General features: G+C 41.7%; 3 protein-coding genes, 1 long non-coding RNA gene and 2 pseudogenes across 4 annotated transcripts; 4 read left to right on the forward strand and 2 right to left on the reverse strand.

Moving 5' to 3' along the window:
- Nucleotides 1–24,850: 24,850 nt before the first annotated feature.
- Nucleotides 24,851–31,669, forward strand: LOC109879337 (cornifelin homolog B). Its single transcript, XM_020471508.2, has 4 exons — nt 24,851–24,981; nt 29,598–29,714; nt 29,957–30,111; nt 30,843–31,669. Exons 2-4 carry the CDS (start codon nt 29,609–29,611, stop codon nt 30,963–30,965), a joined length of 384 nt encoding a protein of 127 aa, XP_020327097.1. The 5' UTR covers nt 24,851–24,981; nt 29,598–29,608; the 3' UTR covers nt 30,966–31,669.
- Nucleotides 31,670–37,694: 6,025 nt separating this feature from the next.
- On the forward strand, nt 37,695–39,709 carry LOC109879352 (uncharacterized). Its single transcript, XR_002253517.2, has 3 exons — nt 37,695–37,781; nt 38,645–38,771; nt 39,087–39,709. It is a non-coding gene; the product is annotated as an uncharacterized LOC109879352 (long non-coding RNA).
- Nucleotides 39,710–41,087: 1,378 nt separating this feature from the next.
- LOC109879305 (UDP-glucuronosyltransferase 2A1-like) lies at nt 41,088–42,750 on the reverse strand (annotated as a pseudogene).
- LOC109879306 (UDP-glucuronosyltransferase 1-2-like) lies at nt 42,749–45,582 on the forward strand (annotated as a pseudogene).
- Nucleotides 45,583–52,072: 6,490 nt separating this feature from the next.
- LOC109879343 (probable G-protein coupled receptor 132) lies at nt 52,073–54,591 on the forward strand. Its single transcript, XM_020471515.2, has 3 exons — nt 52,073–52,230; nt 52,443–53,399; nt 53,736–54,591. Exons 2-3 carry the CDS (start codon nt 52,813–52,815, stop codon nt 54,130–54,132), a joined length of 984 nt encoding a protein of 327 aa, XP_020327104.1. The 5' UTR covers nt 52,073–52,230; nt 52,443–52,812; the 3' UTR covers nt 54,133–54,591.
- Nucleotides 54,592–54,884: 293 nt separating this feature from the next.
- LOC109879307 (prostaglandin D2 receptor 2-like) lies at nt 54,885–58,640 on the reverse strand. The gene is made up of 2 exons (XM_020471487.2): nt 58,100–58,640; nt 54,885–56,352 (listed from the first exon to the last, which is right to left on the reverse strand). The coding sequence occupies exon 2, from the start codon at nt 56,303–56,305 to the stop codon at nt 55,247–55,249; it is 1,059 nt and encodes a 352-aa protein (XP_020327076.1). The 5' UTR covers nt 56,306–56,352; nt 58,100–58,640; the 3' UTR covers nt 54,885–55,246.
- Between the last annotated feature and the right edge of the window lie 13,449 nt (nt 58,641–72,089).

Consider the following 72,089-nt stretch of genomic DNA (forward strand, 5'->3'; position numbering starts at 1 on the left):
CCTTTGTGCTGTTGTCTGTGCCCAATAATGTTTGTACCATGTTTTGTTCTGCTACCATGTTGTGCTGCTACCATGCTGTGTTGTCATTTTTTAAATATTTTTTTATCCCAGCCCCCATCCCAGCAGGAGGCCTTTTGCCAGTTAACCAACTGTTCCCCAGTAGGCCGTCATTGTAAATAAGAAGTTGTTCTTAACTGACATGCCTAGTTAAATAAATATGTGTTATTTCACAGTTTTGATATCTGAGCTATTATTCTACAGTGTAGAAAATTGTCAAAATAAAGAAAAACCCTGGAATGAGTTAGTGTGACTCGTACTGTATATAATATTTGTCCCCCAATTTTTTCCAGATTTTTTCCCACACTACAGATGCACATTTACATGAACAAAACTTACAGAGACACACACAAACAATGATTACATCTAACCTACCCCCGCACGCTCACACCCCTATCCCTAGTGACTGCGCTGTTGTTTGCCACTTAGTCTTAAATTGTACAAATTCGTGTTTCTTGGTCGCCCATGCTATTTCAATATTTCAATATTACAATGGCTTGCAAAAGTATTCACCCCCTTGGCATTTTTCCAATTTTTTTGCCTTACAACCTGAATTTAAAATAGATTTTTGGGGGGGTTGTATCATTTGATTTACACAACATTCCTATCATTGTCACGCCCTGGTCAAAGTATTTTGTGTTTATCTTTATGTATTTGGTCAGGCCAGGGTGTGGCATGGGGTTTTTGTATTGGGGTGTGTTTTGTCTTGGGGTTTTGGTGTTAGTATTGGGATTGTAGCGTAGTGGGTTATCTAGCAAAGTCTATGGCTGTCTGGAGTGGTTCTCAATTAGAGGCAGGTGTTTATCGTTGTCTCTGATTGGGAACCATATTTAGGCAGCCATATTCTTTGAGTTTGTCGTGGGTGATTGTCCTTAGTGTCCTTGTTCCTGTCTATGTGTTAGGTTACACAAGTATAGGCTGTTTTCGTTACGTTTTTGTAGTGTTCATGTTTAGTCGTGTTTACGTTTGTTTAAATAAACATGGATCGCAATCTACACGCTGCAGTTTGGTCCGACTCTCCTTCACCACTAGAAAGCCGTAACAATCATTGTGAAGATGCAAAATATTTTTTACTGTGAAACAAACAAGGAATAAGACAAAAAAACTGAAATCTTGAGCATGCATAACTATTCACCCCCCAAAGTCAATACTTTGTATTAGCCACCTTTTGCAGCAATTACTGCTGCAAGTTTCATGGGGTATGTCTCTATAAGCTTGGCCACTGGGATTTTTGCCCATTCTTCAAGGCAAAACTGCTCCAGCTCCAGCTCCGCTGGTGTACAGCAATCTTTAAGTCATATCACAGTTTCTCATCAATTGGATTGAGGTTTGAGCTTTGACTAGGCCATTCAAAGACATTTAAATGTTTCCCCTTAAACCACTTGAGTGTTGCTTTAGCAGTATGCTTAGTGTCCTGCTCGAAGGTGAACCTCCATCCCAGTCTCAAATCTCTGGAAGACTGAAACCGGTTTCCCTCAAGAATTTCCCTGTATTTAGCGCCATCCATCATTCCTTAAATTCTGACCAGTTTCCCAGTCCCTGCTGATGAAAAACGGTGGTGTTCTCGGGATGATGAGAGGTGTTGGGTTTGCGCCAGATATATCGTTTTCCTTGAAGGCCAAAAAACTAAATTGTAGTCTCATCTGACCAGAGTACCTTCTTCCATATGTTTGGGGAGTATCCCACATGCCTTTTGGTGAACACCAATTCTTTTCTTTAAGCAATGGATTTTTCTGCCCACTCTTCCATAAAGCCCAGCTCTGTGGAGTGTATATGGCTTAAGGACAGATACTCCAATCTCCACTGTGGAGCTTTGCAGCTCCTTCAGGGTTATCTTTGGTCTCTTTGTTGCCTCTCTGATTAATGCCCTCCTTGCCTGGTCCGTGAGTTTTGGTGGGCAGCCCTCTCTTGGCAGGTTTGATGTGGTGCCATATTCTTTCCATTTTTCAATAATGGATTTAATGGAGCTCTGTGGGATGTTCAAAGTTTCAGATGTTTGTTTATAACCCAACCCTGATCTGTACTTCTCTACAACTTTCTCCCTGACCTGTTTGGAGAGCTCCTTGGTCTTCATGGTGCCGCTTGCTTGGTGGTGCCCCTTGCTTAGTGGTGTTGCAGACTCTGGGGTCTTTCAGAACAGGTATAGATATACTGAGATCATATGACAGATCATGTGGCACTTAGATTGCACACAAGTTGACTTTATTTAACTAATTATGTGACTTCTGAAGGTAATTGGTGGCACTAGATCATATTTAGGGGCTTCATAGCAAAGGGGGTGAATACATATGCTAGCACCACCTGTTTTTTTGTGTGTTTTTTTTAAACAATCATTTCAATAACTATTTTGTGTATGTCCATTACATGAAATCCAAATAAAAATCCATTTAAATTACAGGTTGTAATGCAAGAAAATAGAAAAAATGCCAAAGGGGATGAATAATTTTGCAAGGCACTGTAAATCATAGATTTTTCCATTGTGTTAATGATGACAGATTGATTTCCAAGTTTTAAGTGTACATTTTTTCAAGATGAGTGATGAAAAGAGAATCGCCAGCCCATTGGGTATCTCCCCCATATGCCATACTTGAAATATGTAGACAGATGGATTAAAAGTAAGTTTACATTGTAATACTTCTGACAACCAACTTTCTAGCTCCACCCACAACTTCCGGACTTTATACTTTTACCAGAGAGCATGGATTGTCGAGTAATTATTAGTTTAAACTTAAGACATTACTCTGGCGTTGTGCTGTAGAATTTGTGAATTTTGTATATACATTCGTATATACATTCGTTTATACATTCGTTTATACTGTACATTGTTGTTAACTGTAAATAACTTTCCCTCCATCTTGTGCCAACCTCAGTTCTTTTTGTCTATTTTTTTGCAGAATTCAATGGTAGCACTTTACTTTGTGTAAAGGATTTGTGAAGGGTCTCTAGGCCTATGTAGTAAATGTTAATATTTTATTTAAAAAATATTTGATAAATCTTGAATAATGTGTTATGATTGCAGAGAGCACACACAATGACTGATACATTCCAGGTAAACAGATATAATCAGAGAAAGAAATGCACATTTTACATGTGGAGGCCTTTCTTTGAATAGTTACAGATTGAAAAGCCATTGGTAAAAATGCAGCAACTAATGGTTGGGCAATGATCACCCACCTTGCATATTGTAGGCCTAGTTACAGATCGAATCTTTACCAAATTAATATGAACACAGCCCCAATCAGTCTTAACCACCACCACCACAACAGCTCTTGCAGCATTGAGGCTAGCCATAGATGGGTTTTTCTGTTTCACATCCTGTTGTCCTGCTTTTTCTAGCCCCTTCATCATCACATATCAGCTGCGAAAGCAGGCCCGTGGTAGACAAAATCAAAAAGCCCCTACGGCCTGTGCAGACCTATCTCTTTCTCTGCCTGGCAAGAACACAAATAAGACCCATGGAGAGTTGACAGAGAGGCAAGGGGTTGGTGATTCTTGCCAGATATTATATATAGGAGGTCTTAGGAGGAAATGTACTATTTCACTGAAACACTACTGAGACATTACCAAGAGTAAAGACCCACTTTGTCCAGTGTTCACGGCTGCCATCATCATGTCCAAGATCATCTGGGTGTCTCTCCTGCTGGTCGTCGTGGTCTCCGTTTGGTGCGACAGCACAGGTACAACACAGTATGCAGTATATTATATGTGAGTTTACAATACACTTTCTGCATGACATAGGTAAGTCTTGCATGCCTGCATGTTGTCAGTTCTGTAGATTTATGACACCTGAACATCGCAAGGTCAATGACTAACCGATATTAAACAGTGAATGTACTTCACACCTTTTGAATGGACTGTTGTGTTCTCAGGGGTTGATCAGTAACACGTTGTTGCAGCATTTCAACATTTATGACAAAATGGGAACAATGATTAAGTTAACTCTTCTCCGTTTTGTCTAATCATCTCTTTTGCCAAATGGTCTGTGAGGGACATGCTCTGTACATGTCGGTGCAAAGGTGAGCATGCCTATTTAGTAAGTACTGTAAATTATAAATGCCAATGAAGACATATTCATTGTATTTGTTGACTATAAAGCAGTTGCTGTAAGTTACCACCACTGCCTAGTTAAACTTAAACCTAAACTTGAACTTGAACTCAAACTCCAACTTATTTCTGTACAAAGTATCCTACAGGCCTGGGAAAGGTCATCGTCAACATCAAAACATAGCATAACTATGATGAATCTGTCATGTGTTTAAAGACATACGCATGTGTAATTGAATGACTCAGTGGATCTCATTCTCTCTCTCTCTTCAGTTCTTCCCACTGGGAGAGAAATCGGCTGTAAACCACTGTTTCCCAAAACTGACACGGAGAGGCACAAGCTGATGAAATGCCTTTGCTGCAAAATAACCTGCACTGTATCTCTATCATCTAACCCTGACTTAAATCTCAATGACAGATCACACACACACACACACACTGCTGGGCCTTGGCATCAGTTATATCATCAACCAATAACATGTGAAAGTGATGGCGCAGTACTGTAATGGATGTTCAGTTGTTTTATTCATCATGGAGAGCTCAACCTCAATCTGGTTTTAGTTTTAAAAGTCCTTTGGCATAAAATATCACCAATTGAAAGGAAAAACTATACAAACTACAGTCAGGTCAGCAAATCCTTGTAAGCTTCCGTGGGAACGTGAGTCCACTGCTGTTTACTCCATGTGGTTTCTGTCTGTTTACACTGTAAACCCCTGGTAAGGACGAGTAACAGAGAGGTAAAACATGATAGCATGGACTGTAATCTGAGAGTACTGAGACACGGGTGAACACTGATCAGGAGACTCCTGAATGGGAACCCAGTCTTCACATCAGGAACTAGCCATCAACACCCCTGTCTGTGAGTCTGACTTAGCAACAAGCTTCCAAGCCAGTAAGCAACACATACAGTCATATTGTATGGTATTGCAACACGACAGTTTCCAATGAATTGAACTCCTTTTAGAGACATCTGTAACTGTATGACTCATTCTCCACTGGTCAGCGATGGACCCTGAGACACTGACATATAGTGGGTCAACTTAAGTGAAAGATTCACCAATGGAATTTGTCCTGTGTCATTTCTTTAACTGATGGGAAACTACTGGTCGTAAACCAAAACAAGAACGTGTGTGTCTGTGTGTATGTGCGTGCGTGCGTATATACGTATGTGAATGTCTGTCTCCCGGTTGCTGTGCCCTGTGGTGTCTGCCTGTGTAAGACAACCAGTGTGGTGGGGGGTTGCCCCCGTCTTCCCCTGCTGGTCTGTATCAGATATGTTTTACTTATTTATTTTATTCAACCTCCTGCGGGGACGGGGGCTGGGATTAAAAATAGAAATTAACAGACATCACGACAAGAGAGACAACACAACACAAAGAGAGATCTAAGACAACAACATAGCATGGCAGCAACACATGACAAACACAGTATGGTAGCAACACAACATGACAACAACATGGTAGCAGCACAACATGGTAGCAGCACAAAACATGGTACAAACATTATTGGGCAACAGCACAAAGGGCAAGAAGGTAGAGACAAAAATACATCACGCAAAGCAGCCACAACTGTCAGTAAGACTGTCCATGATTGAGTCTTTGAATGAAGAGATTGAGATAAAACTGTCCAGTTTGAGTGTTTGTTGCAGCTCGTTCCAGTTGCTAGCTGCAGCGAACTGAAAAGACAAGCAACCCAGGGATGTCTGTGCTTTGGGGGATGTGTGTGCCCCCTGCCTCACTGGCCATGAGAGTGTCTGTCAGGAAACAATATGGCATAGAGGTAAGGGTAAACTAAAGGGTCTTCTTAATTGATTAATTGCCATACATTAAAGGGCAATTCCACCACTTTTCAACCTAATGTTCATTATCTCCAGCACCATACCAGTGTCTACATACTGTATGTGAAAACAGCAAGTTTATATGATCTGTGGTTAAAAAGATGACAAGAAAGGTCCTAAAAAATGCTTCTCTTTGACGTGGCAGGGTAGGATTAAAATGAAGAGAAACGGTGATTTTCAAAACCTGCAACGAGTTTCTAGCCAGAGAAAGGGTATTTTTTTGGTCCCCGCATCACTGTAACATGACAATGTCATTGTGTAGAACTTTTAAACTTCATATATTTTTTTGGGGGGGGGGTGGAATTAGCCCTTTCATTTAGCAATTGCTTTTTTGATATATTACTATTAGGATGGTATATTATTATATTATTATTCTAATATGAATATATATCCTGCCAGGTCACCATGATAATGTAATGACAGTGTAATAAGCATGCATCTGGACACTGTGCACAGATGCAAGTAGCTAGTAGGTATTGTTTGTCAACACAACAGCCTGACATGGCACCTGTTTGTCTCCAGGGCCTCTGAAACTGAAGGTCATCAGCTCACACAGTTTCAGTCACTGACAGTGCGGTTGGCGGTAGGCAAATTGGGCCAGGGCCAAGGGGCATATATGAACCAAAAGAACAGAACTGAAATTCCCTGTTAGAGAGGAAGACGAGAGAATCGAGATAAGAGAGGAAGTGATGGGCAATGGGCTGATACCAGTTGTTGGAGTCAGGCCATAGAAATCGAATGGTTTTGGCCCACTGAGATAGAGTGGACTGTTGCTGCTACTGCAGTATGTGAGCTATAGATACCATACCTTCTACTAAGCAGTATGTGCAGTTAGTATCTGATGGACGAGCATCTGATTTTATTGTCATGTATTAAAAATATCCTTAAATTCACTACTTTAATAAAGGGGATCAATTAAAAAAATTACAACATACATTTTGGTGCAAACCATTTTGTATGTTCTTCTTCTGGTTAGACACACAGATAAATGCTCACATCTGTGTTACCCTCACATCCTGCTTCTCTCTTTCCATACACACTGGTAGGATGCATTCACTTTTCACTAGGATCTGCAACAGAGCAAATCAAAACCACAGATTAAAGGTAGTTCCAAGTAGTTGAAAAACAGGGCGCCAATGTTCCAGGACCTGTAAGACATTAAAGCCCCCATGCAGACTATTTGATTGTATTTTAAATCATCACTGTATGCCTAATAAATCACTGTGTTTATTTCATGAAAATAACAATGGCTTCCTCTTTCACAAAAAGGACATTACCGTAATTTTTACAATTTCAGAGTGCTTTATCAACCTTATAGTGTGGAAATATCAGATACAAGGTCTAGTTTTTGACGGCACTGCCGTACACCATCTTTGTCTCTAGAGAGAGCTCTTCCACACAAAAACAGAGGCTATTGGTCAATGCACTTGTCAGACTCACTATCAATGTCTGATGATTAAGAAAATAAAATGACGCAACATGGACAGGTGTCGAAGACTAATAGCTGATCCACCACCTGTTTGAACACTCCTTTGCATGTGAATTGTTTATGTGGTATCAAGTACTGCAACACAGAGATATTCAGTGAACACCTTGTTTATTGTTAGTTTATAACCACCTACACAGTTTGAGCTCTCTGCTACCCACTCGCTCGCTCGCTCACTCACTCACTCACTCACTCACTCACTCACTCACTCACTCACTCACTCACTCACTCACTCACTCACTCACTCACACTCTCTCGTCTCTCTCCATCTCCTTCTGTCTCTCCCTCCCTCACTCCCCCTCTCTCTCTCACACACTCGCTCTCTATTGATCCCTCTCTCTCCTCCTCCTCCTCCTCCTCCTCCACCTTTACCTCTACCCACCTCTCCACCGCTCTCACCTCCCTGCAGGGGGTGCACTTGATGTAGATAGCAATGGAAAAATGACATTGGTTCAGTGTTATGAATTTTATGAATAATGACTAAATGATGTATACATTTAACGTAGAACTATAACTAACAGAATACTACCCTGTCACTGAATGATTGTATGAAACTTTTTAGAATCATAAACCTAAATCTGATGTGTGTAGTTTTAGTCAAGAATTAGAACAAGGACTTTCTGTTTCTTTTTAGTATGTAAGCAGGGTGTAAGTGAGAAACAAATGGAGCTATCATCAGACAAGCTGGAATACTGTGTTCCTTACAGGACATTCTGTCCCCACCCAGGGAGGGGAGAGACCTTGGGCTTGTAGTAGATTGTATAACAGGTGGCAGACAATGTATGAGTAGGAGAAGACTTGTGAACTATGTTGTCATTGTTTCTGAGAGGAGGAGGGACATTTATGACAAAATGTGAGGTATATAGAACAATGTACAGGAAATGATGAGAGCTCTCATAAATAAACATTCATGACTATTGTAGACTGGCCTCTGTCTGTTTTCATTTCTATCAGTATCCTACAAATCCTGATATAGCAGACTGAGTAGTTTAATTGAATTGGTTAATGAACATGAGAACTTAATTCTTGTAACATTCAGTCTCTTCCTGAGGCAACATCATATTATAGCACCATGAGACAAACCTATGACATCATTGACACCGACTACTGACTACACCCTCAGGGCTTTTCACCACATGCAGGCTCTGTCCTTCCTCTCCCTGATCCCTTCCTCATCTCTCCAGCTTCTGATGAGTCATGCAAGCCACCCTATTGCATGAAGAATGAGCAAAGCAGCTTGTTCAAAATATTCATATACTTTTGTAAATGAAATTTGTTGTGGTCTCCTCTGATAATTCATTTTAAAAAAGGAAGATAGTAGAGAAGCAAATGGTGATGTTGTTAGGAGAGCGGCGAACACGGTGCAATTACACAAGGAAATCTTTGAAAGGGCAAGAGTTTAGAGAATGGCGATAGAAGAAATGAGAGAGGGGAGGAACGATGAGTGATATTGAGTGAAGGTGGGTGTGACTCAGCTTTAAAATATTTTTGTGTCAATCATCTTGGCGATGGCAACTAGTCTGTCCAGTCTTGATAAATACACAGAGTGGAATTTCCACTGCTGCTTCTCTACACAACATGCACAAATTGCAGTTAGTACCAAAGCTAGCACTACAACAAGAACACTCTCAATTATTATTGTCTTTACTATCACTTTGAGTGGAATGAGGTGGAATGCAGTCAGTCGGTATTCTATTCTCTTTGTGGTTTATGAGGTTTCGATGGCCTCCTTCAACCACCAAATAGATGACATCCAATCTTCTAGGAACTGACTCGGGGCCTTAACATTCCAAAACCATGCCAAACAAGTTCAGAGGAACCTGAAAATCATCAGAGGGGATTAACTAGATTTGTAAAGGCCGTCTTTTGTTTCTGTGTTTCACACGTCTTTGATATTTTGATTGTCACTGATATGTCTGCATATAATACATTGTTTTAGGTGATTCTAGAGAAATAGCAGCATTTCAAGCTTTTTTGCAGAATCTTGGTTGCTAACATACAGGGTCCTATCTTCAATGCTACCAGATACAGGTAACTACCAAACGTTAATTAAGAAATTAACCTCAAAAGCTTAGGGTCATGTATAAAAATGCCCAGTTGCCCATTATTTTGGCTACCATGGCTAGAAGAGATCTCAGTGACTTTGAAAGAGGGCTCTCAAAGGAGCATAGGGGGTTTAACGGGTGTGTGTATGTGTGTGTGTGTGTGTATCAGTCACCAGATCTCAACCCAATTGAACACTAATGAGAGATTCTGGTGCGGTGCCCTAGACGCCTAAGATGCAAAAAAAACTGTCAGAATAGCTGATTTCTGAAGATGTTATGATCAATAGTTGTGAATAATTTAACGTCTTTATATATCTGGCACACCTGGCTGATTTGGTTGTGTATTCTACATCACTATGAACATTTTTAGATATTATTGAGCATATTCTACAATTATATTTCATACAGGTATGGTCATGCGAAACTCGATTGAGTTGTTTGGCGGCCATATTGAAAAAAATATGGCTTCTGTGGGGTTAATGTGTGAATCCTGTGATAGCCCTGAAATATACAAATCTTTTTAAAACCATGTTCTAGCTGTGTATGTAACATTTGGTGCCTCTATCACCAAAGTTACAATCCAAAAACATAGCTGCATAATTACACGGAATTGTATGTAAGGCTATAAGGTTATAAGCTATAGCTAGTGCTTTCAAAGTTGGTTATATTATATCACTAAGAAACATTTCAGAATCACTTGTCAAACAAAGTTGAAAATGTATTAGTATTTCCTTTTAAAAAGCAATTTATACATATCATTCTGAAATGTTCCATAGAGGTCAAAGTTCAAACTTCTGTTGACCTGAACATTCCCTGAAAATGTGTCTTATGTATAGCTGTGAATCTAATCTTTAAAGATAACTTGTTGTATACTGACATTGTTTGCCATGGGTAAAATCCCTATGAGAAAATGACCGAGATGGAGGGATAAAACTAGGGATAAAACTAGGGATTAAACTAGGGATTAAACTAGGGATTAAACTAGGGATTAAACTAGGGATAAAACTAGGGATTAAAATGCTTTGTTGTCCACCACCAAGTAGAAACGTGTTGAGGAATGGACTGAGCCAATAGTCACAACATAGGAGGTCCTGTGGTGACACCAGATGTTGTGGAAGTCTCTAGAAATGAATAAAATACAATATATCATAGAATTGAATGAAAAAGAATGTAGCATACACCAATACTTTAAATACCGTAAATAGTAACTTACTGAAAACTACTTTACAAACAGTGTACGTTCTTCCCCAAGGAGATGGGGAAGCATCAGGAGGCCAGCTAGAGTATGGTGTTGTGTTACAATTCAACTTGGGTCTTGTGCCTTCATGTCTTCCTCGAAGGTAATGTTCATTCTCTCCACATTGCCTTGAAGGACTGCTCCCTTTTATTTGTTCCTTTGCTGTGGGTTGCACTCCATTTTCAATTTTGTCTCTGCCCATATGCAATAACTTTACCGCCTGAGTGGCAGCATATCTCTGAAAGTCTCTGAGTACCTGTGTTGAGTTAGTAAGTAGTTCAAAGTCTAAGCTAAATCCATATTTGTTGAACAAAAAGGGATATTCCCTTGGCATTCAGGTCAAAGAGTTCAATCTTGGTTTCATCAGACCAGAGGTCATGGTCTGCATCCTTTAGGTGCGTTTAGGCAAACTCCAAGTGGGCTGTCTAATGCCTTTTACTGAGGTGTGGCTTCCGCCTGACCACTCTACCATAAAGACCTGATTGGTGGAGTGCTGCAGAGATGGTTACCCTTCTGGAAGGTTTCCCCATCTCCACAGAGGAACTCAATGCTCTGTCAGTGACCATTGGGTTCTTGGTCACCTCGCGGACCAAGGCCCTTCTCCCCCGATTGCTCAGTTTGGCTGAGCGGCCAGCTCTAGGAAGAGTCTTGCTGGTTCCAAACTTCCTCCATTTAAGAACGATGGAGGCCACTGTGTTCTTGGGGACCTTCAATGCTGCAGAAAATGTTTTGGTACCCTTCCCCAGATCTGTGCCTCGACACAATCCTGTCTCGGCACTCTGTGGACAATTCCTTCTTCCTCATGGCTTGGTTTTTGCTCTGACATGCACTGTCAACTGTGGGACCTTATATAGACAGGTGTGTGTCTTTCCAAATCATGTCCAATCAATTGAATTTACCACAGGTGGACTACAATCAAGTTGTAGAAACATCTAAAGGATGATCAATGGAAACAGGATGCACCAGGCATTTCTGTTTTTTATTTGTAACACATTTGCAAACTTTTCTAAAAACCTGTTTTTGCTTATTATGGGATATTGTGTCTAGATTGATTTGAATTTTTTATTTATTTAATCCATTTTAGAATTAGGCTCTAATGTAACAAAATGTGGAAAAAGTCAAGGGTTCTGAATACTTTCCCGAACGCACTGTACCTTGTGAGTCCTCTGGAAGTGAGTCAGTTTCAGACTACCCATGGAGATGGACTCCTCACAGCAAATGGGTTTCAATGATTCACCAATCATTACCATCAATTTCATGGTAAGACCTGATTTGAAAGAGAATAACATTAAAAACTCAATATACTTGTAAATGATTGCAAATGATACATTTGTTAATGTAAGCAATACAATAATATACAACAAAATGCATTACATACTGTACCTATCTATAGCTTCCATTGATTACATCATATAAAGGATCCATAGCACAAAACAATTGGAGGTCTGCTTTATTGGTCTGTTTCACCATTTAATTAAAATGGCTATGAATTCACAAGACCTCTACGAAGTAAATGCCCCCTTTTGTCTGAAACTTCAAGATATGTAGGCACCTTTTATTCTGTTTATTTTTATTTACAACAAATATTTCAATAAACTGAAGGGGAAGCATAGAAGTATAGTACATGGAACAGATCTGCCACTTGTCATATTTTCAATGAAAATGACAGATCTATAACCAGGGTCGGGGTGAATTCCATTTCAATTCCAGTCAATTCAGAAAGTTAACCAAATTCCAATTCCAAATGTTCTTCATTGAAAAGCATTGAAGAGAATTGGAATTTCAGTGTACTTCCTGAATTGACTGGAATTTAAATGGAATGGACCCAAATCCTGTTTTTACAACCCATATTTTTATCTGAAAATATTTTGGGTCGCTACAGACCTGGATAGTGCAGCTTTAAATAAACACTGCATGGACAAAGTTACAGATTTCAATGCAGTTGTAAAGCTTAAACTTGACTCAGGATATGCACCCAAATCACTCGTCAAACAATAAATTCTTCAAAACAATGTATCGTTTGAATCCAATAATGTACACGGTTAGTGGATAGTAATTTAACACATCTGATGACCTGCAGACTGTAGAGTCCTTAGTTACCCTTAGACAATATGCTAATGTGTGATTTTGGATCTTGAGTGGCGCAGCGGTCTAAGGCACTGCATCGATGTTCTAGAGGCGTTACTATAGACACGGGTTCAATCCCGGGCTGTATCACAACCAGCCATGATCGGGGGTCCCATAGGGCTGCGCACAATTGGCCCAGCGTCGTCTGGGTTAGGGGAGGGTTTGGCTGGGGTATGCAGTCATTTTAAATAATATTTTTTTCTTAACTGACTTGCCTGGTTAAATAAAATAAAAAAGTAGTGAACATTAAAATTGTTAAACTGAAACACGTAGAAATATGGCTGCATGTTTTGTTGAAGATGTTATCAATTTGACCAAGAACAGGAATGCCATTATGCATTCCTAGTACCACATACATCTTCTGTTGAGAAGTAATGCCATATTTAATTTTTTTAAAGTACATTGATGTAAAGGGCTTGTGCTAGACACTCCACTGGACAGCAGGAACTTAGCAATATCATCAGAGAGAATGCTCAACAGCATGGGGAGCAGAGAAGGGGATTTCATCTTTCACCTAGAGGTTGATTGCTTGATGGTACTGATGTCTCAAAGATAAGAGTCTGGCATTGGTTTATGAGTTGTTCGCAAAACGCATTAAGTGAATGAAGTAAAAGGTGTTTAGCCTCAAAACGCATGCACCAACATTGCCGCAGTGGCCCCAAAAGCCTTAGGAGAAAGCGGAGAAAGCGTCTTACATGTTGAAAACCGGACGCGCGCCTGCGTTGATTTTGTTCACCCACACCAGAAGCGATCAGGACACGTATGTTGAAATATCAAAACAAACTCTGAACCAATTATATTAATTTGGGTACAGGTTGAAAAGCATTAAACATTTATGGCAATTTAGCTAACTAGCTTGCTATTGCTAATTAATCTGTCCTGGGATATCAACATTGGGTTGTTACTTTACCTGAAATGCACAAGGTCCTCTACTCCGACAATGAATCCACAGATTAAACTGTAAACCGAATTCCTTTCTCATCATCTCTGCTCCTTCCTCAGGCTTAATTTTTACTTCTTTGGACTTAATATGACGGCTGGCAATCAACTTTACGGTGCATTACTATAACTGACCGAAGTGTGGAGTTCAGTTCATCTTTCAATCACCCACGTCGGTACATGCTCCTAAACACCAATGAGGAGATGGCACGTGGGTACATGCTCTTAAAAACCAATAAGGAGATGGGAGAGGCTGGACTTGCAGCGCGTTGAACTCCACAAATATGAACTATTTCTATTTTAGTGCCTGGCCACGCAGACGCTCGCTCAGCATGTTAGGATGTTGATTCCCCAACACATAATAAAAGGCGAGGATTTTGTTTTTCGTCCTGTGGGACCCTAATGGATTTACAATTTCAAATTCATCAGAATATAAAATAATCTGGAGTACAATATCATATTTTGAAAATATTGGATGCTTTTGAAATGTTTTTCCATCTTGGAAATCTGATAGGACGCCCTCCACAGATTGGCGAAGACTGAAAACCTCATTTAGTACTCTCTTCATGGTTTGAAGAATTGGAAGGTGGTCTTTTTATCAATCCAATTGCATCTGAATTTCAATTCATTTGGGTAAAAAAAATGAGTGGACAGTGCTGATAATCCATGCTGAACAAAACTGTTTGATTGTCCCATATATGTGAGCTGCGATTGAATTGTCCAGTCTGTGTGATCCCCAAACCATTTCAGCTTCACTTCACTGAAGGTCATTAGAGTCGTCAAGAATAGAGTTACACTTTTCAATGATGCTTTGTATTGTGCTTGAAGCAAGCATGTCGTCCTTGTAATTAAAAAAATGTGACAGCAAGGGTTCTTGTAACATAACAATGTGGATTATGGCTAGATGGGTAAATAGTTTAGCAAGATTTGTGAAGTTTGTTGCATTGCACAGAGGACAAGCCAACATATTGCAAACAAGCTTGCATGGGCATCAGATGTTTGCCATACACTGTCCTCTCCGGTAGTTAGGATCAGTTATCTTCTCCGGTTGTTTTGAATGCCGACTTTTCTTTTTCATTTGTGATTGTTGTTTGGTTGCCATTTTTATTTATTAAGGATAAGGTTGTGGGAGACAAAAAAGAAAGGAGCATGTGCTATCAAGCACTATTTCTGTCATGTGTGATCAGCATCCAGAGTATATGACGTATTCTTACCTGGGTGTATTATATCAATTTTGAATATTAAGGAATACATTTAGTTATTCCATGTCTAGGTAATTCCATGAGAAATGTTCCAGGAAATGGTGGTACCAGGAAGAATGCTATTTGTTTGTCACATGACATGCTGTGCATTCATTGAGATGGCTGTATTCAGTGGGGGAAACCCACAGTGATGGGAACGTTGCACATTGTGGCAGATAGAAGTATGACAAATAGAACTGACAATAATTTTTGGATCCTTTTATATAAACACTTTTACGTCACAACCCAAGGCTCAATGTCTGCCGTATTCTCTCTTTGTTCTTGTTTCCTTATTAGGATGCCTGGGTGTATTATATGCCGACTTTTCTGGGTGTATTATATCAATTTTGAATATTAAGGAATACATTTAGTTATTCCATGTCTAGGTAATTCCATGAGAAATGTTCCAGGAAATGGTGGTACCAGGAAGAATGCTATTTGTTTGTCACATGACATGCTGTGCATTCATTGAGATGGCTGTATTCAGTGGGGGAAACCCACAGTGATGGGAACGTTGCACATTGTGGCAGATAGAAGTATGACAAATAGAACTGACAATAATTTTTGGATCCTTTTATATAAACACTTTTACGTCACAACCCAAGGCTCAATGTCTGCCGTATTCTCTCTTTGTTCTTGTTTCCTTATTAGGATGCCGGTGGGCGGAGTTGGGAGGGTCGTCAGCTACATGGGAAACACCTGGGCCCAGTGTGTCCCAGGATAAATACATCACTTCCCCGTTCATGGAAGAGACTCTCTCCATGCAGACACCTTTATAGATTTGGTTGTGAATCTTGGTGGTTTGCTTTGGCACCGGTCAACACCCTGCATTATCACATTCATTCATACATGCAGAACCCTCACTTACATTACTGATTACACACACACACACACACACCATTGTATATTGTACTTAGTTTACTTTATTTAATAAATATATGTTTTGTTACTCCTTATCTCCACATTGTCTCCCTTTTGTTGCGGGCTTTGAGCCGGTTCGTGACAAGTGGGCGCTCATCCGGGATCTTTGCACGTATTGGTTTGGGAGAACTTGGAGGTAATGTTAAATTCTGTACGTGTTTGGTTTGCATATTTTGTTTTTTGAGTTTGATAGGCCCAGTATTGGTTGCCTTTGTTTTGGTTTGTGTGCTGCGTTGGAGAGTATAATGGTTTGTTTCCAGGCCCTGCCTAGCCTGAACTCTTGTTCAACTTTCTGTTGGGACATCGGTCTGAGGTGAGTAAATCAGCAGTGTATGTCGGTGGGAGATTTGGGTAGGGTAGTGGAACTTGCTACCCGGAGCTATAGCCTTTTCCCCCTGATGTTTCATTTTTGGAATATGTTGGGCATGGATAAATGTTATTTTTGTGTAGTCTGTGGACTGAGCAGTTGTCTCAGGGGCACATCTGTGGCTTGGTGGAATTTGCCAGCATGCTGGGGAGTTTTATTTCCTTGCCAGCAGGCTACAGTGCGTAAATACCCACCGCAAATCCGCACGAAGACTAGGGTTAAGTTATTGTAGGTTTTGGGGAATCTCCATATCATCTCTCTTCTGTGGTGCTCAGGGTGATTGTCATTTCTCTGGTTGTGGTCTGTGCTCAGCAGAGGGGTTGAGCAAGATTATTTACTTATGACTATGGCGTCTTATGTAGACGCGTTCATTCGCTTTCCATCAGGAACTGTTAGAATTATGTACTAGAGAACAGTTGTTAAAGATCGCTGAACATTTACAAGGTTGAATGATTGAAATTAGTGAAATTCTGTTACTTTGGGAAGTGACTATGAATCGTTGGGAGTTCTTTTCATTGGAGTTTGTAGCTGATGCAGTCTCTTGTGCCCTGTTCCTGAATGTTTACGTGACTGACCATTGTTTTGTGTTGTCATGTTCTATCTTTCCTGTCTGTTCCCTCCTGGTCTTGTGTTCTTCCTTCCTCTTAAATGTTGCTTCCTGTGTACAAAGGTTGCTGAGGTCTGGGGAGGAGGTTGGCTGGGGCAAGTGGAAGTGTGAACACGTACCCCTCATCAATTTGGGGACGCAGAGGCTGTGTCAATTTGGGGACGCAGAGGCCGGTATGTTCCGGGGTCCTTGTTGGTCCCCAGTTTTATGGGGGGGGGGGATGACCCTCCCACTCTGTCTTCCGTATTCTCTCTTTGTTCTTGTTTCCTTATTAGGACGCCGGTGGGTGGAGTTGGGAGGGTCGTCAGATACATGGGAAACACCTGGGCCCAGTGTGTCCCAGGATAAATACACCTCTTCCCCATTCATGGAAGAGACTCTCTCCATGCAGACACCTTTACAGATTTTGTTGTATCTTGGTTGTTTGCTTTGGCACCTTTCAACACCCTGCATTATCACATTCATGCATGCAAATCACTCACTTACACTACTGATTACACACCATTGTATATTGTACTTAGTTTATGTAATTTAATAAATATATATTTTGTTGCTCCTTATCTCAACGTTGTCTCCCTTTTGTTATGGGCTTTGAGCCGGTTCGTGACAATGTTATTCATTATGCTAATGTCTATCTAGGAAAATGCATGGTTTTGTGTTGTCAAGTGAGTTAAGGTGTTTTCTTGAACAATAGGTTGCAGGTTTATTCCCTGGTTGGGGAAAGTACGGGACCAACTCTTATAGTGGCGCTACATGATCAGAGTTGTACAGGCTTGAATTCTCAATTGACTACCCTTTAAGAGTTAGACGATTTAAGATGGCACAATGTTTGAAGTTGACATATTGCCTTGAATATAAATACGGTGCATTCTGCAAGTATTCAGATCCCTTGACTTTTTCTACATTTTGTTACGTTACAGCCTTATTCTAAAATGGATCAAATAAACGTTTTTCCAATCTACACACAATACCCCAAAATGACAAAGCGAAAAAGGTTAAGTAATGTTTGCAAATGTGTTACAAATAAAACAAGTATTCAGACCCTTGCTATGAGACCTGAAAATGAGCTCAGGTGCACCCTGTTTCCATTGATCATCCTTGATGTTTCTACAACTTGATTGGAGTCCACTTGGTAAATTCAATTGATTGGACATGATTTGGAAAGGCACACCTGTATATGGTCCCACAGTTGAGTCAGTTGATGTCAGAACAAAAAACAAGCAATGTGTTCAAGGGAATTGTCAGAACTCCTCGACAGGATTGTCGAGGCACACATCTGGGGAAGGGTACAAAAAAAAAGTTTGCAGCATTGAAGGTCCCAAGAACAGTGGCCTCCATTCTTAAATGGAAGAAGTTTGGATCCACCAAGACTCTTCCTAGAGCTGGCCGCCCGGCCAAACTGAGCAATCGGGGGAGAAGGGCCTTTGACAAAGGCCACTCTGACAAAGGTCCTCTGTGGAGATGGGAGAACCTTCCAGGAGAACAAACATCTTTGCAGCACTTCACCAATCAAGCCTTTATGGTAGAGTGGCCATAAGGGAGCCACTCCTCGGTAAAAGGCATATGACAGTCCGCTTGGACTTTGTCAAAAGGCACCTAAAGGACTCTCAGATCCTGAGATACAAGATTCTCTGGTCTGATGAATCCAATAACTATTTGGCCTGAATGCCACATCTGGAGGAAACCTGGCACCAGCGCTACGGTGAAGCATGGTGGTGTCAGCATGGTGGGGATGTTTTTCAGCGGCAGGCACTGGGAAAGTAGTCAGGATTGAGGGAAAGATGAACAGAGCAAAGTACCGAGAGATCCTTGATGAAAACCTGCTCCAGAGCACTCAGGACTTCAGACTGGGGTGAAGGTTCACCTTCCAACAGGACAACGACCCTAAGCACACAGCCAAGACAACGCAGGAGTGGCTTCGGGACAAGTCTCTGAATGTCCTTGAGTGGCCCAGCCAGAGCCCAGACATGAACCCGATTGAACATCTCTGTGCAGCGACGCTCCCCATCCAACCTGACAGAGCTTGAGAGGATCCACCAAGGTGAATGGGAGAAACTTCCCAAATACACATGTGCCAAACTTGTAGGGTCTCACCCAAGAAGACTCAAGGCTGTAATCGCTGCCAAAGGTGCTTCAACAAAGTACTGGGTAAAGGGTCTATATACGTATGTAAATGTCATTTAAGTTTATTTTTAATACATTTGCAAACATTTATAAAAAGCTGTTTTTGCTTTGTCATTATGGGGTAGTGTGTAGATTGATGAGTGGAAAAACGTAACAGAATGTGGAAAAAGTCAAAGGGTCTGAATACTTTCCGAATGCACCCTTCTGACTTGGGGGCCCAGGCTTTACCTTAATGGGATTCACAAGTTCCTCACATGATACGCGGTTGTGTGGTTGAGTGGGAAACATTCCCAAAGCAAATGTCATATTAATTTCCTGAGGTTGGGGGTTCTATTCTTCTGACTGTCTCCTTCTCTTCCTGTTTCTCATGTCTAAATAAAGCATTTGAAATTAATGTTGGAATTTCCATTGGTTCAAATAATAATAATACATGGGACTTATAAAGCGCTTTTCAAGGACACAAAGTCACTTTAGAATTACAGAAAAAAAGACAAAAAACATGAGGCATAACAAAACATCAGACTAAACAAAACATGATTACGGAGAGGGAAGTACCTGGTTAGCTTAGAAGGATGTAGCTACCTAGTGCCAGCACAGTAGATGGAGGCATTCACCCAATTGTTTGCAGACCACCATAATACCATAGAAGAAGTAGCTAGCTAACGTATGCTATGACACCGGCCCCGGCGAGGGCAAAGGACACTGTGTACCGTGTTCTACTTCCCTTGTCGTAACGTTGTTATCAAAATTGCAAAGGACATAGTACATGTCCCAAACTTTTGTGTTAATTATCCATAGCAAAGATGACGGATTTTAAAAGAAGACCGTTTACTATTGAAAACAATTGTCAGGTACGGTCGGAGAGAATGCTCTGATCATTGGCTGATCCCTCCCGATGACCTAGACATAATCATGTGATCCTTCCTTAACATGCAGATGATTACAGTAAAATGGTAGAAGCCCTCAAAGGCAATGTCCATGCTAAAATGGCCTTTTGGTCACTAGAGGCCTCTATCCATCTCTTTGGCTTAGCACATTGACTTCTACTGAACCAGAAATAAAATGAGTCAATTTCCACATGACCGTTAGTCATGGTAATTAGGCTTCTCCAAGCTCTGATGCTGCTGCTGGTCATTAGTAGCCTACCAAACTTGCTAACTGCCTGGTACTCAGCACTCTATTGTCCTCTAATCGCTCTGACATCAACGCAAATGTATTCGAAAATCTAATCCAACACTTCATGAGAGCACATGAGCTCATGTTGCTCAACATTTCTATAGGCTATGCAATTACGGGAGAAAACAGAGTGATGGCCGCAAATAAAAAGAGGAGGATCCCATTAGCTTTCTATAGGCTAGGCCAACTATATTTATTTCTCAACTTTCCTAATATTAAGCACATTGCTTATATTTACAACAGGAGTGTAGCCTACCTGTCTGGCATGAAAATAAATCATGGGGAAAAGCGTCTTTAAGTGCATAGATGACATATATTTATTCCCACGGCCCCTGTTTCGATATAGGTACATGCTAATGGTCCATTCTAAATCAAAACAAGTGTCACACATATGTTATTTAGTATATGTAAAGACAAGATTAAATCAAGATTAGTCTGATGGGTGACAATATTAGCCTATCACTTGTGAATGATATATTATCACTTGTGAATTTTGCCTGGCATAAGAAACAATGCCTCTTTTTGAGACTTTTTCGAATCATAGTCGCACACTTCATGTAGCTTAGCCCATTGGCCTATATGTTTTAATAAGGTTTGTATCACAACTAAAGTAGCCAAATAACTTCTTAAAATGAAGCACATTAACCCACTTTACAAGGGGTGTAGAGCCTAACTGGCATACATAAGCAGCGTGTGAGTTTCAAGTTTGGGGAAAATATTTTTCACCATAAAAATGCACCTTTATAATAAAAGAAAAGCATTACATGCAAAATTGCATTTGCAGTCACTTTTGATAATGGTGTTTTCCACTAATGGGGCTTATTACCGTGTGTGCATTGCTGCGCTTATAATGTGAAGAAATACATGGATAGTTTATCAACATTTTAAGCTAAACGTTCTGATCTGTTGCGTCAGCCACATTGCATAAAAAAGTTTTTTTGATGCTAGTGGTTGTATGAATTTGGGATCTAGTGTATCCCACAACTGTCCCAGGCTGTTTGTAATATTTATTTCTCGCACACAGTAGAATAGGTCGACTTTTGTACTGTAGGGGACAGTAGACTAGCATAGGCTAGTGCTTTTGCTGTTCGTTAGGCTTACTTATCTTGTTGGCTGACGAAAATTAAATGTGGACAGTTCTTCTAATGTCTTCAATATGCACCTCGGATTTGGATAAGGACACGCCCAGTTGCGTCCCCGATATGTCTGTCTTCACTTGTAGCCTGTGAGAAAGACTAGATGTGAGCGAGAGGCGCTTCTGATTGTGCAGCACACTCAGGGAGAAGGGCACTCCAAGCTGCAAAAAGCAATGATTTTTTTAGGGTGCATTACGGCCACAAAGGGGATGCCGCTGTGAAATTAGAGGCATTATGAAGTGCTTGTCAAATTGTGAATGATAGACCGATGAAGTGTGTACAGCCTACGCAAAAAAAGCAGAGCAAATGCCTTTCAAGCGACTTTTTCAAATCATCATTATAGTTTCATCATGCAGCCTTACAATGTATTAAAAAATCTAAACATATAGCCCAACGTTTGTAGAACAACTAAAGTTAAATTAATAACTCTAAATTAAGCATATGGGAGTACCTATGTCTTTGTTAACTGCTCAACACAGAATAGCCACATGTGCGTACTCCCTCAAATCGTTTGGAGAAAATATTTCAATTTTTTCTTCAGCTTTGTTCAATTGTATTCTTCATTCTATAAAATAATATAAAACAATACCATGGAATTATAAGAAAATCTTGTCTGCTAAAGGAACTAGTGTAGCCCACAACAATTTGGCATAGCCACATCAGGACCTAACATAAGGACAACTCAGAGTATGCTATTCTTTTCATCTGAAATAGACTACATTTTCTTAATATCATGCTTCTTTAGACCTGTATAAAATAAATAATGGATTTATTGTTAAGGTGTAGGCTATATTGCATGGATTTATTAGACTTTTTAATATGTCTTGTAGGCTATGTGTGGAAGCCAGGAGATCCTAAATGTGTTAATGTTATTAATTAACTGTCAGTTACAGTGAGACCGACAGTTATTTGTTTGACAATCACCAGCTGACATAATTTCATGACCGCATATGGAGTGACATGTCTTGCTTACACTTCAGTCTCTATGTTGATGCAAATAAAGAGGCGTTTGTGCAGATGCAGAACCACCCACATGCAGGAACATCCTGAATTGCGGGCTGCAATTGCACCCACTCTACACATTTGGGGTGGCAAATAGCCTTGAGGTTAGAGAGTTGGTCTGAGTTGGTACAGTTACCAGAATGTGGCTTGTTTGAATTATGGTGCCGACACGTTGAACAATTTTTGTGTTCTTGAGCAAGGCACTTAGTCCCAATTGCTCCAGAGATAGAGTAAATAATGGCCGTGAGCAAATGTTTTCGTGACTGAGCAAATGTCAGATCTGCTGAGCACAAACTTGCTCTATCGATCAGCCTACAGTAGCAACCAATGTGTGGTGTTCAATGTAGGCCTACATTCCATGAGACTTTTGAAAAAAACATGCAGGGCTTGACATGAACCTGTTTATCCGCTTGTCCTTCAGACAAGGACGTGACTGAAAATGTTGTGTTTGATGGAAGAAACCACTTCCATCAAAATAAAATGCATTATTATTATTCCCATACCATTATTACAGACAATCAGACAAATTATTCTACCCTCCGCCTATTGGATATTTAGCTCATTCAAGCCTGTCTCAAAATACAACACGGCCCCTTTAAGGCAAAAAAAAGCTCTATACTTGACTCACTTTTCAAAGATGTTTAGAAATGCACATTTTGTACTCTTGTAGGAAGCAATCACTCCCCCATTGCTGACTACAAATTATCTATAACTGGGCTAATAACTCACTAACTAGCAAAACCACCGATTAACTGGCCCATCCATTTTGGCTAAATAGTTCAGATACAGGCATTCCTGGTAAGCACCATAATCTCCAAACCTCAAAAGACTGTGTGACCTGAGCACAACAAATGGCAGGTACCCTAGTGGTTAGAGCGTTGGGCCAGTAACCGTAAGGTTGCTGGATGGAATCCCCATAGCTGACAAGGTACAAATCTGTTGTTCTGCCCCTGAACAAGACAGTTCCCCGGTGGGCTGTCATTGAAAATAAGAATTTGTTCTTAACTGACTTGCCTAGTTAAAATAAATAATAAAATATGAACAAATGTGCACAGGTGGCAACATGCAGCTTTCACTTTGATCTCAAAATAAGCACATCTGCTCAAGCTGTAAAAAAAACAGTTCAAAGTGAATGGCACAGACGTGGCTGAACGAATAAAACGGACAATATAGAGCTGGCGGGATTTTCCATGCACCGGCAGAACAGAGACGCTACCTCTGGTAAGACGAGGGGTGGGGGTGTGTGTCTTTTTTTCAATAACAGCTCGTGTACGATGTCAAAAATTAAAGAAGTATCGAGGTATTGCTCTCCTGAGGTAGAGTACCTTATGATAAGTTGTTGACCGCAATATCTACCAAAAGAGTTCTCATCTGTATATTCGTAACAGTCTATTTACCACCACAAAGCGAAGCTGGCACTAAGACCGCTCTCAACCAACTCTGTAAGGCCATAAGCAAATAAGAAAATACTCACCCAGAAGCGGCGCTTCTAGTGGCCGGGGACATTAATGCAGGCAAACTTAAATCAGTTTTACCAAATTTTTACCAGCATGTCACATGTGCAACCAGGGGGGTAAAAAAATCCTAGAACACCTTTACTCCAGTGACTCGCTCAATACGGAACTGGTCAGGTGACGCGGATGCTACACTACAGGACTGTTTTGCTAGCACAGACTGGAATATGTTCCGGGATTCATTCAATTGCATTGAAGAATACACCACCTCAGTCATTGGCATCATCAATAAGTGCATCGACGACGTCGTCCTCACAGTGACTGTACGTACATATCCCAACCAGAAGCCATGGATTACAGGCAACATCCGCATCGAGCTAAAGGCTAGAGCTGCCACTTTCAAGGAGACTTTTTAAACTACTATAGGACAATGATTTAGTTACCAGTGTCTTCTTTAAAGTATTAACATATTTTAGAAAAAGTTGGAAAAATAAAGCAGCTCTGTATCTAAATATTTGTTTAATTGTTGTGTACAATAAGATGTCAAACATTTATGGTAAAAATTATCAATCAATACTTATGCTATAAAATATTTGTATTTCACCATTTGATTATATGATTCCAAAGCATTCTTTGTGTGTTTTGATGCTGATTTGTACATGCATTGATACACAAACAAGTTTTTTCAAGACACTCTCTTAGAACATTTAGATTGAAGAACCACATTGAGAGTACTTTCAGAGTACTTCTACTCTGTTTTTAAAACACTTTCTGTGTGTCATAACATTTACATTTGGGTTTCCATTCAAAAACATCCCAAACACCAGATCTCAGTCTAGGTGCACTACTTCTCATGGTTTCACTTCACAGCCATGTTTTTTTTTTATTGTCTTTCTATTTTGTGTAACAATGACCTATAATTTCAAGTTTGTCGTGCTCAGGTCACGTAGTCTTTTGAGATTTTGAGCTCACGGGGCTTATCAGGAATGACTATCTGAGAGTCTAAACTATTTAGCCAAACTGGATGGGCAAGTTCATGGGTGGTTTTGTCATCTCTGTGTGTGTGTTTGTTGAGACATTCCTTCGTTCTCTGTCCTACATTAAAGCATGCCACACTTCCTAACTGGGTTTCAGTCACTCAGCCTCCCACTTCACACTTCTCTTCTCTGAAGCTAACTCAGGTAAGACAAACATAAATATTTAATATTTACGCATATACTGTATGCCATTAACGTATTACCTACTTTTTGTCATTTCAAGGTGGAAATGTTGGTAATATCTGGTAAAGACGTTGATCAATGAGATTTCAACCTTTATTCACCCACAAGTTTGTTGAATTCCCAATGTGTTATCACTATGCCTTCAACTATCTAAAAGCACAACCAAATTCCAATAGAAAAACAGTGTCTGATTTTTGATTTAGTTGTCATCTAAATGTGTTATCATATTGCTTCATCTAATATCAGAACCAAATGACCTGGATTCCAGTTGAGATTACATTAACAGTACATAATGCAAGTGATCAATGCTGTTTGAGATTCTGCTAGACTATTACTGTGCCTTTGGAAAGTATTTATACCCCTTGACCAATACCACATTTTGTTGTGTTAGAACCTGAATTCATAATGGAATAAATCAAAAGAATGTCTTACCCATCTACACACAATACCCCATAATGACAAAGTCAAAACATGCTTTAGAAATTGTTGCACAATTATTGAACTGAAACACACAAATATCTCACTCACGGTGCATTTGGGAAGTATTCAGACCCCTCGACTTTTTCAACATTTTGTTACAGCCTTATTCTAAAATTGATTAAATAGTTATTTTTCATCATCAATCTACACACAATACTCCATAATGACATAGCAAAAACAGTTTTTTAGAATTTCTTGCAAATGTATGTATACATTTTTTTTTAAATATAAGATTTACATACACTACCGGTCAAAAGTTTAAGAACACCTACTCATTCAAGGGTTTTTCTTTATTTTTACTATTCTCTACATTGTAGAATAATATAGGAAAACTAGGAAACAACACATATGGAATCATATAGTAACCAAAAAAGTCTGGGATCTGAATACTTTCCGAAGGCACTGTACATAAGCATTCACACCCCTGAGTCAATACTCTGTAGAAGCACCTTTGGCCGCGATTATAGCTGTGTGTCTTTCTGGGTAAGTCTCTAAGAGCTTTCCACATCTGCATTGTGCAATATTTGCCCATTACAACAACAAAAAATCAATTCTGTCAAATTGGTTGTTGATCATTGCTACACAACCATTTTCAGGTCTTGCCAAAGATCTTCAAGTAGATTTTAGTCAAAACTGTTAAGGCCACTCAGGAACATTCACTCTCTTCTTGGTAAGCAACTCCAGTGTAGATTTGGCCTTATGTTTTAGGATATTGTCCTGCTGAAAGGTGAATTCCACTCCCAGTATCTGGTGGAAAGCAGACAGCCTGGTTCTCCGCTAGGATTTTGCCTGTGCTTAGCTCCATTCTGTTTCATCCTTTAAAACCCAGTCCCCAGTCCTTAACGGTTACTAGCTTACACAACATGATGCAGCCACCACTATACTCGAAAATTTTAGGGTGTGTTACTCAGTAATGTGTTGTGTTGGATTTAACACTTTCTAACACTTTCTATTCAGGACAAAAGGTTAATTACTTTGCCACATTTTTTGCAGTATTACTTGCAGTATTAATTTTTTTGTCTGTACATGCTTCCTTATTTTCACTCTATCAACTAGGTTAATATTGTGTTGATCCATCCTCAGTGTTCTATCATAGCCATTAAACTCTGCAACTATGGTGAAATCCCTGAGCGGTTTCCTTCCTTTCCGGCAACTGGGTCAGGAAGAACGCCTGTATCTTTGTAGAGATTGGGTGTATTGATACACCATCCAAAGTGTAATTAATAACTTCACCATTCTCAAAGGGATATTCTGTGACTTAAGGAAATTAAATCAAACATTGTCACATGCGCCAAATACAACAAGAACCTTAACATGAAATATTTACTTACAAGCCCTTAACCAACAGTGCAGTTCAAGAAGAGTTAAGAAAATACTTGCAAAATAAACAAAAGTACTTAAAAATGTAACACCATAAAATAACAATAATGAGGCTATATACAGGTGATACCGGTACCGTTTCGTCAGTGTGCAGGAGGAACAGGTTAGTTGAGGTAATTTGCACATGTAGGTAGGGGTGAAGTGACTAGGGGGGAGGCTGGGGGGTCAATGTAAATAGTCCGGTGGCCATTTTATTCATTGTTCAGTAGTCTTATGGCTTGGGGGTAGAAGCTGTTAAGGGGCCTTTTGGTCCTAGACCTGGTGCTCCTGTACCGCTTGTCGTGCGGTCACAGAGGAAACAGTCTATGACTTTGGGGACTGGAGTCTGACAATTTAATGGGCTTTCCTCTAACACCACCTGTTATATAGGTACTGGATGGCAGGAACCTTGGCCCCAGTGATGTACTGGATCGTACGCACTACCCTCTAGCGCCTTACGGTCCTTTGCCGAGCAGTTGCCATACCACGTGGTGAGGCAACCGGGCAGGATGCTCTCGATGGTGCAGCTGTAGAACTTTGAGGATCTAGGGACCTGAGGGGGAATAGGTTTTGTTGTGTCCTCTTCACGACTGTCTTGGTGTGTTTGGACCATGATAGTTCGTTGGTGATGTGGACACCAAGGCACTTGAAACTCTCAACCCGCTCCACTACAGCACCGTCAATAGGGGCCTGTTCGACCCACCGTTTCCTGTAGACCACGATCAACTCCTTTGTCTTGCTCACGTTGAGGGAAAAGTTGTCCTGACACCACACTGCCAGTTCTCTGACCTCCCTATAGGCTCTCATATCGTTGCCGGTGATCCAGTCTTTACTTATAGACTTAAGGGGTTGAACACATTTCAGGTTTTCCTTTGTAAATATAAGTCCACTTTGACATTATGGGTTATTATGTATAAGCCAATGACAAATCTAAATTTAATTCAGCCTGTAAAATAACATTGAAAAAAGTCAAGGGGTATGAATACTTTCTGAAGGCAATGTATAGCGATTGTGAAGATCGTAACAAACATGCAACCTATGCATGCCATCTTGAACATGCACGCTTTTTATGATTACGTAAGACATTTGTTAAGGTAGGTTAATGTTACATATGCCTCTTGGAGGGGGAACGCAACACCCTGCTATAACTCAACTCCCTGGGGAGTGAAAAAAAGTATGTGGCCGTAGGTGCGGAGGAAGGACGACAGAGGCAGAGAAAAATGACCTTTTACAGGGAATTTATTATTCCTAACACGGTATTGTTGGGAAAAGGGCTGGACGGACCCAAAGCAAAGAAAGTTAAAGTTAAAGAGAACCCTCTCCTACCTTACCTGCCTACCCACTACTTACCTAATCTTTCAGCACCTCCTGGCATGCTAACCAAAATACAGGTGGTGGTCCGCCCAGATCTTACCTAGTGTGCGTAGACAGTAAATAATACGGGTTACGCATGCCCGCAGGCCTCTAGCCTAAACACTCCCAATGTGCATTCCCCTTCACCCCCAGGAACAAATAAAACAGAATAATTACTAACTTAAAGTGAAGAATTTCAACAATCAAAAACTCTAAGTCCTATTGGCATACACATACCTCAGAGAGCCGCTATAAAATACTTTTAACAAAACTGTTTCCTGAAATAGACACACATACAAACCCACAACAACACAGAAACGTAACAGCTAACCTCAAAATGTGGCCATGTATGTGTTACTTTGATGGAACTATCCAAGCAGAAGATCTCCTTAAAATGTTGATATTTGGTTGCATTGACAACCAAACACAATTCAAAAGTCAATCCAACATATTAATGATTAACTTGAAGATGACATTTAAAATCAACCAAAGCTTGAAGCCCTAGGCCTATATATATATTGTACATTTTTTGTTGAACCCTGGATGGAATACAAACAATGGCTGTTGATGACTTTGAATATGCTATATAGGCCTAAATAGTCTCATTGATGATATATGACTTATAACGTATGGTTACATTTCATTTGCTCTGTTAAACCTACCTTTTGGAATGATTTTGATAGCAATAGTGAATATAGTTATTAAGAGATCTCTCAAAAATCATTCAACAATCATTCTTGAGATAGCACATAGGTGACAAATATCAAAGCTAAGCAGAGCTGGGTTTAATTCAAACCCAGGATGGGAGACCCAATAAATAGCTGTAGATAGATCACCTCTCCAGTAGGAGGTGCTGCCTAGCCAATTGTCTTTTTCTGATACTGGATATAACGTTGAAGAATTTATATTGTTTCAAATGTACAAATTCAACATATTTTATACGCTGAAAATTAATTACAGTCATGACATAATCCTGTGGTTGAAATTCCACCATCAAAACAACAGTTTACATTGATTACTTTTTTCCAATCCAATGTATTTTCCACGTCACAATACATTGACAAATTACGTTGAAATGTAGACTAAACCAGTTTGTGCCCAGTGGGATATTACGGTATGTAATCGTAATTTACAGTTTACCTCAGACTATTATTGCTGCCATTTTCAAAGAAACAGTTATTAAACAAAACTATACAGTAAGCACTTAGCACTGGACTTTTGCGTGCTGAACATACAGCATTATGAAGAATTTCAACTCAGTTTGACTTCACAAACTATCTTGAAAACTATATAGCACTATTATTGTGGAGTGTGAAACATCCCCTCATACTAGTTTGCTGGTGGTGTGACTCCTGTCATAATTTTTTAAATTTAAATCCCCACAGACACCGCCACCATGTCAAAGAAGATGGTCATTCAGCAGCCCAATCACTTTGTTCAGGCCGTCACATCAAACCAATGGAGCTCCGAAATCTGTGACTGCACCCAGGATATGTCTTCGTGTAAGTGTGTGTGTGTGTGTGTGTGTGTGTGTGTGTGTGTGTGTGTGTGTGTGTGTGTGTGTGTGTGTGTGTGTGTGTGTGTGTGTGTGTGTGTGTGTGTGTGTGTGCGCATGCATGCTTGCATGTGTTCGTGTGCGTCTGTTACCACTCGATTCCATTCAATCGATAAACTATGCTTGTATCAATCGACAAAGAGAACATCCTGTTCACTGTGATTTCTTGTCCTCTATATCCTTCTATAGGTTGCTTTGCATTCTGGTGCTTCCCCTGTTTTGCCTGTATAACAGCAAAAGAGGCTGGGGAGTGTCTGTGTCTGCCTCTGCTAGACGGTTACAGCCTCATCCCCCCAGCCACCATGTCCATGAGGGTGGGCATGCGCAAGCGCTACGGCATCGAGGTACGGACACACAGAACCTCATGCTCTAGTCTATTCTCTGAAGCCTTGATGTTTGCTTTAGATGTATTTTACTGACTTAGCTTGGCATGTCTTATGACTAGAGCCCTGGGTTGTTCCTGACTGATCATATGATCTGACCAGGAAATACTCTGGGCCTTATAGTTATAGGCAATATGTACAGGTATGACTATTGGTGTAGATGTTGTATTATGGAAAAATGTTGTGTCCATAGAAATTAGGTATATTTCCCAGTTCCTTTGACACTGTTCTTGTGAATGTGTGTAATGTCTCGTAGTAGTCTACATCTATCAGTCCCTCCATCTCTCCAGTAATTCATGATGTTTCCCTCACCTTAGCCAACTTCTAATCTGATCTCAGAACTGTCCTAACCAGTTTTCTGTAACTTCTTGCTCAGGGAGTAGCCTGGGTACCAGTCTGTCTGCACTAACGTTCCACTCCTTGCACTCCCAGTCATGCCAAACAAGGAGTTGGAATGATAGCACAAACAGATTGGGGACCAGGCTAGTCGGGGAGTAATACATAATGTTCTGATGATGTCATAGTGCTGAACTAGTAGTGCAGATATTCTACCCCCTCTTTGTAATTGATTGACAAATGTAGCCAGTACTAACAGATCATTAATCAGGTGTAATGTGGAGTGTCTCTGTCTCTCCACTAATCTTAGATCAGTTATAATGTGTAACGATGTATCTCTGTCTCCTCCCTAACAGGGCACCATGTGTAATGACTGTGTCTATTCCTTCTTCTGCCTGCCCTGCACCTGGTGTCAAATGTCACGAGAGATGAAGACCCGCCTCCAACCCATCACTCTCATCAATGCACACACAAGATAAGGAAAGATCTCACTCGTTCTCATACTCCTCTTCATCATCACTGTCGCGTAGAGTAGGTCAGAAGGCAAACTGAAAAACCTCACCTCTATCAAATAAAAGGATGGTGGACCAGCAAAAGTACTTCTGTGCAAGGGTGTTTATTTACATAATGAATCTGGAAGAAAAACAACAGTACTGCCATCAAAAGTATAAGACAGCTTTTTAAAAAAATAAAAAAATAAAAAAAAGAGGAGGAAAAAATTCTAATTAATTTATAAAAAATATATTGGTGCCCCATCAACAGCTCAATCCAACATGCCCCCCTCCCCTTTAAACTGAAAGGGAGGCAGGTTTTGTAGGGGAAGCCCATCCCATCAGAAACTACCAAACAAATTAATTAAGCAATTACCATCATCAAAGCCTACATTTTCCCACTCAGCTAAACATCACGAATTATATACATTGCACATTTGCAATCTGTTTCTCATGATACAATATAACACATTTACAAAATCCCATTACTACTGACATGGTGTCTTCCAACATGTCCATTCACATGCACGAGCCATTCGGAACAGGCACTACAAAGCCAGTCCTATTGCCATAGCTCTGGTCCTTATCCCAACATACCCGGAAGCTACAGAGACGGAGAGAGGAATAGAAGCAAACAAACAGAGCGCTCATTCATAACATTGATAAGTACAATAAACGTTGCTTAACATGAACGCGTGTCTGTATATTATTTATACCATAACAAATTGTTACTGACGGGAGGTAAGACGAAAGTGTGTAATAAAGTGTGTAATGTAGGTACAAAGATGGCGAAGTTAACTGTCGAACCACATTGCTAACGTAGCTGATAACGGAGCCGGCGACGAGTGTATGTGTTCCAAACGCTGCCCGCGGCCAGTTGCGGACTTCTCTGTCACAGTCGCACACCACCATCATCATATATCCATCTTCATCATGGTCATTAGACTAATCATATTATATATCATAAGACATATGTGAATGAAATATCATACTTATCGTGGACTACACATTATAGCCTCAGTTGACTCACTCACTGGCACCAACCATCTCTGCAGCCCTCCACCAATCAGGCCTTTATGGTAGAGTGGCAGACTGAAGCCACTCCTCAGTAAAAGGCATATGACAGCTCGCTTGGAGTTTGCCAAAAGGCAGCTAAAGGACTCTCAGATCCTGAGATACAAGATTCTCTGGTCTGATGAATCAAAGTTTGAACTATTTGACCTGAATGCCAAGCATCATGTCTGGACAAAACCTGCCACCATCCCTATGGTGAAGCATGGTAGTGGCAGCATCATGCTGTGGGGATGTTTTTCAGGGGCAGGGACTGGGAGACTAGTCAGCATCGAGGCAAAATACAGAGTGATCCTTGATGAAAACCTACTGCAGAGTGCTTAGGACCTCAGACTGGGGTGAAGGTTCACCTTCCAACAGGACAATGAACCTAAGTACACAGCCATGACAATGCAGGAGTGGCTTCAGGACAAGTCTCTGAATGTCCTTGAGTGGCCCAGCCAGAGCCCGGACTTGAACCCGGTCGAACATCTCTGGAGAGACCTGAAAATAGCCATGCAGCAATCCTCCCCCATGTAACATGACAGAGCTTGAGAAGATCTACAGAGAAGAATCGACGAAACTCCCCAAAATACAGGTGTGCCAGGCTTGTAGCATCTCCCAAGAGTCGATGCTGTAATTGCTGCCAAAGGTGCTTCAACAAAGTAGGGTAAAGGGTCTGAATACTTATGTAAATGTAATATTTCCATTCCAGGTGATGCTGGTTGAGAGAATGCCAAGATTGTGCAAAGCTGTCATCAGGGCAAAAGGTGGCTACTTTGAGGATTCTCAAATATAAAATACATTGATTTGTTTAACACTTTTTTGGTTACTACATGATTCCATATGTGTTATTTCGTAGTTTTGATGTCTTCACTATTATTCTACAATGTAGAAAACATTAAAAATAAAGAAATATTGTGGAATGAGTAGGTGTGTCCAAACGTTTGACTGGTGCTGCATATATCTATCATGGCAGCCTACAATTCTGGTAGTGGGTAATGTTCAATCTAATGATAGATATCTATCTTATACTTGTTTACAGTATAAATGCATGTGTCTTTAATGGTAAGTAAAATATTAAAAGAAGAGTGCCTGTCTAGCCATTCTCAAAGATGTAAATACATTGAATACTGTATATCACAGACCCTCAGGATTTTGAATCATATGCAAACCAAACGCATGCAAAAAGCCACTCTCCATAATTGTGTTTGTAATCTGGAGGTAGGGATCACAAACCTGGATACAGCCAGGCAGAGTTGACCATTTCAGGTGAGTGTATTTTTTTTGAAAGAATCAGAATTAAAGAAAATGGGACTTGAATATTACTCACTACTATAATTATAGGATGCCATGATTTGTGGTTGATGGGGAGATTTATACAATTTAACATCAGGTCAATGGTGAATATCATGATAATGCACAGTATAGCTTATGATTTAGAAAGATATAGTTCCAAACACTGAGGTTTTGCCGTTTAAAGAGTGCACAGGGTAGCCTATTGGCTGCAAAGTGATGACTGAAAGATTGAAGTGTTTGTAAGATGTGATGAAGTGTTTGTAAGATGTGAATGAGAAATATTATTCAATAGGGGCCCAATTCTGATTTAGGAAATTTCTTTCGCATGCCTTTCCTACACAATTGTGGGTAGTTCGTATTCAGACTTACCTTACCTTAATCGCTGCCAAAGGTGCTTCAACAAATTACTGAGTAAAAGGTCTGAATACTTATGTGAATGTGATATTTAGATTTTTTCCTTCTAAAAACCTGTTTTTGCTTTGTCATTATGGGGTATTGTGTGTAGATTCATGAGGGAAAAAAATACATTTTAGTATAAGGCTGCAACTTAACAAAATATGGAAAAAGTCAAGGGGTCTGAATACTTTCCGAAGGCACTGTATCAACTGAAGGGAACTAACAGTAAATTGGCAGTTGAATATGTGCTGTTATTAGGCATATTGACGGTTGATACTGCTAGTGGCTAATAACATGACAGAAATAGGAAACAGAGAAAGTTAGTATAGCCTATCAAACACTCGAGAGTGCCCACCCCTGCAAGTTAAAAGGCCATACAATTTATATTCTGCATAATGGTACAGCATTTCATAAACTTTACTGTGGGAAAGTTGATATGTTGACATGCTTCAGTTTGCGTCTATATTACATTTGTCTCCAGCGACTATAAGGTAAAATATATCTCAAACAAAATGTCATTTATATTACAATTCCCTTATCCAAACAAATTGCTGATTTACCTAGCTCTTATCAATTACAGTGCATGGAGAAGCGTGTTATTTCCATCTGAAACAATAAAGTAGATGCTTTTCCTACTTTGAACCGGTTGGTTCGGGAAGACCATATTCATGGTTTCCTCATGCATAAAGGTGGTGGACTTATTAGGGAATTAAGTCAAGGTCAGACACACCTCCGCCACATCTTCATTTATTCGATCTCCCCCAAAACGAATAGCAGGTGAATAGCACGCTATTCTCATGCTTAAGTTTGATGTCAGAATATGCACAGAGAGAAAAGTGCATAAAAGGGGAATTACGTTCCATTTATGCACGCTTAAAACTCGGGTCTGAATCAGCACTCCTGAACAATAGAAGGAATTGCAGAGCCGTTAAAAAGCAAGTTGCAGCCAAGTAAAACGTATTTCATTTTTGACACAAGTTGGCATTGAGTTGCAGATAGAGCCAAAAGTTAGGAAAAAGTAACAGTCCATTGTTGTTGCTTGTTGTTCATGTTCTTCCTCCTCAGTCGAGCGGCTGGCCAGTCACCATGGCAACAAACGTGATAATCAACAACAACCAACAGTCTCAGCCTCCTCAGCCCTAGACACCAGCTCTAATAGCCAGTGGAGCACTGGCATCTGTGGCTGCTTCGACGAATTACAAGTCTGTGAGTCTGTCGGTCAGAGTTCAGTTTACATCTGTATTTCAGAATGTCTTATTAAAACATGGCATATTTTGAGACATCAACCTCTTGATACAACCACTCTTTATATTCCATGCATACAAAATAACTTCATAAAAACACAGCGCTACACGCTACTAATCACGGTGAGTTAGATACGTCTCCTATCAGTGCTAGCAGATCTTTTCTCTGCCCTGCACTCTCTCACCCCATCCTCAGGCTGTTTGCCTACTGGTGCTTCCCCTGTTTTGCCTACACCACCACCTCAAAGTTCGGAGAGTGTTTCTGTCTCCCCCTGATGGACATCTTAATGGGATTTACCCAGCTGGTAGGGGTGTCTTCCCGGACCCCTCGTGTCCATGTCCATGAAGGTGGCGGTGTACAACCGCTATGCCATTCATGTAGGTTAACAAATTGAGAGCTGTACTATTAGTCTGAACGCCTGAATGAAGATACTAAAGGGAGACTATCAGACTAAGTTTATGGACTTTGTGTAAGCGTGAGGCAGTGCATTCTCCACAGCACATGAGGGCTTATGTGGGCTTGTGCCTAATAATACAAATAATAATCATTTATTTAACTTATTTAGCACTTTTCAAAGAATCTCAAAGCGCTCCAAAGCACAAAAAAAGACAAGTAATTTAAAAAAACAACATCTGAGATGGACAGTCATTAAGTTCATGGCTTGAGTGGTCATCTGAGGTAGGTGGTCAAGCGAGAGAGAAAGTCCGGAGGTAGGCAGAAAGCACTCGCTGTCTCTGGCTTTTCCATAACAGAACTCAGTCACATGAAGTTTGAGCTTAGTTTTAGCAGTCAATGTAATCATACAGTATTCCAGGTTTGGTACCCTTTGCCTATACCTTATTGCAACAGTTTGTGACTAGAAACACTATAGAGTACTAAACATGACGCCTACAAGATCAAACGATAATGACTGTTTGAGATTATAGTATTTAAGTCATATGTCACTCTAAAGGGTGACATGATGGCGGACTGTGTGTACTCCACCTTTTGCAACATCTGCTCCTGGTGCAAGCTGGCCCGGGAGATCAAGAGACGCAGACAGACCATCACAGTCATCAGCGCCCAGTCCGCGATGCTGCCCGGTCAGAACATGGTGATGGCCTCCCAGCCTGGGGTCAATACATCTCAGACCACGGGTCATATCCTCTCAGCCTATAATCAACTCCACCCCTCAGGCAGTCTTGGCCACTAGGTTCAGGCAACCTTTGACCTTTGACCCTGCAAACACACCTCACGGGTTTAGCCACGCCCTCTGGTGGTAAAGCCAAGGTATCTACTCTTTCAACTCCTTAAAAAAATTATGCTCCCAATATATGTCAATCCCCCAATGCAGATGGAAATGAGTTAAATGGAGATTATGTAAGTGTTAATTATGAAAACATATAAATAGCTTTAACCATAGAATACATTTAAATACCATAGCCTGTAGCACTCACACTATGTCATTTAATGAACCTTTATTAACCTTTATTTAACTGGGCAAGTCAGTTAAGAACAAATTCTTATTTACAATGATGGCCTAGCACCATTCTAAGCAAGCCTGTGATGACTTATTCTTACTACAGTTTAGCGTCTCTGTTAACTTAAGAGCCAGGCAGTTGTTAATGTCGTTGGATAAGGCCAGCAGAGCAAGTTAGAGGGGGAGGTTGTAGCCCTCTGATACGACTGTGGTAAGTCACAGTGACTCATGTGCTGTGATTTTAATCATCGTTAAAGCTCACGTTTATTTTCCTTCTGCTGTGTCCTCCCTCCCTCCCTCTCCGTCCCTTCCTCCCTCATTTGACATTTTAGTCAGATTTACAATTAGCGCATTCATCTTAACATAGGTGAGACAACCACATATCACAGTCGTAGCAAGTACATTTTCAGTCAATAAAGTACTATAGTTATCCTCAAAGTCAGTGTTGGTAGGAAAAGGAGGGTGGGAGGCCCTGTGAGATTTATTCCAGATACTCATTGAAGAGATTGGGTTTTATACATTTTCGGAAGATGGTTGGGGACTCCGCTGTCCAGACGATAGGGGGAAGCTTGTTCCACCATTGGTGTGTCAGGACTGAGAAGTTTTAACTGGGCTGAGCAGGAGCTGACCCCCTGTAAGGGTAGAACGGCCAAGAGACCAGAAATGGCAGAATGGAGTGCACAGGTTGGGGTATAGGGTTTGAGCATAGTGTGCTGTCTCGCTCGCTCTCAATTCCATTCTCTCTCTCTCTGTCTTTCTCTCTCACCCTCCCTCTCTCCCTTCTCCCTCTGACTTTCCAAAACATAAAAGGACATTGCTGTACATTAGTGAAGGGAAGAGTCCATCTAATGTCAAATGGATTTATTGTCAAATACATTTTTATCAAAACATTATCTATACCAAAGACTACCATGTGTTAATGTGAAAAAGAAAATGTTACTTTGCCTGCAACTTGTATATTTGTTGTTAAACAAAATAAACAATTGTTCGCTAAACAACTCTAAACTATTATTCTCCTGTTTCTGAAAATTTGACAATACAAAAAAAATGTAAGAGAGACTGCGCTTAAAACGGCCTACGAAGCATCATTATGAGTCAGAAACATGTATTCTAGTGTTAAAATTTACTACAAAGTGTAAATAGGATAATTTTGGTCATCAAGTCAGTTTACTCCAAAACTGAGTTTGGAACCGGTGTGTCACAAAAAGTAAATTAAGGTTGGGTTTGGATTACAAAATCAACAAATCGTGCTTCCTTTTGCCATTCTCCACGTGCAAATCGTCCTTCCGCTTCCCTTCATCGACCCGGTCGGGGGACTGAAAATACCTATACACGTTTGATCATGCGTGGCTGTGGTAACTAGTGGAAACCAAAGTTCTAAAGTTTGCATGCCCTGCCAATGGACCTTAGTACCAAAGATTTGTATAACTAGTCTCATTGTTCTAGCTGTGCTAGTTAGTACTCGTAGCCTAGTATGCTGAATAGGTGGTTGGAGTTTGTCGCTCCCCAAGTCTGCACCAGTAACGCTAGCTTGGTGTGCATATAACTATAGATACTGGAACATCATGTCCTAGCTAGCTGGTGTAATTTAGCCAAGGACTGTATATAACATTCTTGCTGGTTATGTAGTTAACGTTAGCTATCTGTTGATAGAGTGAGGCAGGCTAGCTAATATTTTGGCTACCATTAACGTAGTTAGTTAGTTGGATAACTAACTAGCTACCTCATGACAATTTATCATTTGATAACGCTAGCAAGGCAGGCTAGCTAACTGTTACCCTACTACAAGTCGGATTTGCAAGTCAGTTTGTAGCTCATACAAGTGTATTCTGTATTGTTTAAATAATGGATTCAGCTATGATAGTAGCTAATTTATTTCTAAGTCTGACTAATACAATGAACTAGGAACAACAAACCGTCACCGGCCTGAATCTAATCCAATCTGGAGCTAGTCAGTCGACATCTGTAAAGCATAAAATTAACTTGACCAGAGGTACTGCCCTGATGACACAGACAGCTTCATCAACAATGTAATGTGTGTTGTGTGAAAAGTTGTAATTCCCCAAGTTTGATAAACTAGTAGGTCAAGGTTAATTACCCAGCTAAGCAGATACAAGTAGTAAGTCATTTTGGTTGTGAAGTGCATTATCGAAAAGCTTTGTGCTTTCCTGATAATAATTGACCACTTGGCTGTCCCTTGTATTACCGGCGCTCCCAGTCACCACCACCTCATAAGATGAGGAAGTACATTGTTGTTTATGAGAAATGTCCAGTTTGCAGCCGAACATGCAACATAGAGAAGACCAGCAAACGGACCCTCAGCATCATGCAGACATGCCCTCGCTGTGAGCATTCCTATAAATGGTCAAAGGTCAAAACCGTTTAGAGTTTTGTCCCTATTCACCTTCATAACTTAGCCTGGTGGAACCAACCGGATCGCTGCATTTGCCATTCTATTTCACTTCACATATGATATCGGAAGTGAAATTGAAAGGTGAATGCAGCGATCAGGTTGGTTCCACCATGCTAATCATAACTGCCATTGATAGGGGTTGTTTTTATCTGACCTGTTCAAACCTCAGTATATGTTTGTTTCTCAGATATATAACCTATCCTAACTTCCGTTGGTAATATAACCGTGACTGTGTGTGTGTTCACAGAAACATGTATGGAGTCAGCACATGGAGACTTTCAAGATGAAGTCCAGACTGATAGACAGGCTTGATACTGATGTCTGAATTGGGGAGAGAGGCCTGGCACTTGGCATTACAATCTTACTAGACACACATTTTACATGTATTTTTTTAAATGATTGAATGCAATGTTATCAGTCAATATTGGGTGGGACAAACCCTGTGTGCTCTGCACCAGGATCTGGAAACTCCTATTGTATACGGGACACCACACAGGACACCACGTTTGCCAAGGTCGCCCCAATTCCACTAGACCAAATGCAGATAATCACAGTATCTGTATCGGCTGGGAATGACAATGAAAGGTGCACATTGTTATATTAGCAGAACCCTGATTCTACGGTATTATGTGAAGCGCTGTTTATTTTACATGGACCTGTTAATTCATTTGAAAGTTGTCAAAACATTAGTTTAGAATATCTGCATAAATTCAGCAATTGCATTCTTCTCATATTACTCTGTAGGCTACTGAACTATTCAAAGGCGGCAGGTTGAGCGTTGGACTAGTAACCAAAAGGTTGCAAGATCGAATCCCCGAGCAGACAAGGTAAAAATCTGTCATTCTGCCCCTAAACAAGGCAGTTAACCCACTGTTTCTAGGCCATCATTGAAAATAAGAATTTGATCTTAACTGACTTGCCTAGTTAAATAAAACATTTAAAAAGCGTACTCTGTCATCTCTCCATACTGTAGCCTGTAGTTATTGGGCAAGGATCTGACTATCATCAATGTGATGACTGCTATTTATCAGATAATTACCCACTACGTTTAATGATTACTCAATTAAATGAATCATGTAACAATTAACTCATTAGGAATTTGGGGCACCAGGGGAAAAGTTATTTACTGAGTTACTATCTCCCAACTTAAACTCTAAAGATGATCTCTTACATCCATAACAGTCAATTATTAATTATCAGTCTCATTCTGAACGTTGTTGACTTCGTAAATCTGCATGAACCCTAAGTGACGAATCAGCAATACACAAATTGGCTTACTTATTTATTTACTAACTAAGTAAATAATCACACAGATATACATAAACACACACACACACACACACTGTATAGGTTATTGATTTTCTAACATAATGCAATATGACGGCTTGTTACACAATGAAAAGGGGGTGGGGAAAGATAAAGAGCGGGAGAGACTTAGTGTGGACTTATCTTACATACATTTGGAAACTACGATCACCGTAAAAATGAATATTTAGCACCCTAACAACCGCTCATTCAGATACGAAATGCAACATATATTTATTTACATGTAGATAGATGTCTTTCTCTGTCGTCTCTGTTGAAACCACTCGATCTGTCTATGGGCAGTAGTTTGATGTAAGTCTCTAGTTGTCCACCAGAGGTCACAATGTCCTTAGTTGTAGGCTTCTTTGTCTTGGAGTGTTCTTAGAATGGATAACTCCAGGTGTACCACACTGTGGTGAGAGGGATCTGTTCTTCCCTCCCTTCTTTGGTCAATTGTCCTAGACTACTTTACATACCCAGCTGCAGACTTTGAATGTTTGGTCTAGTCTTCACCTTCTTCACTCGTCGAGAGTTTCAGCGGGTCTTACCATTTTCTGGTCTTGTAGTTTTAACCATTTCAACATGTGGACCACGTCTTTACATTCTTTGGTCGAATGTAAATTTCGTTACAAAGGGTTTTATACTCGGGTAGAAAGGGGGCGGTCTATCGCGCCAACACAATGTCTGTGCTCACTTGGGTGTGGCCACTGACTGAGCATAGGTTTACATGGAAAACAATTATCTAATTTTAGAAGGCTGGAATCACATTATCTTCACAAAAGTATTCTTATACTTAATCATTTATTTTATACAACATTTAGATGCGAATCTGATAACTAGGATGTGTACACTTTCAGAGTTACCGTTATCTTGTTATCCAATCCTTAATGACATCACTATTGTTTAGATCCCCACAACCATTCCAAACGTTTGGATTTCAAAACTAATGTTCCAATGTCCAATCTTTTGAAGTTAGAGTTCTCTACACACAGCACATTCCTTTGTTGGATACTGAGAGGCAGAAAGTTAGAAACCATTTATGACCGGTTAAGTCAAAACTGGGCCAACTCCCTCAGGAGACGGGGGTCTGGCTATCTTCAAACCTTTGCCTAGCCGGCACCTTTGCACCTCAGCAAGGAGAGAGACTCATGACAGCTCTGACAGATGGGTGTGTCCTGGTGGTGGCGCTCAAGAAACACCCACATCAAACCACACCCCCCAAGCCAACTCATGTTTGGCTTCTGTCATGGCTGCCAGCATTTTTGGAGGAGCAAGCCAATGAATGAGTCCAACTCAGCGGGTGCAGTTCCCCTTTAAGGCAATATAGAAGTCTTACAAGACATTACATTGTTAGACAATCAAAATCTACAGAGTATTTCATCATATGGAAAAGAAGTAGCACATGTCCTCCACGCGCTGCCTCGCGCACCTGCAGCCGCAGGACGTTGTCAAACTGGTCGAAGAGGAGCAGCAGGTCCAGCACAGGGACCCCGTGGTAGATGGCCTCATACAGGCCTTTGGTGCCTCAAAGACCTCCTGGGCCTTTGGTGCCCAGGAGGTCTTTCTGGGGGAGCCAGTACAGCAGCAGGGTGTTGTTCTCCAGGGAAAAGGGTTGTTCTCCCAGGAACCTCAACACCACCTTATGGGGCTGCTGGGCGAATACTTGGTCCACTACCTCCTTAGGCAGGGCAGACACTATTATTCCCAGAGACATGACCACCACCCTGTGCTTCCCAGAGCTCTGCATGTAGGCCTCTATGTCAGCAGGGAGCGGCCAAGCTGGACAGCACTGGAAGCCCCCCACATAGACCACGTTGGGCATGGTGGGCCGCAGGAACTCAAAGTCCACCCTCAGCAAGTTCAAATCCCCGAGCTGACAAGGTACAAAATCTGTCGTTCTGCCCTTGAACAGGCAGTTAACCCACTGTTCCTAGGCCGTCATTGAAAATAAGAATTTGTTCTTAACTGACTTGCCTAGTAAAATAAAGGTTAATTAAAAAATCAGCCATACGTTCGCCAAGCGCGGCATGGAGTCCAGGTCAGCACCAGGGGGGAAGTGATGTTGGATAAGGCTTGTATATGCAGGGTTATTTATTAAATATTGCTCCACTAAACATAGACATAATGCAACCCATTCCTGGTTCTCTAAAGGAAGTCCATGTGGTTGGAGAGCTCTGGGCCCGCGCGGGGAAAGGGTGAAGGTGAAGTGGCCCTCTCAAGCAACCATAGCAGGTTGAAGAACAGAGGCAGACCGAGCACATTGGCCAGAATGACCCCTATGGGCAGACCAGGGTCAGTCAGCACCAGGTCAAACCGGGCGTTCCAGAGCAAAGCCATGAACACCGATCATCAAATATGGTGGCGGCCGCTCTGGCGCAGATCTCGTGGGCCGTTGGCTGCGTGGAAGTGATCCAGTACTGCTTGCGGAAGGAGCGCAGGCAGGGTGGCAGGGACCGGACTCCCAGAATCCTTTGCATTATCTTGTCATAGTAGCTCTTGCCCACCTCGTCCTCCAACATGTGGACGGTGACGGAGGTGTACGGAGGGGAATTCTGGGGGATGTACCAGCTCTTGGCGGAGCGCAGCACGGTGACCTGGGACCTCATGAGTGTAGCTTCCGTCTACCATCCAAGATTTACCCACCGCAGGCGCTACCGTGGCAACTGTTGCCAGGCGATAGGAGCAGGAAGTAAAGGGCAGCCACAAAAGGAGTAGTCACTCCTTTTGGGGGAACCAGCCTGATCGCTGCGAATGGCTCCACCAGGCTAGGAGAATCATACAACAGATATGGAATTGATAAAGGAGGAGCAAACCCACAAAACAAATACAAAATGAGTGTAAGCCAGAGCCAGCTCTGGTGTGAGCTAATGTGATTTACAGGTAACTTCCAAGATAAAGGAAATACCAAGGTTTAGCTTTAGAGCATTTATTAGTCACACGCACAGGGTTGCAGATGTAAATGCAGGGTAGAGTGAACATCTTAAGCGTTGAGCTCCTACAGTGCGGGTCAAAGGGATGTAAATTGAACAGAAAAAACAATAATTTGAATGGATGGAATGAATGTGTCTTAATAGGGTGTTGAACCACCACGAGCCAGAACAGCTTCAACGCGCCTTCGCAAAGATTCTACAAATGTCTGGAACTCAAACAACATTCTTCGACGCAAAATGTAATAATTTGGTGTTTTGTTGATGGTGGTGGAAAACGCTGTTTAGGGAGCCGCTCCAGAATCCCCTTAAGTCTTCAATTGGGTTGAGATCTGGTGACTGAGACGGCCATGGCATCATTTTCATGTTCAACAAACCAGTCAGTGACCACTCGTACCTTGTGGATGGGGGCATTGCCATCCATAGACACGGTAGCCAAAAAATAATTGCCTGCCAAGCATTTTATACATGACCCTAAGCATGATGGGATGTTCATTTCTAACTTAACTCAGGAACCACACCTGTGTAGAAGCACCTGCTTTCAATATACTTTGTATCCCTCATTTACTCAAGGGTTTCTTTTTATTTTGGCAGTTACCTGTAGATTGCTATAGTACTTCTGGATTAAACTACAATATGTACAAAAGCAACTGAGGTACTGTCTCAGCCCAACTTCATTGTGTCCATTGTGAACTTCAGTTGAATTAACCTTAATAACATTATCATGGTAACACAGTTAAGGCGATTATGGTGGAAATCCCTACAGACGGGCTATTGTAACCTATTGGTTTGGTAGAGAGGCAGGGGACTGGAATAATGAGGCCCATTGGATGCTAAAACGTGACATGGAAGGCTATAGCATATATAGATTTATAAAGTTAAACTAACAGGAGAAACTATAAATTGATCAATCACCACACATACATATCACCAAACATACATAAGCTCTGTTCTTTGCAGAGTGCAAGCTAGTGTCGCATTGTTATATTTGCATTGACTGAGGTGCAGTTGACTTGAATATAGAGTAGCAGACTTTTGGGAAAGTCCAGAACGTTTCACCTATGTCATGTTGGGTCGAACTAAGTAATTAGAGTGATTGCACATAGATTTCGGATGCTGTAGGTAACGTATCACTCTTCTGTCCCTGGCTGAAGTGTCTTTGTGCAAAAGGCCTGCTATGAGGCCTGTTGCTGTGCGCAACGTAGTCCGCTATGACAGGACTAGTAAAGGTCCCGTGCATAACTTTAGTGAAAAAAAAAGTTTTACAAAATTATTAAAAAGTATATTTTTTATATTTTTCAGGGGGTGCTGCAGCGGCTATGCCCGAGCCGACTAGGTGCTAAAACCTGTCGATGTGCCCTTGATCACGACACTTAACACTAATCGCTCCTGTAAGTCGCTCTGGATAAGAGTGTCTGCAAAATAACTCCAAGAGCTCGACTCCACTCACTGCTGCGCTCCGCCATGAGCTGGTACATTCCCCACAATTCCCCTTTCTACACCTCAGTGACCCTGAACCCTGCTCCTCCTCCGGCTGGGCGGGGGACCTCGGTTCTGACTTCAACACCGTCCTGATCCAGTGCTCTCTGTAACTCTGCAGGGGGTTACCTGTCCACCGCCTCCTGGAGTAGCAGAAGGACACGGCGGTCATGTTGATTATGTTTCATGGTGGGGCACTCAACATGATCTATGCCATCTTGGATGACTCGACCCTTGTCGCCAAACTGAGGGAGTCTAGATTCTACCTGATGTTACTGATCCTGCCTTCCCTGCTAGGGGGCTCCTGGCCCAATACCTGGACCTGCCCATGGTTTATAACATCCACTGGCTCAACGCTGGTGAGGCCCCCATGATCGTCGCCCCCACACCGCCGTCCTATGTCGCCATGTACAATTAACTGTTCAGTGACACAATGGACTTCCTGCAGAGGACAGAGAACTTCCTGCGGTGCCTGGTCATGCTCTTCGAGGAGTGCCTGGTCATCCTGCCTCTCTATGTCGACCTCCTCCGACATCACTTCCCCCCGATGCTGAACTGATCTCCATGCAGCGCTCGGCGGACGAGTGGCTGATGAGGGTGGACTTTGTCTTTGAGTTACCGAGTCCCACCATGCCCAACGTGGTCTATGTGGGGGGCTTGGAGGCCTGCATGCAGAGCTCTGGGGAGCACGGGGTCATGGTGATGTCTCTGGGAACGCTGGTGTCTGCCCTGCCTAAGGAGGTAGTGACCGAGGTAGTGGCCCAAGCCTTCGCCCAGCTGCCTCACAAGGTGGTGTGGAGTTTCTTGGGAGAAAGACCCTCTTTCCTGTGAAACAACACCTTGCTGCTGGACTGGCTCCCTCTGAGCAATGTCCTGGGCCACCCTAACACCTGCTTCTTCGTGGCTCACGGAGGCACCAGCGGCCTGTATGAGGTCATATACCACTGGATCCCTGTGCTGGGCCTGCCACTCCTCTTTGACCAGTTTGACAACGCCCTGCGGCTGCAGGTGCGCAGGGCGACCCAGATGTGAAGTGGTAGGCCATACAAGCTCACAGAACAGGATCGCAGAGTGCTGAAGTGTGTAAATATCACCTGTCCTCGGTTGCAACACTCACTACCGAGTTCCAAACTGCCTTTGTAGGCAATGTCAGCACAATAACTGTTTGTCAGGAGCTTCATGAAATGGGTTTCCATGGCCGAGCAGCCGCACACAAGCCTAAGATCGCCATGCGCAATGCCAAGCATTGGCTGGAGTGGTGTAAAGCTCACTGCCTTTGGACTCAGGAGCAGTGGAAATGCGTTCTCTGGAGTGATGAATCACGATTCACCATCTGGCAGTCCGACGGACGAATCTGAGTTTACCAGGAGAATGCTACCTGCCCAACTGCATAGTGCCAACTGTAAAGTTTGGTTGAGGAGGAATAATGTTCTAGGGCTGTTTTTCATGGTTCGAGCTCAGCCCTTAGGTCCAGTGAAGGGAAATCTTAATGCTTCCAAATTTGTGGCAACAGTTTGGGGAAGGGCCTTCCCTGTTTCAGCATGATAATTCCCCTGTGCACAAAGCGAGGTCCATACAGAAATGGATTGTTGCGATCGGTGTGGAAGAACTTGACTGGCCTGCATAGAGCCCCGACCTCAACCCCATCGAACACCTTTGGGATGAATTGGAACGCGGCTGCGAGCCAGGCCTAATTGCCCAACATCAGTGCCAGACCTCACTGATGCTCTCGTGACTGAATGGAAGTCCCTGCAGCAATGTTCCAACATCTAGTGAATATCCTTCCCAGAAGAGTGGAGGCTGTTATAGCATCAAAGGGGGGACCGACGCCATATTAATGCCCATGATTTTGGAATGAGATGTTCGACCAGCACGTGCCCACATACTTTTGGTGATAGAGTGTATTTAAGATTTTGTACATATGACTATCAATTGCCAATTTGCTGTCAACAATGACACAAATGGCTGAAACAAACCATAATGAGAAAGGACTTGAACATTTCCCAGGACATATCTGATATGGGCAGAAAGCTTAAATTCTTGTTAATCTAACTGCACTGTCCAATTTACAGTAGCTATTACAGTGAAAGAAGACCATGCTATTGTTTGAGGAGTGCACAATTATGAACTTGACAATGTATTAATTAAACAATGAGGCACATTTGGGCAGTCTTGATACAATATTTTGAACAGATATGCAATGGTTCATTGGATCAGTCCAACACTTTACACATACATGGCTGCCATCTAGTGTCCAAAATCTAAATAGCACCTGGGCTGGAATAATACAATATGGTCTTTCTCTTGCATTTCAAAGATGATGGTACAAAAAAAAACGCATGTTTTTTTTCTTTGTATTATCTTTTACCAGATCTAATGTGTTTTATTCTCCTACATTCATTTCACATTTCCACAAACTTCAAAGTGTTTCCTTTAAAATGGTATCAAGGTTATGGTATCAAGGGTATGTCATTTTAGGCGAAAACTGAACTAAAGGGGCAGATCCTTAAGAGGGTTAAAAAAAATTTTTTTATGAAAACAAAAAAAAAAAAAACAATAGCGAGGCTATATACATGGGGTACCGGTACAGAGTCAATGTGCGGTGGCACCGGTTAGTCGAGGTAATTGAGGTAATATGTACATGTAGGTAGAGTTAAAGTGACCAGTCATAAATAATAAACAGTGTAATAGAGGGGTCTGGGTAGCCCTTTGATTAGCTGTTCAGGAGTCTTATGGCTTATGGCTTGGGGGTAGAAGCTGTTAAGAAGCCTTTTGGACTTAGAAGGGCAGTGATTGGTAGATGGGTAACAATAACAAATCAGACATTGAATATCTCTTTAAGCATGGTCAAGAAAATAATTATGCTGCGGGGGATGAATTAAACCACCCAGACACATCAAAGATACGGTCGTCCTTCTAAACTGAGCTACAGGACAGGAAGGAAACTGCTTAGGGATGTCACCATGAATCAAATGGTAATTTCAAAACAGCTAAAGAGTTCAATGGCTGTGATCAACAAAATTGTAACAACTGGGCACAGACCACGTCATTTCAACATAAACATAACATAATTGGGTAATATTTAGTTGAGACTCAAAAAGACAGCCAAAAGTTTACAATGTGTTATCACTATGCTTTCAACCATCTAAAAGCACATCCAAATTCCAATGGAAAAACTATGTCAGATTTTAGGTTTAGTTGTCACTCAAGTGTCTATCACAGTGCTTGCAACTATGTAAAAGCACAGCAAAGTTCAAATGGGAATACAATGTTAGATATTTTGTTTACTTATACAACAAATTAATGTATTATCACTGTGCTTCATCTAATAGCAGACCCATATGACCTGGATTGCAGTTTTAATTACATTAAAAGTATATGATGCAAGTGATCAATGCTGTTCAAGATTCTGACAGATTATTATAGCAATTGTGAAGATCTCCACAGACGTGCAAAGACCTATGCATGCTATCTTGAACATGCAAATTTTATATAATTACACAAGATGAAAATGTATAGTTACAGTAACCTCAAAATGGGTAACACAACCAATGACACATTTTGAGGTTACTGTAACTATACATTTCATCTTGTGTAATTATATAAAGTTTGAATGTTGAATTGAATTGAATTGAGTTGAATGTTACATTCATTTGTAAGGTAGCCTAATACAACCAAATATCAACATTTAAAGGAAATGTACAGTGTCGACTGCTTGGATATTTCCATCGGAGTCATTGGCTTAATTCTATTCTTTAACTTTTATTTTTGGTTGAGTTGGAGATGTGAATCCAACATATCATTTAATAACCTGTCAACAAAAGTGATATTGAATTGTGTTTCATTGTCAACGCAACCAGATATCAACATTTGAAGGAGATTTATCTTCTGCTTGGATAGTTCCATCTGTGCCTCTGACTAAATCTAGTCTAATAATTAAAGTCTCCACCTTAACCAAAAATCTAAGTTAAAAGAATAGGACTAAATCACTTTAAATGCACTTTCAATAATGTTTTATTGCGTTGACAACCAAACACAATTCAAAATAATTACATTTGAAATCAGCCAGAGCTTGTAACCCTAGGCCTATTGTATTGTCCCCCCCAATTTTTTTTAAATATAAACAATAGCTGTTGACTGCAAATGTTATATAGGCCTAAATAGTATTATTGATATGAGTGATAAAGTATGGTCGCATTTAATTTGCTCTGTTAAACCTACCCCTTGGAATGACTTCAATAGCAACATTTTAAGTGGAGATCTCTCTTTTTAAGTGGAGATCTCTCTTTTTAAGTGGAGATCTCTCAACAATCACTCTCACAATTGCACATTGGCAATAGTAGTTACAAATATCAAAGCTGGGATTAGTTAAAAAACCTGTATGGGAGACCAAAAGGTTGCTGTAGATAGATCAACTCTCCAGTAGGAGGTGCTGCCCAGCCTATAGTTATGTTTTCTGATAGTGGATATAATGTTGAAGATCTGACGTTGTTTCTAAGGAACAAATTCTACATATTTTATACAAGGTTTTTCAATGTGGAAAATTGGTTACCATGATGACATAATACTGTGGTTGAAATTTCACTCTCAAAAAAACAGTATGACTTTTTTCAAATCCAATGTATTTACCACGTAGATTCCACGTCACAATATGTTGACAAATTACGTTGAAACAACTAGTTTGTCCGCAGTGGGTAGTAACCAATGTTCCCTCTTTGTTTTCTGCACTGAGCAAATTTCAGGTCTTCAACTTCAACTTTGTGATAATTCTGTGCAACTTCCAGCGCGTTTACTGTGAACACTGAGGCTGTACTTGCTTTAAGTAACAGTTGTAACAGTGGCCAAGTAGGCTTCTGTGGGTATTTGATCATAATATAGGCCTACCAGAGTGGCCTACCATCAAAAGCAATGGAGAAAATGCATCACATCACATGGAAATAGCTGTTCTATCATTCAGTCTACAGTAGCAGCCAATGTGTGGTGTTCAATGTAGGCCTACATTCGATGAGACTTTTGAAAAAAACATGCAGGGCTTGAGATTATTAACCTGTTTACATACTTGTCCTTCAGGCCTACTGCAGCTTTGATTGATTATGCCACACCGGTCTGTGTAGTGTGGGCTGAGTCATGCTCAACAGAGTCCTACTCTGATGCATCCTGTCTACAACAAAATCTCTTTCATAGTTTGTTTTGTTTCGACATGTTGCATTGAAAGTGGCTAATGTTGCGTTGATTCGATCATAATTGCCACAGTAAAGGGAAACGTTGATAGTGTTAACTTACATGGAAAACTCTAGAAAGTTGAGTGAAGTTCAACTTGGTACTTCTCTCCGTGGGCTACTGGGCGCCGGCACGCAGTTTAGAGTGAACATTGGTAGCTCAACTTCGAGTCTCATAGCAAAGGGTCTGAATACTTATGTAAATACGGTATTTCTGTTTCTAAAAACCTGTTTTCGCTTTGTCATTATGGGGTATTGTGTGTAGATTGATGATCATTTTTTTCAATGCATTTTAGAATAAGGCGGTAAACGTAACAAAATGTGGAAAAAAGTCAAGGAGTCTGAATACATTAAAATATATTGTATTAGTGTTTTATTTCTCATTCATCTTTAAAAGTTACATTATAGAGTATTTAGTATAGATCGTTGACAAAAAAATGAAATTAATGTCACGCCCTGACCTTAGAGATCCTTTTTATGTCTCTATTTGGTTTGGTCAAGGTGTGATTTGGGGTGGGTATTCTATGTTCTATTATTTGTATTTCTATGTTTTGGCCTGGTAGGGTTCTCAATCAGGGACAGCTGTCTATCGTTGTCTCTGAGAACCATACTTAGGTAGCCCTTTTCCCACCTGTCTTTGTGGGAAGTTGACTTTGTTTATGGCACATATCCTTTAGCTTCACGGTTTGTTTGGTAGTGTTTATTGTTTTGTTCGGCGTCTTTTCATTCTAATAAAGAAAATGTACGCTGACCACGCTGCACCTTGGTCCAGTTCTTCCAACTGCTGTGACAATTAAGCCAATTGTAATTCCACTTTGTAACACAATAACATTTTAAGAAATCCAAGGGGGTTGAATATTAATGATATCCACTGTACATGATTCAATAAAAACTGATGAAAAGCTCTTTCTATTCAAACTGCCCTTAGGGAAGATGGTATCTTGGAACTGTCAGCACCTATTGGATTTCAGTCTGGTGACATGCAGTATTTGAAGGAAAATACAAGATGAGAAAGATTACACTATGATATCATGTGTTAAAAATATAGCCTAGCCACCATTGTCTCACACTCCCATTCTCCTCAAACAATTTCAATTGTGCAGTCGGTGGCTTTTTTCCTGTGACTGAGCTACAAAGTTAATTTAGGGTGGGGGGGGGGGGGTGTCAATGTAAATTGTATGAATTGTTCAGCAGTCTAATGGCTTGGGGGTAGAAGCTGTTAAGGAGCCTTTTGGTCCTAGACTTGGCGCTCCGGTACTGCATGCCATGTGGTTGCAGAGAGGATAGTCTATAACTTGGGTGACTGGAGTCTTTGACACAGCCTAGTATATAGGTACTGGATGGCAGGAACTTGGCCCCAGTAATGTATTGGGCCGTACGCCCTACCCATCAAAGCAAAGGGTGGCTACTTTGAAGAATCTCAAATATATTTGGATTTGTTTGGTTACTACATGATTCCATATGTGTTATTTCATAGTTTTGATGTCTTCACTATTATTCTACATTGTAGAATAATTAGTAAAAGTAAATAAAAAACCCTGGAATGAGGTGTGTCCAAACCTTTGACTGGTACTGTATATATATTTTTAAAACTCCATTTTCTCTTCCACCTAAAGGCCATAAAATAACATTTTACTAAAGATGACTGTCATCTGAAAGGAGTCCATTAACTTGTGTTGAATGTTGAGATTACACTGCCTCTTTGGTCCACAGACTAGTGTTGAATGTTGAGTGTTGAGTTTATATTGGTCTCTTTGTTAAGCTCTTATCTCAGCCTGTCAATCACTTCCACATCTTCCGATGCAGAGGCTGATCCTCTCATCACAGAGCCTCTGTGGCATGTTATCTCTGACCCGGAAATACACCTCATGCACACACACACCTCTGAGGAATGCATTGTTTTAGAGAAGACAAAAGGGAAATATGTCATGTTATAGAATCTAACCAAAAAATCTCAGTTGTTTCTCCAACCAACAATAAACTCACAGATTGTTAGAAGAAAAGAATCCATAACTGTTCATCAAATTACTGATTTCAGTTACACCTTTATTATGTAAGGACAAAGGGAGCCTGAGAACTACTCAATGACACATCACCCAAATGACCACCCTTGGCCCCCATAGACCTAATTTCTTAATTTCCTTTCCTACACTCATAACAACCCTCTCCTTCTCACTCACTTTCTCCTCCTCTAATGGTCAGAGAACGAGGGAAGAGGGAGGAAGAGGGAGGAGAGGAGTGAGTGTTTTTGTTCAGGAGGAGAAAGGCGTTCTCCTGTGTTCTCAGGATGTGGCTGTTAAAGCCTGGAGAAGTGGGCTTCCTGTCTAGGGAAACGATCAGAGAACAGACAAGGCCCTGAGGTTAAGACGCTGTGTTCCCTCAGAGGACGCAGACACTTTGTGCTGCACAGATCACCAACAGATTGAGCGAAGAAGGGGTTCTGTGGAACGGTATGGGAGAGGTGAGTGAAAAGACTCTCAAAATGTTTTCTTGTGCTAAATCTCTTTTTCATGCTTTAGTTGAGTGCGTTTTACCCTGAATATCATGCACTATTGCACCTGTTGACATGGTTGTATTTTACATGCATGTGTAATGTTCTGATTGAATGTTGTACAAATGTTGTAGTAATGTTGAAAATTATCCTTTCATCATCTTTATCATCACTCTCCTCAGGTTTTCCACAAGGACTAGAGACACCCAATCAATAGATCCTAAGCAGAGCAATATATTGGTGCTGGACACCTGACTCTGGGAGCTAATAGAAACAATATGGACAGATCACAAGCATATGCATTTATGGATGACTTCGATTAGAGACAACTTCCTTGGTCAAACACATATATTTTCACCTTTTCTACCATTCTACCATTGCATTTGTGAATTAATTTAATGGATATAAAATGCAGAGACTCTCACACCACCGTCTCTCTCTGGGAATATAGATCTGTATCAGAGGGTGATATAAGCACCTGTGTACTGTAGCACCTGGTTTCTTCTAAAAGGACTTTGAGGGTTCCGGCCCTCACCCAGAGACTATCAGACCATGTACAACAACAGTGACAGCTGCAACCTCCCCCTGAACACTGACACACTTGGTCTCACCTACATCTACAGCCTGGCCTTCTCACTGGGTCTCCCTTGCAACCTGCTGTCCCTCTGGGGACTGTACCAACTGGGCCGCTCCGGTGGGGGTGGCTGCCAGCTGGTCTACATCCTCAACCTGCTGCTTTCTGACCTCCTCCAGCTGCTCACCCTCCCCCTATGGATCCTGTACCTCCAGGGGGCTCACCGCTGGCCCTACGGCCGCCCCGCCTGCGAGTTTGTGGGCTATGTCTTCTACGTCAATGTCTACGCTAGCGTGGTGTTCCTCTGTTTGATAGCGTTGGACCGTTGCCTGGCTATAGTACACCCGTTGAGTAGTCGTGGCGTGCGGACGGTGCGGGTGGCGGCAGTGTCTGGAGTGGCGGTCTGGACGCTGACCTTCCTGTTCTGTTTAGGCGGGTTGCTTCCATCGGTGTTCGACGCAGAGAGGCTGCTGTGTCTGGAGCAGTACCCCGTCAGCCTCAGATATGCCCACTTTAAGATTGCTACAGTCATCATGGGGTTCCTTCTGCCCTGTGGTATACTGGGGTGAGTGGGAAACTGAGTATGAGGAATGATTGGCTGCCTGAATGTATGGTTTCATGAGGAAAAGGAGGAATGTTGCCTGTACTCCACAAGATATATGTCCCTTTAATGTTTTTCAACAACAATTTGTCTATATTTGTTGATATTAGACACCCAACATTAAGTTGCTTTTATATACATGTAGTAACTATAGAAACTAGAAACACCACCATAATAACATTTTCTTGCATGGAAAGGTTTGTATGGCTATCAGAAAAGTCTTGTCAACTGGTCACATCTAACATATTTATCTGATACGGACATGACCCTTGACCTTCGTATTTTTCTCACTTTCTTCAGTTACACCTCCGCCCGCATTGGGGTGACCCTCCAACAGTCACCCTCCGTCTCCAACCAGGACCGCCACAAAATCACTGGCATCCTTGTCGTCATCACCGTCATCTTCATTGTCGTCTTCGGACCCTACCATCTGGTTGGGGGGTACCGTTTTGTCTCCCTCCTCCTCATAGACAACCCCTGCGAGTTGGAACGGTCCATTTTCCTGTGCTACCGGCTGTGCTACGGTCTGACCAGCCTCAACACTCTGCTGGACCCTCTGTTCTACATCTTCCTGTGTCACAACGCCCGTCTGGAGCTCCGCAGGTCCCTAACGCCCTGTCTGGGACGGGGGCACACAACCCCCAAACAGGTCAGACTCAGTCACAGAGGGAATCCTGATCCTAGTGACAATGTGTAAAAACACTGGATTGGACAAACTGTTTTTGAATGAAGAAAACCTGGATAATGTGTATAGTGTTTCCTGTTTTTTAATGAGTTTGAATTCAGCAGGAGGACACATTGTGTAGCGAGACTGGACATACAGACAGTATATTACAGTGTTTTCTTGGACTTGCTCAAGGAACTGACGCCACTGGTTTGACTGCTGAGCATTAGTGATGGAAAAAAGCAGCAATTGTGCCACCCAGTGGAGAGAGCATGCATGTTGCTAGCTGAAATTGGAAATAGCGTTCCATCTACTTCACATTTCTGCTGTGCCCGTCCTCTCTACCTGTTGATGCACTGCCATAGCTTCCTCAGTTACTACTGTCATATGAATGCACTATAATAATAATAATGTCATAATGTCTTGACTGTTTGCTTGTCATGATTTTTATACTTTCATTTGCTATTCGCAGTAAATAACGTCAATTGAAATACAGGATTTATTCATGATAGATATATCTTTCAAAAAAAGAAAAAAAGAAAAGAGTATACCATCCTCAGCTGCTGAAATACATACCAACACACATGTACAGAATCAAACCATTCCTCGCAGCTGTTCTCTCTTAATCAGTACAGTAAAGGTTGTCCAGCTTCAGAGCAGAGGTTTGAATAATGGGATGCCAGTGTATTCGCAGTATTTAATGCTCCTGATTGTCTGTCAAGGCTGTACTACAAGACCATCGAAAATATAGCAGATGTATTTAGCCTATTCGGAATGAGTACCGTAAAAAACAATGAGCAAGCAAATGTAAAAGCATACTAGAGTACAGCTGAGCCTATACTTCACAGTTCACATTGCTCTACATATCAGTAGATTAAACACGCTATGAGAAGCGTTGCAAAAACACACAAAATATGTCCCTCAGTACTGTATGTTGTACATGATACTGATTCAAAATTACATGACATATCAATCGATCATTATGTATCCCACAGATGCAGAACCTGGACCGGAACCAAATTTGACAGACCGCTCAGTCAGCAGAGTGCGTCTTCTCCTACTTCGGCTCCAGCTCCTCCTCTGCCCTGGAGTCTTCTCCTCTCAGGCAGGGGGCGTTGTTGTGGGACCTCATCCCCCTCAGCAGCAGCTATGAAGCACCGATAGAGGAGTGTTGGTTGCTGCGTTGCCGTGAGAACTCACCTAGGTCTTCCGCCAGCACGCTCTCAAGCACCGCTCCCAGAGACTGTCTGATCTTACCACACAAATCCGGGCAGCTGAACACATAGAGGATGGGGTTTAGCACACTGTTGAGGAAGGATAGACTGGCGGCAGGGGGCAAACCGTGGGCCACGAGGCCCCGGAGGGAGGGTTGGTACTGGGCTACAGCCTCCAGTACACTGAAGATGTGGTACGGAGCCCAGCAGACCACAAAACTCACTACCACAGCTACCACTAGCCGCACAAAGCGGAAAGAGCGCCTTCTGCGGCCACGCCGCGTGATACCAATGTTCACAAACACGTAGCTCCCCACAATGACCACCAGGGGAAGTATGAAGGCCAGGAGGAGCTTAGAGAAGGCCAGGGCATCCTGGCGAGCCTCACACAGCTCTCTTAGGTCAAACTCCCTAACATTGAGGTACTGGGCGTAGTTATAGTAGCACATGACCCGCCCGTCATGTCGGCGAATAGTATCCCGGAACAGATAGTACGGTAGTGTACAGAGTATTGCCAGGGCCCAGATGACCCCACACACTCTTCCGACCAGGCGTACATTCCTCCGGTTCTGGGTCCAGACGGGCTTCAGCACCACCAGACAGCGGTCGAGGGAGATGGCTGCCAGCAGGAAGGCGCTGACGAACATGTTGAGGAAGAAGACGGAGGAGTGGAGCTTGCAGAAGGTGGTACCCAGGGTCCAAGTGCTTCCGCGGGCCAGGAAGATGGTGAAGAAGGGGAGGGAGGCTGTGGAAAGGAGGTCCGAGGCAGCCAGGTTGAGGATCCAAACACTGATGACTGTGCGGCGGACGCGGAAGCCCACCACCCCCAGGATGAGGAGGTTCTCTAGGATACTGAAGGCGGAGACCAGGCCGTGGAGACACACCGTCACCAGGCTCAAAGCCCCCACCCTGGCCGAGGAGTTGGATGGCATGCTTACGTTCACCATGGCCTGGATGAGAGGGCAGTAGACAGGGCTGCTGGAAGTGGTCATCTTTCAGATTCTGGTTCTGACACCTTGTCCACTTTGGCTCTGAATTCCTGTGCCCAACATTGCAAAGAAAACACAAAGGCATTAAGGATTGTAATGTTGTTGGTAGTCATGGCGATCACGAACTTGGCAGGTGACACTGTTGTGCAACTGTTGAACATATTATTAGTCATTGTGGTTTCTGTACAAAAAGTTACCTTGAAAACATTTCCCTGCCACCTCAAACTAATAAGAGAGAGAGAGAGGTGGTTTATCTCTCCATCTCACCCTCTCCACATCCTCTGTTCTCATTGTAAACACTTTGTAGGCTGGCTTTGCCTGTAAATGTGTTGATGAAAATGTAGTCTATAGTAGACCTTTTCCAATCTTTAATATCAAATTAAGAGCTTTTGTGTAAGCCTACATTTCAAGTTAAATGGATCCAGATCCAAAAATGAATCTTTATTCTGGAATTCAGCTACACTGAACATAAATATAAATGCAACATGTAACATTTTATAAGATTTTACTGAGTTACAGTTCACATAAGGAAATCAGTCAATTAAATTAATTAATTATGCCCTAATCTATAGATTTCACATGACTGGGAATACAGATATGGATCTGTTGGTCACAGATACCTTTAAAAAAAAAGGCAAGGGTGAGGTTAGGAAACCAGTCCGTATCTGGTATGACCACCATTTGCCTCATGCAGCGTGACACATCTACTTCGCATAGCGTTGATCAGGCTTGTAGTGTCTTAACACTTAGTACTTATTTATGTAATAAGAAAGACTCTGAATATAAGCAATTGAACTGGAGCTTCACATTTACTCAAACGAGTTAGTACCAGAATAACATAGAACAACCTGCGCATGACCAAGGGTGCTCCATCCTTAAAGGGGACATCAGTAATTAACAGAACATAACAAGGCTGTTGATTGTGGCCGTGGTATGTTGTCCCACACCTCTTCAATGGCTGTGCGAAGTTGACGGATATTGGCGGGAACTGGAACACGCTGTCCTACAAGTTGATCCAGAGCATCCGAAATGTACTCAATGGGTGAGTATGCAGGCCATGGAAGAACTTGTGACATGGGGTTGTGCATTATCACGCTAAAACATGAGGTGATAGTGGTGGATGAATGGCCATCTCACAGTATCTCTGTGCATTCAAATTGCCATCGATAAAATGAAACTATGTTTATTGTCTGCAGTTTATGCCTGGCTATACCATAACCCCACCGCCACCATGGGGTACTCTGTTCACAACGTTGACATCAACAAACCGTTCACCCACATGATGCCATAAATACTTCCTGCCATATTCCCGGTACAGTTGAAACCGGGATTCATCCATGAAGATTACACTTCTCCACCATGCCAGTGGCCATCGAAGGCGAGCATTTGCCCACTGAATTCGGTTTCCGACATCGAACTGCAGTCAGGTTAAGACCCTGCTAAGGACGACGTGCATGCCAATTGCACAGTCCCTCAAAGCTCGAGACATCTGTGGCATTGTGTTGAGTGACAAAACTGCACATTTTAGAGTGGCCTTTTTATTGTCCCCAGCATAAGCTTCTTGATATACCACACCTGTCAGGTGGATGGATTAACTTGGCAACAGAGAAATTCTTACCATCAGGGATGTAAAACAAATTTGTGCACATTTGAGAGAAATATTTGTGCGTATCTAACATTTCTATGATCTTTTATTTCAGCTCATAAAACACTTTACATGTTGCGTTTAGTTTTTTTTTCAGTACATTTTAATTAAACATTTAAAATGAATGGATTACAGATAAAAGCACACGTTACCTGAGAATTTTGTCTCCAATGTGAGATGCAACAGTGTTTCTTGTGCTGAGTCCACGTTGGGAGACTTGTTGCTCTGGTTGTGATGAGTGTAGTTATGAAGGGTGTGCATTCAAACGCACTGACGCACCTACAGTCACACCTGCTAGTCAGTTGAACAAGGGGATGATAAGCTTTTGACAGATTGAAGACAAAAATCTTAATTTCCTCATTGTAACCTTGTCGTTTTGATACGCTCTATGAATCTTTTGATGCATTCAATCTCTCTTTTTTTTTTCTCTCTCTCTCTCTCTCTCTCTCTCTCTCTCTCTCACACACAAACACTCTCTTTCTTGGAAATGTTGATGAAGAGATTGCTGAAGACCACAGCAAGACAATGTACTGCAATAATCATGTTTTTCTGATGGCTTTGTTGGTCACTATGTTTGGTGTGGAAACTTTAAATGCCTTTCAGCAAAGCTCCAAACCCAACAATCCAGTAATCAAAATCAGCGTAGCACTAAAAATAACATAAGATAGAACAACAAAAAAACCTCCATAGACTCCTATGGACCCTGGTCAATGGAAATGCACTATATAGAGCAGGACTATCCAACCCTGTTCCTGGAGAGCAACAGTCCTGTTGGTTTTCACTCCAACCCTAATCTAGCGCACTTGACTCTAATAATTAGCTGGTTGATAAAACGAAATTGGGTTAGTTACAACTGGGGTTGGATTGAAAACCTACAGGAGGGTAGCTCTCCAGGAACAGGGTTGGAGAGCCCTGATATAGATAATTGGGTGTCATTTGGTATGTAGCCCCACAATGCACACTGTGATCTGAGGGTTGCACCTGTGTTCTTCTTCAAATAATCCTGCCAATCAGATCCCGTGCCACCCATTTGTAACACAAATATGTGTGTACTCTGTTTTGTTATACAATTTATACATGTAAAGGATCATTAAAGGACAACTACTATCAGAAACGGCAAATCCTATCCAAGCAGTCAATGTGTTGTTTTTGTCAATCTTCGAGGTATAGGAGTTGCAAAATGTATGTTCTGGCACTGTGGTATACATCCTCCCCCAGTTCCACTCTAATCTTGAGAGGTATTTCTTTAAAACATGCATCCAATCCCTTTGATCCCTCACGTAACTAGACCAATCATATGCTTCAATGTGCCGCGGTTGAAACAGATGTGGCAAGACAGGAGAGTGATAGAGGTTCTGCTCGTGATGTTACATTGCAGGCGCAGATCCTCCGATACAAACGATTTGGATCCTAGTTGAAAAGTTAACGCGCTAATGGACTAATTAGATAAATAAATGCAGTAGTTTACGATGCGTGAGATATAAGAGGTGTTCTGTGGGAATAGGGTCAGATGCGTGTGTCTCACGGCCAATGCGTGAGACAACTGAACTGTTGGCAGCTCTGCATTCAGATGTTCCGAACTCACTTCAATCGCGCTAAAGAGGCCTCGCTCGGCCTCGCTCGGCTGGTGCTAGCAGACGAGCAGATCAAATACACCGCAGGAACGCCTTTTCCTAATAATTCGAAATATTGCGCAGAAAACCCATGTATTTTAATCGGTGGGAATTTATTTCGATTGCTTTTACGCCGATTTAAGATAAACAGGTAAAGTGGTTATATGACTGTTGCATAATCTGCCTACTGGCACAATCAATAATAATATTGTGCATGTAAACGTACTCATTGTCAATAACACACAGCACACTTGAGTGAAAGGTACTTGTAAATAGGGATGATGGCAAAATAACAAGACATGCTGATCATATAAGGCAGAATGGCAGTCTCTAGTCTCGCTAGAGTCAGTGGCACTTATGACAAATACACCCCAGGTAATTGCAGAATGTGTTTCAATAGTAGTTTTTCTGGGGCTCACTCATGGAATGGAGAGACAATGTTCTCTGCTGATTTGATAAAACTTTAAAAAGAACAGCATGGTAGCGGTGTTTTATGTAAAAGGTCAACTAAATGTGGTTGCTGTTACTCCCTTCCATAAATCTATTGCAGAATGCAGCCTTTTGACAGCGTGTAGTAAAGCACATTTAATCCACACATTCATTAAATCAAATCAAACTTTATTTGCCACATGCACTGAATAAAACAAGTGTAGACTTTACCATGAAATGCTGACTTACAAGCCCTTAACCAACAGTGTAGACTTTACCGTGAAATGCTTACTTACAAGCCCTTAACCAACACTGTAGACTTTACCGTGAAATGCTTACTTATAAGCCCTTAACCAACAGTGCAGTTCAAGAAGAAGAAAATATTTTTTATTTATTTATTTTATTTTACCTTTATTTAACCAGGTAGGCAAGTTGAGAACAAGTTCTCATTTACAATTGCGACCTGGCCAAGATAAAGCAAAGCAGTTCGACAGATAAAACGACACAGAGTTACACATGGAGTAAAAACAAACATACAGTCAATAATGCAGTATAAACAAGTCTATATACAATGTGAGCAAATGAGGTGAGAAGGGAGGTAAAGGCAAAAAAGGCCATGATGGCAAAGTAAATACAATATAGCAAGTAAAATACTGGAATGGTAGTTTTGCAATGGAAGAATGTGCAAAGTAGAAATAAAAAATAATGGGGTGCAAAGGAGCAAAATAAATAAATAAATTAAAATTAAATACAGTTGGGAAAGAGGTAGTTGTTTGGGCTAAATTATAGGTGGGCTATGTACAGATGCAGTAATCTGTGAGCTGCTCTGACAGTTGGTGCTTAAAGCTAGTGAGGGAGATAAGTGTTTCCAGTTTCAGAGATTTTTGTAGTTCGTTCCAGTCATTGGCAGCAGAGAACTGGAAGGAGAGGCGGCCAAAGAAAGAATTGGTTTTGGGGGTGACTAGAGAGATATACCTGCTGGAGCGTGTGCTACAGGTGGGAGATGCTATGGTGACCAGCGAGCTGAGATAAGGGGGGACTTTACCTAGCAGGGTCTTGTAGATGACATGGAGCCAGTGGGTTTGGCGACGAGTATGAAGCGAGGGCCAGCCAACGAGAGCGTACAGGTCGCAATGGTGGGTAGTATATGGGGCTTTGGTGATAAAACGGATTGCACTGTGATAGACTGCATCCAATTTGTTGAGTAGGGTATTGGAGGCTATTTTGTAAATGACATCGCCAAAGTCGAGGATTGGTAGGATGGTCAGTTTTACAAGGGTATGTTTGGCAGCATGAGTGAAGGATGCTTTGTTGCGAAATAGGAAGCCAATTCTAGATTTAACTTTGGATTGGAGATGTTTGATATGGGTCTGGAAGGAGAGTTTACAGTCTAACCAGACACCTAAGTATTTGTAGTTGTCCACGTATTCTAAGTCAGAGCCGTCCAGAGTAGTGATGTTGGACAGGCGGGTAGGTGCAGGTAGCGATCGGTTGAAGAGCATGCATTTAGTTTTACTTGTATTTAAGAGCAATTGGAGGCCACGGAAGGAGAGTTGTATGGCATTGAAGCTTGCATGGAGGGTTGTTAACACAGTGTCCAAAGAAGGGCCGGAAGTATACAGAATGGTGTCGTCTGCGTAGAGGTGGATCAGGGACTCACCAGCAGCAAGAGCGACCTCATTGATGTATACAGAGAAGAGAGTCGGTCCAAGAATTGAACCCTGTGGCACCCCCATAGAGACTGCCAGAGGTCCGGACAGCAGACCCTCCGATTTGACACACTGAACTCTATCAGAGAAGTAGTTGGTGAACCAGGCGAGGCAATCATTTGAGAAACCAAGGCTGTCGAGTCTGCCGATGAGGATATGGTGATTGACAGAGTCGAAAGCCTTGGCCAGATCAATGAATACGGCTGCACAGTAATGTTTCTTATCGATGGCGGTTAAGATATCGTTTAGGACCTTGAGCGTGGCTGAGGTGCACCCATGACCAGCTCTGAAACCAGATTGCATAGCGGAGAAGGTATGGTGAGATTCGAAATGGTCGGTAATCTGTTTGTTGACTTGGCTTTCGAAGACCTTAGAAAGGCACGGTAGGATAGATATAGGTCTGTAGCAGTTTGGGTCAAGAGTGTCCCCCCCTTTGAAGAGGGGGATGACCGCAGCTGCTTTCCAATCTTTGGGAATCTCAGACGACACGAAAGAGAGGTTGAACAGGCTAGTAATAGGGGTGGCAACAATTTCGGCAGATAATTTTAGAAAGAAAGGGTCCAGATTGTCTAGCCCGGCTGATTTGTAGGGGTCCAGATTTTGCAGCTCTTTCAGAACATCAGCTGAATGGATTTGGGAGAAGGAGAAATGGGGAAGGCTTGGGCGAGTTGCTGTTGGGGGTGCAGTGCTGTTGTCCGGGGTAGGAGTAGCCAGGTGGAAAGCATGGCCAGCCGTAGAAAAATGCTTATTGAAATTCTCAATTATGGTGGATTTATCAGTGGTGACAGTGTTTCCTATCTTCAGTGCAGTGGGCAGCTGGGAGGAGGTGTTCTTATTCTCCATGGACTTTACAGTGTCCCAGAACTTTTTTGAGTTAGTGTTGCAGGAAGCAAATTTCTGCTTGAAAAAGCTAGCCTTGGCTTTTCTAACTGCCTGTGTATAATGATTTCTAGCTTCCCTGAACAGCTGCATATCACGGGGGCTGTTCGATGCTAATGCAGAACGCCATAGGATGTTTTTGTGTTGGTTAAGGGCAGTCAGGTCTGGGGAGAACCAAGGGCTATATCTGTTCCTGGTTCTAAATTTCTTGAATGGGGCATGTTTATTTAAGATGGTTAGGAAGGCATTTAAAAAAAATATCCAGGCATCCTCTACTGACGGGATGAGATCAATATCCTTCCAGGATACCCCGGCCAGGTCGATTAGAAAGGCCTGCTCGCAGAAGTGTTTCAGGGAGCGTTTTACAGTGATGAGTGGAGGTCGTTTGACCGCTGACCCATTACGGATGCAGGCAATGAGGCAGTGATCGCTGAGATCTTGGTTGAAGACAGCAGAGGTGTATTTAGAGGGGAAGTTGGTTAGGATGATATCTATGAGGGTGCCCGTGTTTAAGGTTTTGGGGAGGTACCTGGTAGGTTCATTGATAATTTGTGTGAGATTGAGGGCATCAAGTTTAGATTGTAGGATGGCTAGGGTGTTAAGCATGTTCCAGTTTAGGTCGCCTAGCAGCACGAACTCTGAAGATAGATGGGGGGCAATCAGTTCACATATGGTGTCCAGAGCACAGCTGGGGGCAGAGGGTGGTCTATAGCAGGCGGCAACGGTGAGAGACTTGTTTTTAGAGAGGTGGATTTTTAAAAGTAGAAGTTCAAATTGTTTAGGTACAGACCTGGATAGTAGGACAGAACTCTGCAGGCTATCTTTGCAGTAGATTGCAACACCGCCCCCTTTGGCAGTTCTATCTTGTCTGAAAATGTTGTTTGGAATTAAAATGTCTGAGTTTTTGGTGGTCTTCCTAAGCCAGGATTCAGACACAGCTAGAACATCCGGGTTGGCAGAGTGTGCTAAAGCAGTGAATAGAACAAACTTAGGGAGGAGGCTTCTAATGTTAACATGCATGAAACCAAGGCTATTACGGTTACAGAAGTCGTCAAAAGAGAGCGCCTGGGGAATAGGAGTGGAGCTAGGCACTGCAGGGCCTGGATTCACCTCTACATCGCCAGAGGAACATAGGAGGAGTAGAATAAGGGTACGGCTAAAAGCTATGAGAATTGGTCGTCTAGAACGTCTGGAACATAGAGTAAAAGGAGGTTTCTGGGGGCGATAAAATAGCATCAAGGTATAATGTACAGACAAATGTATGGTAGGATGTGAATACAGTGGAGGTAAACCTAGGTATTGAGTGATGAAGAGAGAGATATTGTCTCTAGAAACATCGTTGAAACCAGGAGATGTCATTGCATGTGTGGGTGGTGGAACTAATAGGTTGGATAAGGTATAGTGAGCAGGACTAGAGGCTCTACAGTGAAATAAGCCAATAAACACTAACCAGAACAGAAATGGACAAGACATATTGACATTAAGGAGAGGCATGCTTAGTCGAGTGATCAAAAGGGTCCGGTGAGTGGAGAGGTTGGTTGGTGATTTAGACAGCTAGCCAGGGCATCGGTAGCAAGCTAGCATAGGATGGAGGTCTGTTGTTAGCCACCTCTTGCGTTCCGTCAGTAGATTAGTGGGGTTCCGTGTGGTAGAGGGGATTAATCCAAATCACACAACAACAACAAAAATAAAAACAATAGATATAGTTATAGAGGCCCAAGAAGAAAACATAATAATAATAATAAAAAATAAATAAAAAAATTGTCCGATTGTCTATTCAGATAGCAGCCGGTAAGACAGCTAACGGTTAGCAGGCCGCAGATGGGCGTTCAGGTAACGTCGCGACGGAGGAGCCAGCCGAATAATTCCTTCGGGTAGATAACGTCGGCAGTCCAGTTGTGAAGGCCCGGTGGGGCTCCGCGAAGGCAGTAAAACGGGTCCGGATAGGTGACTGCAGCCCAGGTGTGATTGATGGAACTCAGGAGTGATTGACGGAGCTTGCTAGCTCCGGAATAATTGATGTTTGCTCCGGAATCGACGAAGGCCGATAGTCACACGGATAGCAGCTAGCTAGCTGTGAGATCCGGGTATGAATGTCCAGAGAGCAGTCGAAATCCAGGGACATGGAGAGAAAAATTGGTCCGGTATGTTCCGTTCCGAGCCGCGCTGCGCCGTACAGAACTGGCGATAGATTTTCGAGCTAAATTTTTTTATTTATTTATTTTTATTTCACCTTTATTTAACCAGGTAGGCTAGTTGAGAACAAGTTCTCATTTGCAACTGCGACCTGGCCAAGATAAAGCATAGCAGTGTGAGCATACAACAAAGAGTTACACATGGAGTAAACAATTAACAAGTCAATAACACAGTAGAAAACGAAGGGGGGGTCTATATACAATGTGTGCAAAAGGCATGAGGAGGTAGGCAAATAATTACAATTTTGCAGATTAACACTGGAGTGATAAAAGATCAGATGGTCATGTACAGGTAGAGATATTGGTGTGCAGAAGAGCAGAAAAGTAAATAAATAGAAACAGTACGGGGATGAGGTAGGTGAAAAGGGTGGGCTATTTACCAATAGACTATGTACAGCTGCAGCGATCGGTTAGCTGCTCAGATAGCTGATGTTTGAAGTTGGTGAGGGAGATAAAAGTCTCCAACTTCAGCGATAAAGGATAGCTGATGACCACAAACCGTGGTTAGCTGAATACTAACGATTTGCCAGTAAAGGAGCTAACTAGCTTCTGAACTAGCTTCTGGATTAGCTTCTGGCTAGTTTCAGGCTAGCTTCTTGGAGTTTCTGGCTAGCTTCTTGGAGGATTACAGATCTGAGGTAAATAATACTTTTTTTTATAAATATACATTGGTGAGGCGGGTTGCAGGAGAGTGTTTTGAAGATGAGTTGATGGAAAATTAAAATAAAATGTATGTGAAAAAGTTGTAAATATATATATATATACAGGACACGACAAGACGAGGACAAAAGACGTCTGAACTGCTATGCCACCTTGGATGCCAAGGTTATATATATTGACCAAGTAGGCTAAAATAAAAAGTAACACAAGAATAACAATAACGAGGCTATATACAGGGGGCACCAGTACGAGTCAGTGTGCAGGGGTACAAGCTAGTTGAGGTAATCTGTACATGTAGGTGGGGGCGAAGTGACTGTGCATAGGTAACAAACAAACAGAGAGTAGCAGCAGTGAAGAAGAGGGGGGGGTCAATGTAAATTGTCCGGTGGCGATTTGTATGAATTGTTCAGCAGTCTAATGGCTTGGGGGTAGAAGCTGTTGAGGAGCCTGTTGGTCCAAGACTTCGCGCTCCGGTACTGCTTGCTGTGCAGTAGCAGAGAAAACAGTCTATAATTTGGGTGACTGTAGTCTCTGGATGGCAGGAAGTTTGGCCACAGTGATGTACTGGTCCATTCGCACTACCCTCTGTAGCGCCTTACGGTCAGAGGCCGAGCAGTTGCCATACCAGGTGGTGATGCAACCGGTCAGGATGCTCTCGATGGTGTAGCTGTAGAATCTTTTGAGGATCTGGGGGCTCATGCCAAATCTTTTCAGTCTCCTGAGGGGGAAAGGTTTAGTCCCCTCGTTAGATCTAATGAGGGGACTAAAAGGTTTAGTCCTCTCATTAGTCCACTCGTTTGGTGATTGGAATTTAGGCTGTGACAACAAAAATGCAACAGACAGACCTACAGTATGGAAGTTTGGTACTGTAAAGTGACCTAATTTGTAACTATGAAAATATTATTTTTAAACAGATTGGGAATCCCAAAAGTGTATGTTTGATTCTAGAGTGGGAAAACAAATAGAAAAATAATTTTGTTAGGGTGTAGGGGCAGATTTATGTCATCATGTCTACAGGAGATGTTATTGTCTATTTACTTTATTTAGTCTGATCAGTAGAACAATTCTCATTCTTAACAATGGTTTAACATATAGGGTAATTACTGTGCTTGTCAGCAAGAACAGGACTGTTATTCCCCAAACGTATTTTATTATTACTTCACTTCTTCCCAATTTTGCCAGTGTAATCACATATTTTAAATCTGATATGCCTACTCGTGTATTTGAAAATTAATGATAGGAGGCTATATATTTTTGCAGCCATACAAATAAGCATTGGATATTAAATACTCCAGGAATTAAATATAATTTTTGACATTTTAGTATTGTGCACATGCTAGGCAGAGATGGTGGACTCACAACTCATAAACACATCATATTGTGTCTATGTAGAGTAAAATGATGGAAAGGATCTTCAACTAGTAGGCGTAAACCACATTAATATATTCATTAGATTGTTCTTGAAGTTTGGGTGATTTTGAGAAATGAATTGCTAAACAAGAACATTTTCAAATACCCAGCACTTGGGAAACATAGATCGGGGATGGCCAACCATCCTGGAGAGCAAACAGGATTTTCTTACAGATCTATTTTGAAGAGATAGTTCACCCAAATTACAAAATGTGTGTGTCCTAACCTTGAAAGCAGTCTATGGACAAGGAGATTGTGGTTTATGATTTGGTTCCCCTCTGCCATCAACCATGAATATAAAACATTCCTGTGCAGAGCCTTGATGTAGTGGCAACACTCCATGGTACGAGTCACATAAACGTCCTCTCACTGTCAACTGCGTTTATTTTCAGCAAACTTAAAACCTCTTGCCGCTCAGATCTCTTTAGTGGGATCATTTTCGTCTACATTCGGTGAATTGCAGAGTGCCAAATTCAAATTAAATTACAAAAAAAATTGTTGTTATTCCAGCCGGCGTGTCAGATTTCAAAAAGGCTTTATGGTGAAAGCAAACCATGCGATTATGTGAGGACAGCTCTCAGCAGACAAAACATTACAAACAGCTAGCAGCAAAGTAGATTGGTCACAAAAGTCAGAAGAGCAATCAAATTCATCACTTACCTTTGATCTTCGTATGTTTGCACTCACGAGACTCCCAGTTACACAATAAATGTTTGTTTTATTCGATAAAGATTATCTTTATATCCAAAAACCTCCATTTGGTTGGCGCGTTTAGTAATCCACAGGCTCGTGCGGTCACGACGGGCAGACGAAAATTCCAAATAGTATCCGTAAAGTTCGTAGAAACATGTCAAATGTTTTTTATAATCAATCCTCAGGTTGTTTTAACAATAAATAATCGATAATATTTCAACCGGACAGTAGCGTTTTCAATAGAAAAGAAAAAGAAAAGGTCTCGCTCCCGGCGGGCGCGCACACACAAATCTGAGGACATCTGGCTATCCACTGATAGTATCTGGTGTCTCCTTATCTCAGTGGGAAGTGTTCAAAGGGTGGCTACTTTGAAAAATCTCAAATATAAAATATATTTTGATTTGTTTAACACTTTTTTGGTTACTACTGAAAGAGCTGCTAAATTTACCCATACAAATCAGCGGGGCTAGACAATCTGGACCCTTTAAAAAATTATCTGCCGAAATTGTTGCAACCCCTATTACTTGCCTGTTCAACCTCTCTTCCGTGTTGTCTGAGATTCCCAAAGATTGGAAAGCAGCTGCGGTCATCCCCCTCTTCAAAGGGGGGGACACTCTTGACCCAAACTGCTACAGACCTATATCTATCCTACCCTGCCTTTCTAAGGTCTTCGAAAGCCAAGTCAACAAACAGATTACCGACCATTTTGAATCCCACCATACCTTCTCCGCTATGCAATCTGGTTTCAGAGCTGGTCATGGGTGCACCTCAGCCACGCTCAAGGTCCTAAACGATATCTTAACCGCCATCGATAAGAAACAATACTGTGCAGCCATATTCATTGACCTGGCCAAGGCGTTCGACTCTGTCAATCACCACATCCTCATCGGCAGACTCGATAGCCTTGGTTTCGCAAATGATTGCCTCGCCTGGTTCACCAACTACTTCTCTGATAGAGTTCAGTGTGTCAAATCGGAGGGCCTGTTGTCTCTATGGGGGTGCCACAGGGTTCAATTCTTGGACCGACTCTCTTCTCTGTATACATCAATGATGTCGCTCTTGCTGCTGGTGAGTCTCTGATCCACCTCTACGTAGACGACACCATTCTGTATACTTCTGGCCCTTCTTTGGACACTGTGTTAACAACCCTCCAGACGAGCTTCAATGCCATACAACTCTCCTTCCGTGGCCTCCAATTGCTCTAGGTGTCTGGTTAGACTGTAAACTCTCCTTCCAGACCCACATCAAACATCTCCAATCCAAAGTTACATCTAGAATTGTCTTCCTATTTCGCAACAAAGCATCCTTCACTCATGCTGCCAAACATACCCTTGTAAAACTGACCATCCTACCGATCCTCGACTTCGGTGATGTCTTTTACAAAATAGCCTCCAATACACTACTCAATAAATTGGATGCAGTCTATCACAGTGCCATCTGTTTTGTCACCAAAGCACTATATACTACCCACCACTGCGACCTGTACGCTCTTGTTAGCTGGCCCTCGCTTCATACTCGTCGCCAAACCCACTGGCTCCAGGTCATCTACAAGACCCTGCTAGGTAAAGTCCCCCCTTATCTCAGCTCGCTGGTCACCATAGCCACACCCACCTGTAGCACGCGCGCCAGCAGGTATATCTCTCTGGTCACCCCCAAAACCAATTCCGCCTCTCCTTCCAGTTCTCTGCTGCCAATGACTGGAACGAACTACAAAAATCTCTGAAACTGGAAACGCATCTCCCTCACTAGCTTAAGCACCAGCTGTCAGAGCAACTCACAGATTACTGAACCTGTACATAGCCCATCTATAATTTAGCCCAAACAACTACCTCTTTCCCTACTGTATTTATTTATTTTTCTCCTTTGCACCCCATTATATCTATCTCTACTTTGCACATTCTTCCACTGCAAATCTACCATTACAGTGTTTTACATGCTATATTGTATTTACTTCACCACCATGGCCTTTTTTTGCCTTTACCTCGCTTATCTCACCTCATTTGCTCACATTGTATATAGACTTGTTTCTACTGTAATATTGACTATGTTTTGTTTTACTCCATGTGTAACTCTGTGTTGTTGTATGCGTCAAACTGCTTTGCTTTATCTTGGCCAGGTCGCATTTGTAAATGAGAACTTGTTCTCAACTTGCCTACCTGGTTAAACAAAGTTGAAATAAAAAATAAATACAATTGCCTGTTTTAGAGAAATGTAATCATTGAATATTGTAAGAGCATTCATTGTCTGCTTATATGCTCCCTTTTCTTATCCTATGGTTCTGACTTGGTGTACAGGGAGAATAATGTAAGAACGGGCCATGTTCTGAATTCTGTTGCTGTACATTTCAAAAGTGCTGAATAAATAGTTATATTGACTATGTCCGTCCTAGCTCGCTCATTTATGTCTTAATCGAAATTACGGATTCCCTCTCCTCCGCTCGTCGACACCTTATGCCATATTTTGTACATCTCAATTGTCAGTAGAAACCACATTTGTTTAAGCAAGTTAGCCATATCAGTTATGTTTTTTTTAAAGGCAGTAAATTTAGCTGAATTAACTGTTTCGATGCCAGACAAGGCTCCACTGATTGACAGGTGTGGAAGTGGTAAGGTGTTGGGACAGCTTTATGTAGGCCCTAACAGTTTGTGGGCACAGTTTGTCACCGTTATAGTGCAATTCATGTATTGTTTCATGTTGTGTTATGTAGTGACTTTGCTGGCATGCACCCCCCCCCCCCCCCCAGTTTGCCCCACCAAGATTTACATGATAAAATTGCAACTGGGCATAAACCATGGCAAAATACATAGAATTGCTAGAAATGAGCTTTAAAACAGTAACATTTCCCAAGTTCCCCTTCTAGGGATTGTGCAAGGGGGTCAATGAAATTCACATAGCAAATCTCACTCCAAGTTTCTTCAAAGGTTGCCAGCCCTGCTGAATGTATGTACCTTAGAAATTGTTCAGACACACACACATTTTATAGGTCCGAACTCAAAAATAGCTAGTTTTTTTCCCGAGATCCCAGTTGTCTAGAATTCACTGAAGTCTGAGATTTCCCAGTTTCCAGTTGTTTTGAATGGGCAGAAGTCATGCTGGATTGACAAAATGGCCAATGTATTCAACCTTTTCCGGCCCATGGTGTTGCATGTGAATGTTTAACTTTTACATTTGGAAAAGAGACCCTTAAACTCAGACTTGGAATTTCCAAACCACTCATTGTTGAATTTGCGATTGTGTAATATTTATGTCCAATGGCCGATGAGCACGGATACATTTGATCTATCATTTCTCTTCATACGAAGAATTGAAAAGGATTTGCCAGTAGATTGTAGTCTTAATTCATGATGATGAAAACCTGTCTAGCTTGCTAGCTAAGATTTTTAAAGTATGATGTTGACATGATCCGCCATTTGTATTTGTATTTTATTTTACATTTTAGTCATTTATTAGACGCTCTTATCCATAGCGACTTACAGTAGTGATGCATACATTTTTATACTATTCGTTTTTTTGTACAATCAAAGCTATGGTAGATATAACGTGTTTTGACGTCATTGTATCTGTGGCCAATGACCTTGAGCCTTCTTGGATGGGAACTTCTGATGTAAATCTATGGCAGCACCCAAGGTGCTGCACCAATCACGGCGCATCTAGAGAACATTACCAACCCCTACACTCTGTATTTTCCGCTGGCTGCACCACCACAGGAAGCATTGAGCTAGGCTGAAACACCTGCATTTTGGCACTTGCTCAAAAAAATAAGCAAAGGAGATCATGTTTGTATGCGGCTTTATTAACTCTTTTTTTTTTATTGGTTGCAAACTGATGTGACACGTATTAATTCCAAAATAACATGCAAAAATAATCTTGAGCACTACCTGACCTGAATGACAGGTCGCCACTGTGTCAGTGTGACTCCCAATTGTTGACAATACATGCTCTAATTGCATATTATGTGCCCCGCCCGACGCAGCTGCAGGAGGCTACATCCAATACTAACACACAGCCGGGCCAGTGGTATTAGAACTCTGTCACATTCATTAGTCGGATTCCATTTCAAAACGTCTGTTGCAAAACGTTCCGCAACAGAAACCGTTTACTCCAAACGCTCTTCAACGTGACGTAAAAGCTGTTAGGTTCTTAAATTAATTTGTAGTTTCCACACGTTGCCATTCCAATCCGAATAGTCTGCAATGTGTTTGGGACAAGCTCAGCTGCACATCTATACATTATCGATTCTTCCACGCTCTAAAGTGGAGTGAAGTCCACAGGGTTCCTTCCAACTTCTCCCAGACGTTTTATTTTTTGGAAGACTCAATTGAACTACAATTTCAGTTTAATAACATTTGGAGTAAACAACCCAAAGTCTTGCAAAAGAATCCGACTAATGAATACACCACCGATTCCCTCTTGGGCAGGTGTACACTGCTGCCCCTTGTTGGACTAATTCGGATCTGCCACCTAACTGCTGTAAAAACACTTGAGGCTGCCTACACAATTTACTTTACTCAAATCTGGGAGTGACTATCGCTGGGTTTATTTTTTCCACTATTT

This window comes from Oncorhynchus kisutch, linkage group LG9 (genome assembly GCF_002021735.2).
Source record: "Oncorhynchus kisutch isolate 150728-3 linkage group LG9, Okis_V2, whole genome shotgun sequence".
In the NCBI taxonomy this organism is placed as follows: domain Eukaryota; kingdom Metazoa; phylum Chordata; class Actinopteri; order Salmoniformes; family Salmonidae; genus Oncorhynchus; species Oncorhynchus kisutch.

What these genes read in the sequence shown, in the direction of transcription:
- LOC109879337 (XM_020471508.2), top strand. Translation starts at nt 29,609, where the DNA reads ATGTCAAAGAAGATGGTCATTCAGCAGCCCAATCACTTTGTTCAGGCC. An exon ending in CACCCAGGATATGTCTTCGT is followed by an intron (nt 29,715 to 29,956) that starts GTAAGTGTGTGT and finishes ATCCTTCTATAG; the next exon opens with GTTGCTTTGCATTCTGGTGC. An exon ending in GCAAGCGCTACGGCATCGAG is followed by an intron (nt 30,112 to 30,842) that starts GTACGGACACAC and finishes CCTCCCTAACAG; the next exon opens with GGCACCATGTGTAATGACTG.
- LOC109879343 (XM_020471515.2), top strand. Translation starts at nt 52,813, where the DNA reads ATGTACAACAACAGTGACAGCTGCAACCTCCCCCTGAACACTGACACA. An exon ending in CTGCCCTGTGGTATACTGGG is followed by an intron (nt 53,400 to 53,735) that starts GTGAGTGGGAAA and finishes CACTTTCTTCAG; the next exon opens with TTACACCTCCGCCCGCATTG.
- LOC109879307 (XM_020471487.2), bottom strand. Translation starts at nt 56,305, where the DNA reads ATGACCACTTCCAGCAGCCCTGTCTACTGCCCTCTCATCCAGGCCATG.